The sequence below is a fragment of the Esox lucius genome, chromosome 23 (assembly GCF_011004845.1).
Source record: "Esox lucius isolate fEsoLuc1 chromosome 23, fEsoLuc1.pri, whole genome shotgun sequence".
NCBI lineage: Eukaryota > Metazoa > Chordata > Actinopteri > Esociformes > Esocidae > Esox > Esox lucius.
Window position 1 is genome coordinate 22,773,371 of NC_047591.1, and position 72,089 is coordinate 22,845,459.

Consider the following 72,089-nt stretch of genomic DNA (forward strand, 5'->3'; position numbering starts at 1 on the left):
CCTTACTGAGGTATTTTATATTTGTTACCCGTCTCTATGACCTAAAATTACCAATATTGCTCAACTCCCCTCGTCCCAAGGTCTTGTTTCTTTGGAAAAATTTAAATGATTGGATCAGTCTTGTTAATGAACATTTTCAATTAGGGACCTGTACATTCATGTTCATTTTGAAATGTTATGTATGCTCACGGTTCACATTACTGCTGTTGTGTGAAATACAGCGGTTTTGATAGTCTAAAGGAAGTGCCTTCCCCGTGGCCATCTTGGTCTAAACTGGTCTGTCTTTGAAGAGATTTCTCCTCAAAAAGACCAGTAGAAATGTTACAGTTAAATTAAACGTTCAGAATGCCGTAAGAGTCACGTGCCACATCCAACTACTCCTTCGCCATTATGAACTAATTCTAAGCTGTGTGGAGGCAAAGAACACTACACCTTTCAGTAAAGTAGCATGTACAGCATACATTTATTGGCAGATGTATTTGCTGGAGAGCATGAATTGCATCGTTTGAAAACTTTTCGCACATTTCATTCTTAACATTTGCTGACATCAGAGGCCTTTGAGTCACAAATTAGGTACATAACTACATCTGGTGTGTAAACCCTTGATAAAGGACTTTAACCAGGGTTTACATAAAATCAGTGGTCACTAGACATTGGTTCCAGAAGAAAATGAAGTATTCTTGTCTCTTGAACTGCAGTCTGGAGATAGACTTTGTCCCAAATAGCACCGTATTCCCTTTATATTATCTACAGGGCAGGAAACCCTGTTCCTAGAGTCCCAGGGGACATGGGGGCAAAACCCCAGATGTAGGGTTTAGGGTGCCATTTGGTACAAAACCTGGTCTGGTTCAGTAGGCGGGTGGTTTAGGGTCGGCAGCGCTGGATGAGGGCAGTGGGTTGAGGGCAGTGGGTTGAGGGCAGTGGGTGGTTTAGGGTTGGCAGCGCTGGATGAGGGCAGTGGGTTGAGGGCAGTGGGTTGAGGGCAGTGGGTTGAGGGCAGTGGGTTGAGGGCAGTGGGTTGAGGGCAGTGGGTTGAGGGCAGTGGGTGGTTTAGGGTCGGCAGCGCTGGATGAGGGCAGTGGGTTTAGGGCAGTGGGTGGTTTAGGGTCGGCAGCGCTGGATGAGGGCAGTGGGTTGAGGGCAGTGGGTGGTTTAGGGTCGGCAGCGCTGGATGAGGGCAGTGGGTTGAGGGCAGTGGGTGGTTTAGGGTCGGCAGCGCTGGATGAGGGCAGTGGGTTGAGGGCAGTGGGTGGTTTAGGGTCGGCAGCGCTGGATGAGGGCAGTGGGTTGAGGGCAGTGGGTGGTTTAGGGTCGGCAGCGCTGGATGAAGCGGGGGTAGAGACAAACGTCTCTGATGTGATGTCTGTTCAGCAGCCAGGTCAGGAACCGCTCCAGGCCCAGTCCGTAACCGCCATGTGGGCAGGTCCCGTACTTCCTCTGGAACACACAACGCTGCCGTTAGCAACGCCTCGCGAGAGACCCCAGATAAAGTAGCTATTACTGGATTCACACAGTACAGTTTTTGTTTTAATAATACTTTTAGTTTTCAAGGAATATCAATTTGTCAGGACCCTTTTCTTTCACCCCCAGATGGCAGTATGTGACTTTTTGGATACCCTTTCTGTTTCCTACATGGTCAGTGTACCAGTAGTAGGGGGCGGGGTCTACATACCTGGTCAGTGTACCAGTAGTAGGGGGCGGGGTCTACATACCTGGTCAGTGTACCAGTAGTAGGGGGCGGGGTCTACATACCTGGTCAGTGTACCAGTAGTAGGGGGCGGGGTCTACATACCTGGTCAGTGTACCAGTAGTAGGGGGCGGGGTCTACATACCTGGTCAGTGTACCAGTAGTAGGGGGCGGGGTCTACATACCTGGTCAGTGTACCAGTAGTAGGGGGCGGGGTCTACATACCTGGTCAGTGTACCAGTAGTAGGGGGCGGGGTCTACATACCTGGTCAGTGTACCAGTAGTAGGGGGCGGAGTCAATCCCTTCTCTTTTGTATCCCTCCAGCAGTTCGTCAGCATCCCAGATCCTCATTGACCCTCCAACGATCTCTCCAACGTTGGGCATCAACACGTCCACCTGGGAGGGTCAAAGGCAGCGATTGGTTCAAATGAATCATATAATACTGGTTCAGCCTTTAAGACGAGTGCTATTTTGGCCCCCACTCGTGACCATCTTCAATCATCGCAAATGGAAACTGTGAGTCTAGATGACAACAAATATTACTATTCAGAGACACCTAAAAACCCTGAGATCTGGTCAGAAGACAGGCTCTAAATTGGGACCAGTTTATCAATATACCCCAGACTCCAATCGCGAAGCAGACAGACCCAGAACTTGATATCACCAGCCTTTTTACGTCGTCATATCTGCAAGTGCACTTGCCCAAGAAAGGGAGAGTGATGACCAATATTTTGTGACTTCCTACAAAGTTAACCAAGCTGCTATTTTTCACATCTGGGTCATGGTTCCCAGAATGTACGCCCTCTAGTGGCCAGGCAGACTTACAGACTCAGTGAGGCGCTGGTCCTCTGCACAGCGCTGCATGTAGAAGGACTTGATCTCAGCGGGGAAGCGGCACAGCAGGATGGTCTCCCCGATGGTGTCTGTCATCAGCCTCTCTGGTGCTTCGGGGATGTCCTGAAGTAAAGGAATCAGCAGGTTGGCGTGGCTCAGTAGGCAGAGCGTGGCATGAGCTATGTCATAAGGTTGTGGGTTCTAGTGCCCGCTGGGCCCATCTTACTGTCAAACCAGACGTACCTCTCCAAACTCGTAGTAAGTCCCGTCGTCCTTTTTGATGTCGTGCTCCTTCAGCCAGATGATGGCGTCAGAGTAGTTCATCCTCAAAAAGGGTCTCTTAGGGGGCTTAAAGTCCTGGGGAGGAGGAGGGGCAGACTTTATGAATACATACCGCTTCGCCTCGTGTTCAGCCTTTTACGGTCAAGGAGGACTGATTTTGAATTAGTTCAAACTGTAAAAATGTTTCCCAAAAACATGATCGACAGTTTTTGTGTCAGTGAGTCAGTGAGAGTGAAAAGAAAGAGTCAATGACTCAGTTACTCTGTCTTTAACAGATGATCTACAGATTGTCTGCTGACCCATAACTTTTAACCATCTACTAAACCTAACCTTTATTCTATCCATAACCCTATCCTTAACCTTAGCAAGCAGTTGTTCATCAACCGATAGTAATACCATCTATAGAACATCTACAGATAGAAACTGGGACTCAACATAAAAAACCCAAGGACCAGAGAGGGCCAACACCGAGCCGTTGTAAAGACGTGTATATTATGAAGAGCCAGACGTACGGGGTTGACATCATAGAGGAGTGGGGCAGCAGGAGACTTCAGGACCCTGTCCACCACATCACACACCAGATTCTCCAACCGGGTCAAGAGGTCATCAAAGGTCATGAAGGGGCACTCTGCTTCTATGTGGGTGTACCTACGGAGGGAGGACGGGCACATAGGAGTAATCGTTCAGTGTAGCAGTGGAGTATGGAGATTACATTACCCCAATCACATCCCATTCTTCGGGTTTATATTAGCACTAACTCTTTTTTTCCCCTCCAAATGTATACCCACTCATGGGAGGCCCCTGGGCACTGTCAGTATGCTGCAAACATGGATTTGAATGCCATAAAACAGCTGTGATGTGAGGCAGCGGCTTTACCGCTGCGCCATCCGGGAGAGCCCCTGACCATCATTAAGGTTAACGGACAAGGACCCAGATTCCGCCATCACCCACGCGAGGCCATAATCACGGACGGGGAATGGTGGAGCAAATACTGCGGAATGACTGAAGGCTGCGCGCCCAGCGGCTTTCCTCTCGGTACTCACTCGGCCAGGTGCCGGCGCGTGCGGGACTGCTCGGCGCGGTAGGACTGGGCAATACAGAAGGTGTTCCCCAGGGACGGGATGCAGGTCTCCAGGTAGAGCTGGGAAGACTGGGTCAGGTAGGCCTCCTCCCCAAAGTAGTTAAGGTTGAACAGGGTGGAGCCTCCCTCCACCTGGGTCTGAACTAGAGTGGGCGGGGTGATCTGGGGGGTGCGGGGGTTGCATGTTACGAAAACACTTAGACTAGCTTCATGCCGATAAATGACAAGCGTCTACTCTTGAGAGAGACAAGTTAGCATACATGCTATATAAGATAAAAACGATACGTTCACAAACCAAACAGGAACAACGTGTTATTCTTTGCAGAAACCAACTGGGTACCACACCACTTGGACCTCAGCGTGGCACCGGGCCCGGAATCGTACCTCACAGTAGCCTTGGCTGAAGAAGTGGTCCCTGAAGCACTGGGTGACTGTGGAGCGGACGCGCAGGATCTTGGACACGTTCTCCCCTCGGATCATCATGTGTCTGTTGTTGAGCTGGACGTCCACGTCGGACTCCTCGTTCAGGAGGTTGTCAGCACCTCCAGCTGGGGCCAACCCAACCAGCTCCCAGAAGTCACAGTGCAGCTCATGACCCCCAGGGGCCTGTTGGGGGAGGTGAGCTGATAACGTAACTCTGACAACACCACATCTAAACCCTTCATTGCATTGATACCTGTACGCCCAGTTGGGTCTGGATAACCGGGTAATTTCACTGTCAACTGTGACATGGACCAAATGAATAACCCTAAATCAGGAATGTGTACCTGCTTTCCTTGAGGAACTTCCTTGACCAACCCATAAAGAGCCACGGTGCTCTCTGTTGACAGAACCAGGGCATTGTAGCACTGGCACTGCAATGAGAACAAGGGAAAAGGCTATCAGAAAATACCCTACCGAAAATGAAGAGACAATGCAAATCGTGTAATTACATTTGTAATTTAAAAAAGTTAATAAATAAAAAGTACCAGTTTATCGTTGAGAACACACTGCAGGAATCCAGTTCCGTCCCTCAGAACAATGAACAGCAGATTCTTTCCTAGCAAGAGAATCAATATGCATCAGGCTTGGGGTCACATTGATCTCAATAGATGTTTTTATCCCCCAGCAAACTGATGGATGATGGTAGGTCAGGGTGTCACAAAAGACTGGCAGTCCCATCTGACCTCATTTAAAATAGCTTCCATTTACATAATTATTATTTAGGGGAGAAAAAGTTTCATAGCAGTGTTTGTTTTGGTTTGTCCAGTAAAGGGACAATTTTGAAATGACACATGAAACCGTACACACAGTCCATGTTGTGTGCTATGTGGGGGACTGGGGGGGCTGTGTGCTTTGTTTGCAGTATCTTGGTTGTAAAATCCTAACAGACATTGCCGTTCTACTGATTCAGGATTCCAGCTTCAACCAAAGTTTTGTCCCCACCACAACACTCACCCTGTTTTCTCAATCTGTGCACCCAACCAAACACCTTCACTCTCTGCTCCCTGAGTGGCTGCAGTTCAAAGATTTTAACCTGTTGGGAAGGAGTACAGTACATTTCAATATTAATGATACAAGACCAAGACTATGTTCTTATTTCCTATGAGTTTCTGTTTTAATTGTATTAATTAAGCAGCTAAATAATTGTATGTATCCATATAAGCACAAAAATCCAAAACAGTACAAACAAGAAATTAAAAGGTTGGGAAATTAAAAGCAATTATCCCACGCCACCACTTACTTCCTCTTTACAAATTAATTAATTGTGGTTAGGCTTAGAATGACAGGTCTTGTACTGGTTCAGAAGGAAAGATATACAAGCAGCAAAATAGTAGGCTCCTAATTTTGTTTACAGAATAGACAGAAAAATGACTCAATTATGATTATGAAAATTATGCAGATAAGAATATAGTGGAACATACAGTTTTAGGCTCGGGTAGACTGGGGTCATTCTCAATTATGATTTTTTTAGCTTCTTCCAGATTCTTCTCTCTCCTCTCAGAGTCCTCTGCCTTCAAAGTGGGAAAAAAGTAATTAATATAGACGTACATAAGGTGACGATGGCAGATGATTCACTAGTTCCCCATAGACATGTTGTAAGGCTGAAATAACATTATAGCCGTTTTCTTTTTTCCCCCATGGCTAAAACCAGGTAAGGCTTGTTGCCATTCTTAGGAAGCATAATGAGTTTCATTTATTTTAAAATGTTTGGGGAAAGACACTGTCCACTATGATCAGCATAAAGATGTCAGATAGGAGTGGCAGTGTAGTTCCCTACCATCCACAATAATTATTCATCTTTATTGTCAATACCAGATGGTTTCTCATTGTTTTGTACAATAATAGTGTCCACCTCTACCACATTAACTCTATGAAATTGAAAAGGACATTGCTTTCATTTCATCAGGGATTTCACCATGAATATGAAGGCTTTGAGTATTTTGTTGGCATGTCATGCTTGACAAAATACATCAGTAAAATAGTAATTAAAATAATTGGCATGAGGTTGTGATCAATGAGCCATCTGCTTTAATGAAAGAGGAAGCTGAATTGCTCTTTATGGACATTATTTCATTTAAATTACTGCAGTCTTTTCCAAAATGCATCATATCATTTATCTTGGTTTTATAATGCATTTTCTTCTTTTTGTATGGTCAGATAGTTACTCAATTCTATAATTTGCCATTCAGATTTAGACATTTATTTTGCTTCATCTCATTTACACATGAATTCCTTTCAGTTGCCAATCAATCCATGGTGATTTTACTGTTCAAATGTATTTCTTTTTGTGGTACATGCTAAGCAATGTCACTACAATCAAAGGGGGTCATTTGCCCAGGCTGGAGATAATATTCCTAGTTCTGTGTTCCAATCTTAATCTTCCTATGATCCTTTTGGTTTCTGCTCCAACATTAACCTCACGGTCTGGCTTGAAGGGCAGTGTGGAAAAAAGCTAAATGGCTTGGTGCGGATTCCTAGGAGGAAGGCTTGCTGTGATCTTCAACTCAGCTGGATTTTAATCAAATTGGGAAATATTTTATATACAGTAAATATATAAAAATACAAAGAAAAGGACACTGGCCCCTGAGGCTCGGTCACCTCTCCGCCCCCAAAGGCTCTGCCAAGGCCACGCCCCCAAAGGCATACCTCCTTCTTGTCTTTAGTGTCACTCTTCATCTGCTCTCTATGAAATAACTTCTTCACATTTTTCATTTGGGTCTTGGAGATCACTGCCCAACGCTACAGAGCAACAGGGAAACAAAATCACGAAGTGAAACCACATTTCCTTTTAAAATAACTGTTAGGCTTTAGCTGTGTTTTTGCTGTGGGTTAAGCTGTGACAGCCAGCTAATGTTTACCTCTCCTTCCTTCTGAGAGTCCACATAAATGGTTGGGAAGGGCTCCTTTCCAGCAAATATCAAAGCCTGTGAAACATGGCGGTTCAGAATTAGAATCAACTTTAATGGAGAGAAACAACAAATATCTACAATTCTGTAAGTTCTACAGTGGGGCAAAGAAGTATTTAGTCAGCCACCAATAATGCAAGTTCTCCCACTTAAAAAGATGAGAGAGGCCTGTAATTTTCATCATAGGTACACTTCAACTATGAAAGACAAAATGAGAAAAAAATCCAGAAAATCACATTGTAGGACTTTTTTAATGAATTTATTGGTAAATTCCTCTGTAAAATAAGTATTTGGTCACCTACAAACAAGCAAGATTTCTGGCTCTCACAGACCGGTAACTTCTTCTTTAAGAGGCTCCTCTGTCTTCCACTCGTTATCTGTATTAATGGCACCTGTTTGAACTTGTTATCAGTATAAAAGACACCTGTCCACAACCTCAAACAGTCACACTCCAAACACCACTATGGCCAAGACCAAAGAGCTGTCAAAGGACACCAGAAACCAAATTGTAGACCTGTACCAGGCTGGGAGGACTGAATCTGCAATAGGTAAGCAAGAAATTAACTGTGGGAGCAATTATAAGAAAATCGAAGACATACAAGACCACTGATAATCTCCCTCGATCCGGGGCTCCACGCAAGATCTCACCCCGTGGGGTCAAAATGATCACAAGAACGGTGAGCAAAAATCCCAGAACCACACGGGGGGACCTAGTGAATGACCTTCAGAGAGCTGGGACCAAAGTAACAAAGGCTACCATCAGTAACACACTACGCCGCCAGGGACTCAAATCCTGCAGTGCCAGACGTGTCCCCCTGCTTAAGCCAGTACAAGTCCAGGCCCGTCTGAGGTTTGCTAGAGAGCATTTGGATGGTGCAGAAGAGGATTGGGAGAATGTCATATGGTCAGATGAAACCAAAATAGAACTTTTTGGTAAAAACTCAACTCGTCTTGTTTGGAGGAGAAAGAATGCTGAGTTGCATCCAAAGAAAACCATACCTACTGTGAAGCATGGGGGTGGAAACATCATGCTTTGGGGCTGTTTTTCTGCAAAGGGACCAGGACAACTGATCCGTGTAAAGGAAAGAATGAATGGGGCCATGTATCGTGAGATTTTGAGTGAAAACCTCCTTCCATCAGCAAGGGCATTGAAGATGAAACGTGGCTGGGTCTTTCAGCATGTCAATGATCCAAAACACACCGCCCGGGCAATGGAGTGGAAGCATTTCAAGGTCCTGGAGCGGCCTAGCCAGTCACCAGATCTCAACCCCATAGAATATCTTTGGAGGGAGTAGAAAGTCTGTGTTGCCCAGCGACAGACCCAAAACATCATTGCTCTAGAGGAGATCTGCATGGAGGAATGGGCCAAAATACCAGCAACAGTGTGTGAAAACCTTGTGAAGACTTACAGAAAATGTTTGACCTCTGTCATTGCCAACAAAGGGTATATAAAGTATTGAGATTAACTTTTGTTATTGACTAAATACTTATTTTCCACCATAATTTACCAATTAATTAATTAAAAATCCTACAATGTGACTTTCTGGATTTTTTTTCCATTTTGTCTTTCATAGTTGTAGTGTACCTGTGATGAAATTACAGGCCTCTCTCATCTTTTTAAGTGGGAGAACTTGCACAATTGGTGGCTGACTAAATACTTTTTTGCCTCACTGTATATCTATAAGTTCATATATCGCTTTAAGTTTGTTTTTCATGTAAATAATTTGTTTTTCATGTAAATAATCATTAATTCAAAGTTCTAACAAATCTAATTAGTAGAGGGAGAGCAATATAATCTGATGACGCTGCACTAGCTCTGCCCTCCCATTGTGTGCATAGAGAGACAATTTAGCAATTACTTAAAGCGATTTATGAACTTTGACATAGTAGTTATTCATTGTTATTCCCCTTTAATTGACACACAGACACACAGACTTGGTGTCATAGTGCTACTAGTGGTAGACAACTGTAAAAGTATCCAACTGACTTATTCAAGGAAGAGTAGTCAAATCCATTTAGTTTGACAATGTCATAACAAAACCTAAACGGGGTAGGTAGTTCCCACTGAGAGGCATATCAAACATCTGTTTGTTGTTCTATAAAACTTGAAAAGTTAGGTATGTGTAGAAATAATTAATCCTACCCTCAGTGAGGTCTTGAAGGGCTTCTGCTCTGTTCCATCACCATCTTGGTCATTCCCCTCTCTCTCGGACACATACAGCTCACCTAGGAAGTGAAAACCATAACGCCTGTCATTTCAGACCGTTCAAAGGATGCATCATGGCAGCTCAGGATGATGAATGCCGTATTTGACACCACAATGAAAACACTTGCTGTCTGCTGATGAAGCGAGTTAAAGTTAGTTTTATAATGGATATTCATATTCGCCCATCAAAACCAACTAATTCAGGACAACGAAAATAACCCATAATTTTCAATGTATAAATCAAATATTTTTTCATATAATTTTCGTTTTTCCAAAGTAGCATTTTTTTTTTTAATTGTGTTTTTTTTTTTATATCGTCTTAAAAATTAAAGCGTCTACCTAAAGTGTGCCATGACAACAAAAGTGCTATATTCTGACTTGGGGCAGGATGGGCTACAATCTATGGCTTTTTTTTTTTTACATTATTAAATAAATGGAACATTATTAATTGTAACCATCATTATCACAAACGTTATAGTAGGCTATATAAACGGAAAACTACAATAGTGTAATATTATTCAAATGTCGTCCTATTTTTTGAAATGTAACATGTTTGTAGTGATGGGTGATATGTCCTACCACTTATTTGGATTTTTTTGCTGTGATTTTGTAACTATCGCTTATGTGAACGGATTCTGCAGAAGCAAAGAAGACGCAACGTTTGAAATCCTTCAAAGTATGACGCGTCCGTTTCTCGTCGGAGACTTCCGCCCCTAGAGAGCCTTTCCGATTCCACTACGTTGTGACGGACTTCATTGGAAAGAATGACACCCGGCGAAACGTAATGGAGTGCGTGAATCTAATCAATCAATCAAATGTATTTATAAAGCCCTTTTTACAACAGCAGTTGTCACAAAGTGCTTTTACAGAAACACCCGGCCTTAAACCCCAAGGAGCAAACAACAGTTGTGTTCAATTTCAACAAAATCTAATGTGAATGAGGCATAACTTATCGTACTTTGCTGGCAAGATAATGTAATTGTACCATATATTTTAGTGTCCAGCGAGATGACAGAAATGTTAAAACAGCCATTATAGCACATAGCTTACACAACTTCTGTTACAGACATACATCTGTAATAACATTGTGCTATTTGGCTCTGAGCTAGCTGACTGTACTTAGCAACGACGATCTGATCCAACACATCACACATGATTTCAGCAGCAGCCTCCGTTAGCTCACTGGCTAATTACTGTTATCAACTTACCGACTGAGAGTTTACCTGCAGTTTTCGTTACCTCATCCGCCATATCTACGTAGAATGTGAGCCAATCTTTTTTTTTTTATGTATTACTTGGTAGATAGCTAATAATAACAACAATTATTCAGCCCTTGCGTCTGTCATCGAGTTCAGTGCTCATGCGAATGAATTTCTGTGCATACAACTTCCGGATAGATCCTAAGCGGTAATTGGTCACCCTGTGCAGTACATTTAACGTGGATTGGTTACCAGTCAATGTCGTTCATTATATGTCCGCCCTGAAATGACGAAACGAGTGTTGCGTTGATCTTTGCGTTAGTAACTAGAGATGATTAATGCAATCAAATAAAGGAAATTCATTTGGGACTGAATTTAACTGTATCTTTACAGGATTCACTAAATACAGAGGCATGGTTCGTTTACTTATGAACATACATTTCGCACAGGTATATTGACACGAGAGCTGTTTTATGCTGTTGGAGAGAATGTGAGGTGTGACGATGTAATTAAAGTCAACACTACTGCTAAGATAATGTAATTGTAATTTACCCATGGAACACAAAAATATCATACGAAAAAGAATTAGCTTGGCAAAAACATTTAAAGTTTTAATAATGTACCTGGACATCGCTTTTAGGAGTTGTTATTTTGGACCTGCCATTTTTTACCCTTGCAGCGCTTTAACGAAAAACGAAAAATATTATTATAGTTATTAATATTGCTATTATTTTCATAGAATACATTTTAAAAAATTGCCCGTGCTAAAACGTCTTTGTTTGAGCTGTGGTTACTACTGTTAACTATTAACCTGACGTGGAACGTGTAGTATAGTTGACCACTCCCTGCTTAGTTTTTATTGGTTAACGACAAACTTTCGTCAGGGAGCTGCAGGAAAAGTGTGATTCGAGAGAGGGTTTGAGTTGGGGCAGTGTATACCGGTGACATTGTTTTATATGTAACTTAATCTGTAATAAGTCCTTGCATCTGTATTCTGTACAATGGTCGGTGTAAAAGTCATCGGGAATGATTCCGAATTTCAGCCTGAGCTAACATCTGCCGGCTCGAGGCTTGCGGTAGTGAAGTTTACAATGGCAGGGTAAGATCCAAAATCTATGCCCAGGCCTCTGTGAATGTAGCTAGCTATATGCTAGTTAGCGGATTAGCATGCACGACTGGGTATAAACTGAGATTGATTATCTACTTTCATTCATACGTGTGTAGTTAGTAAATAGTTTTCATGTTTCAAAGTATATTATCTCACTGTATTTTCAAAAGCATGAAAAAAAATGCGAACTCTTGGCATCACCACGATGTTAGCTTGCTGGGTAGCTAAATTGCCAGCTATGACTTAGCAATATCAGACAGGCTAACCTAGAGAATACAGTAAATTGTTAACAGTACCTCCGTATCCCTAGTTGAATACTGGCTAACTATCAGTAGTCGATTAAATTATATTCGTGTTATTGTACTTTAGTGATAGTTGTTTTAATAATATACATCCTGCTAACAGTGCACTTCCTTGCGACGTGAAAACAAGTTGTTTTCGGTCGTAAGCTATCAAATGCTTTCTAGTGTACCATCAATGAAGACTGCTGAGCACTATGTATATATTTTTAATAACGACAGTTACCACAATATTGATAATGAGGTTAGCCCACAATGATTTAACTGTCATTCCAGTTTAGTTGGCAGTAACTTCCTACGGATTTTTTTTTCCTCTCCAGGTGTCGGCCCTGTGTCAGAATATCGCCGGCTTTCAACATGTTGAGTAATAAGTACCCACATGTAGTTTTTCTTGAAGTAGATGTACACGTCTGTCAGGTGAGTTTTTGGTGTTTTAATACTACCACACAGTGCAGGTGTATTCAACAAGTACCCCAGGAACTGGCTTCAAAGTCCAGAGTTTACTTTTAGGGCCATAGTGTATTGTAACCAAAACCTCAAGCACTATTTGTTGTCATGTGAACAAGAAATTGATTGGCGCCTCAGATGTTCGAGTTCTCCTCATTTCAGTCATTGAGCCATACAGAGGAATACATCTGGTACGACTGGTTTTGTAAGACTTCAGTGTCGATCTCATGCATCTTTCTCAGGCGACGGCTGCAGCCAACAACATATCTGCAACGCCAACGTTTTTGTTTTTCCGGAACAAAGTGCGAATTGACCAGTATCAGGGTGCCGATGCCTCTGGGCTAGAAGAGAAGATTAAGCAGCATGTAGAAAATGATCCCGGTAGCAACGAGGACTCTGACATTCCCAAGGGATATGTGAGTATATATATATATATATATATGTATATGAACTGCATCACTATGGCCTGTTGTCTGGTAATGGTCCTCTGAGTGACTGAAGTATAGCAGCTGATTGTGTCCCTGTGGTTTTGTTATGGGACATGAACTCTTACCCTTCTGCGCTGTAACTCAGTGTCCTGCCACAGCTATGTCACTGACTCCACAAAGTGTAGATGTAGTTAAGTGTAGGCGTGGTGATGGTATCTTAGGACAGGTGCCTGGCGGGCATTAGCTCCCGCTGACCATTCACTGCACAACCAGACACTCTAAAGCAGTGTCAACAATTTCACTACTGATCTGTTCTGTCTGCTGTTCGGATCACGTGCGAGAAATACATTTTTTATGGCATCATACTAGTTTGAAATGGGTCGGATCCCACGGAGCATCTCCAGCTGAAACTTAATGATGTGCCTCTGTGTCCAGATGGATCTCATGCCCTTTGTCAACAAGGCGGGCTGTGAGTGCCTGAATGAGAGTGACGATTACGGCTTTGATAACTGCTTGGTCAAGGACACCACCTACTTGGAGTCCGACTGTGATGAGCAGGTGAGTCGTTAAAGTTCTTTTGAAGGCTAACTTTCCCTGTTCCTTCACCCGTTGGGAGATTTACTTAAAGAACCCCCCCGAGAAAACAATAAATTATTTTTTTAAAAACGCCACTTTGGAAATATCAATTAATTCCAAAACTGCAGCAAACATTTTCCATTGAACGTGGGGGGGCCACGTTCAATGGAAAATGTTGGCTGCAGTTTTGGAATTAATTGATATTTCCAAAGTGGAGTTTAAAAAAAATTATTATTGTTTTCATTGTTTAACGCTTATTTTACTAACTAAGTTGACTTGAGAACCCATTCTCGTTCACAGCAAGTGTCTTGGGGAACTATTGGGGTTAACTATCTTAAAATACGTTTCACCATACTGGTTTGGGGATTTGATCTAGAAATCTTTCGGTTACTATTCAGATGCTCTAGCAGCTGGTTTTCCTGCCACTTCCTGTTTCTGTCTGTGTGAGTTATACATGTACAGTAACACATCTCCTTCTCGTTCAGCTGCTCATTACGATGGCCTTCAACCAGCCTGTTAAACTGTTCTCATTGAAGCTCCAGTCCTCTGACTTTGGTGAGTCCACTGGCACTAGTTCTTGACAAGAAAGGCCTTTTAAGTAGATGTTGGCCTTTATTGGAACAATAATGGTCAGCCTTTTGTTTTGTTTTTTAGGGTAAACCGAGGTAAGGCTTCTGTTTGTCGTATTCACATTTAATTGTCCTCCTTGTTTCTCTCCTTAAGCCCAGGCACCGAAATGTATAAAGGTCTTCATCAACCTTCCTCGCTCCATGGACTTTGACGATGCAGAGCGGAGCGAGCCCACCCAAACCCTGGACCTGGCTGAGGAAGACTTCAAGGACGACGGGCTGATTCCGCTGAGATACGTCAAGTTCCAGAACGTTCAGAGTGTCACTGTGAGTAGTGCTGTGTTGAAGGTGTTCAGTGGAAATGATCGGGCCGTGTGGCGGTTCAGGGCTGTGATTCAAGTTCATCTGGTTGTGAGCATCTGTGGAATTGCTGAAATGTAAATGTATGTCATCAACCAATCAGTGATCTATGGGCTTGATTTTCTCCTTCCTGGTTTCTATTTTAGAACCATAAAAGAAGTAGATTAGAAGAAGAGGATAGAGCCTCTTGATAGAAGAACCTTTCAGGATTTTTTTTTGTCCCGTTCTTAACTTTCTATTCAGTGCAAAAATAAGTTGAGGAATCAGAGTTGGATCATTTGTTTTGTTAAGAAAACTATCAAAACAAATGATCTAATTGTGTAGATTAAGCGTTGTTGTTTTTAAATGTACACATGCTTTTCTCCTCCCACAAAAAAATGGTTTAAAGAGGGCAACAAACTCCCTCCTTGACCTGTCAAACATTTCTTTCCCCAAATAAAAAAGTAAAAAGAGCCATTGAGAGATGGAAGATCAGAATAATTAATATACATTTATGCCAATGCCCCCATCTGGTGGTGAAATCATGTTTTTCCCCTCTTAGACAGCAGTGATATGACACATTAAGAAAATCTGTTTTGTTTCTATGTTTGTCTCTACTGGAAATGTCTACTTAAATTATGGTGTGGTCTTTTTATTCTTCTAACAGATGTTTGTAAAAAGCAATCAGGGGGACGAGGAGACGACAAAAATCAACTACCTTACTTTTATTGGGACCCCTGTACAAGCCACCAACATGAACGACTTCAAACGGGTAAGAACCGCCCTGGCGTTGGCAACGAGTGGGATTGGACTGGTGGGACAGACGCCTAATGGAGTGAAATAGAGGAACCGGCAAACTGCGTTGCCTTGGCTTGTTGTTTGACCAAATATTACCATAATTAGGTATTCTGGAGCTCCTACAGCTGTACATAAACCTTTCCGGCACACACACAAAGCACCGGCTACTATTTCGGTCTAAATCAAACATGGTCAATGTCTATTTTTATAAGCTTTGATTTGGTGTCTGCCCCTGGTAATTGGAGTTTTACTGCTAGGCATGTTCAAAGGTTACCTCAGTGTTCTGAATTGGCGTCCAGATTTTTGAAAAACAGTGTTGAAACGGGCATGGTAAATTGACTTAAATAAAAGCAAGTTGGGCTTAATGAACTGGAAAATCTATAGTTATTCATGGTTATTTGGCAGATAGCTGGCTAACTGGCTGAACCTGCTTTCCAGTCAAACCCCCAGATCTACTCTCTTCTGTGTTGTGGAGCTGTGATTATAATGATTGTTTTATCATTCCATGCTACACTGACTGATTTATGCAAAAATATATTGATCTGGATAGTTTGAGTTTAATATAAACCTGTCCTCCTTTCAGCTGACCCTCAACTTTTTACCAGCACTCAATAGGTCCTGGTATTGTGCTACAAATTAGTACAATAAAAAAAAAAAAGAATATGTAGTTTTTGCATAAAATTACATAAAACGTAATACGTATTGCAATAACAGCTAGGTTAGTTCCAGAGTGTTCCCTCTGTGGAGCTTTTGGTGGTTGAGACCATCCGTTAGGCAAGGTTTTGTTCCTGAATATTACTTCACGTCACTCAGAACTGAGCGTGCTGTGGTTGCACTGTCCCCGAAGACTCGAACACTCTGATGGGAAATAATGTCTGTGATTTGCCGGTCAGTTTGCCTGTCGCAGGTCATGTTTTGTCTCAACACACCTGCCGCGCTATGGCAGACCCGGCATGCTCTCCTGAAGCTCAGGGCCTGCTCGCCCGAAAAATAAGTCTCTAATGACTTGAAACATTGTTCTACCTGAAAAACAAGTGTCAGCAAGGCTACAATAGTTGGTTTAGTTCCTCAAGTTATTTGACTGAACTGAAGTCAGATTTTGATAAAAATAAGACTGATTTTTAAACTCTGTTACCAAGTAATTATTCAGAAAATCGGAAATGACTACAGTTTCTGGTCATTGTTTTCATAACTGTCCTTCCATTACAGCTTTATAGGAAGTTGATAAGGGTATCCTTTTGTCTTGGGGAAAATACATGCAGCCTTTTAAGTATGATGGAGAAGGGTGTGGTCTTACTGTGAAGCCTGACGTCATGAACAGGCTGACATTTATAGAAATCAACTCAAGTGTACTAACGTGTGCGATTTCAGTTGACATGAAATGTAGCGTAATTTGGACTTCATAATTATAATTTTTCTGTAATGTATTTCACTGAGGTCTGTGATATGGTCAGTTTAGGGTATACAATAAAGTAATAGAAATCAGTACTCGCTGATCTTTTTTTAAAGTTATTTCTACAGCGGACTGTTGAGTATGTGGTCAGTCACATCAAGTTCAGCTGTGTTCTTTTTTTAGGCTTAAGCTTCATTTCCACAAAACCAATCATCTTCTTAAATATACATGTTGAGTGATCATTCACAAATGCATTGCGATGTCGTTTTTTGGCAATATGGCCCAAGCATGGTGTGGTTTTCAGAGATCCATGCCAGGGAGGATTTTGTTACCAGGTAACACCAACGCTGGTTGTTTTCACCCAACAGGTTGTGGGCAAGAAAGGAGAGAGTCACTGAAACGGCGTGTGTACAGACGCTGGGGGCCGTCATTGACGTCCCACCCAGGACGTTCCTCTTCGCCCCTCCCCGTCTGCCAAAGCTGCCACCGGGTGGGGGTTTAGCTACACTATAACAACCAACACTGTGTCCCAAATCATCATATTCCCTACCCAGTGCACTTCTTATGAGCGCTTTGTAGTGCCCAGTTTTTTGCACCTGGTGTCCAGTTGGATTCCTGAAGGCTTTGGTCTGGGACCAGACAGGGTTTTTTTTCCCCCTTGATTTTTCTTTCTGCTGTCAGAAGCAGTGAACTGAGTAGGGAATATGGTCAGAAGTAGTGTACTACTTGGGGTTCCATTTGGGACGTGAAAACGTACACGCTGACTGCCCGTGGAATTACCAAGATGAGGCACCTGGCTCAATTCATTCAAACATTTTTATTGTAATTCAGACTTCTAAACACTGTAAATAAACAGAATCCTTTTTCAAAGGCATGCAGGCATTTGACGTCTCTTGTATTAAAATGTTCAAGGGACAGTTCTCTGAAATCACAGAATGATTCTTAAAACCAGGCTTTGGTTTGGCTTTCCTGGCAATGTTATTTTGCATTTGTGGCAAAAATAATTTCTAAATCTTGGTACATACATTTGCCACTATATATGATTTAAAAATTTGCTTAAATATTTTGATCACTAGAATGGGATTTGATCTACAAAATTGAGGAAGGTGAGTAACTGTACAAAGAAGTGTAGATTGGTCAACAAGAAATTAAGTAAAATAAACATTGGCTATTAAAATCCTTAATTTTTCATACCGGATCAATTATTTTGGTAAATATTTCATGTCTCATAGAATATTGGCTTTAGTATTGAGTCTCCGTCAGGCACTAATATTATGGATATACTCACTTTTAACTCTGTGTTTACACTGAGAATAGAGAGGGACCTCTTCTTGAGTAGACTGGTGGTCGACGGCACATAATGGTTTCACAGTCAGCTGCTGGTGTGAAATCCGAATGGGGACAGCAGTGAGATGTAATGCCAATTGTGACCACATGATGTCAGCAAAGCCTTTGCCATTACTCTATAGCCGAAGCCCTTTTCCCCACTGAACGGGGATTTTCCGTCAATGGAACGCGGATGCTGTCTGGTGTGTTTGTTCTTCTGGGTTATGTTATGCATTTTCTGGAAACCAAATGTTTTACACTAATTTATTTTTTGAAGTACATCTTCTCAGTTTTTGCGTATGTACATGCGTGATTTACCTGCAATTAAAGTGTCTTTTGGTAATTATTAAACAGTTCTACGGTGGTTTTAAGCAACAAATGTTGCTGGTCATGTTTTTCCATAGATTATTTTAGTTGTGGATGCTCAGAATATTTTTATAATTTGTATAAAAAATATTTTCATTGATTTACAAAATATTACAGAATGTGTATATCTAAGAATACTCCTATTACATGTTGTGTATTGAAGAGGTGGAGGAATATTATCAAACAGTATTCATATTAAATGTTTCTTTTGACAGTGGTACTCCTAATGAAACCATTGTTAAAGCTGCCAGACAGCCGTATTTGTTGTAGTTTATTTTCAACATGCATGTTTATTATAATTCCTAGCTTGGCACTTTGGATATGTACTGGGGATTATTTACCGTGACGTGCAGAAGCCTTCTTATTTTGAGCATCGATCATCTGCCAATTTCATTGTCAGTAAAAAGCTACAGGCATACATTTCCCTTAATCAAGTAAAATTTTCTGCGTGTGCTAGTCATATTTCACCTTTAACCTATGTAATTATAAATGGTGACTGAAGAGTACAGTAGTATTAGTCCATATTTTAAAGAGTTTTGTGTTATGATAAAGCAATTAAGGGTGCCTTTGCAATCCAAAACAGAGAAGCCTACCTGAGTTCTTTATTCAATAAATCACAGCACTCTAATGGCTGGAAAATAACCTTTGATCACAGGCCCACGTACTGCAAGTGGAACCACAGTAAACATTAAATAATCAGAGCAATTAGAACTTACAAAATTCTGCCATATTATCAGAACCCAAAATATGCTTTCCTGGTTCTGCTGTAGCTGCACGCAGCTTTGTTCTATTTCTGTGGCGTCATTTAGGTATCCTAAACAAATCAAATTAAAAGTCTGGGGTTGTTAGACGTTAAGGCCCATCATTTCGCTGGTTACGTCTAGCCACATCATAAAGAAAGAATTTGAATGCACGGCAATATACTCTCCTTGCTGATATACCTAATTGGGGGTGAGGAGAGGAGAGAGGTCTGCGCTGAAGTCGAGTCTGGATCTTGTATCAAAGGGCCGTTTCTGGCATGAACGGATACCAGGTCCTGCACCACAGAGAACTGGGTTTTATTTGCTAGGGCAGAAGTTTCAAAAAGTTTTGCAAGGGAAAACTAAAATAAGCACTTCCTATTGGCTGAGTTCACGTCACATTGATTTCCATTTGGATACGACGACCACAGAGTTCTTGCGGCAGAGCGAGGGCTGGGCGATCCACCGTTTATGTCTATTTGTGCCGGTTCTGAGTAGATCTTCAGATGGCGGTGAGTGAAATGTACTCCACACATAGGAGTGGACCTGTCTGAAACATGTTGGTCAATTAATCTGCCGTATGGTGGGAATAATAAAAGTGGCTTTCGTCCTGCAGCCATTATGCAGTGGTCTCACCAGATTATTGCATCATGTTCAGCTGCCTACAGAAAGATTACATTTCCCCTTTGTTTTCACTTTCTGAAATTAAGATGACCCATCTACCAAACCTCAACCTTTCGTGTTCCACTATCAAACAAACACCTCATCCCCAGAATTTTGTCATCTTCCCAGAAACTCTCTGTACAGTGAGACGCTTAAAGGGATATAGCGCGCAAACTTTCCCTCAACAACTCTTACAACTGACCTCAAAATGGAACACCAAGACCCGGGACTGAAACCAAATCACGGTCTGTAAATAACCTGTTATGTTGTTAGGAGGACCAGAACAAACTCAGCTTTAAAGCATCTATCATTTCTCTGGTTCATGCTATCTATGTTTCATTCTTGGTTTAGCCCTGAATACATAACTCCTGTCCTCTCTCCTGCTACCATTCCCACACACTGTGTGTGTGTCATCATAACTTTGCACTGGCCTGTCGCATTCAGACCTCATCCGTGGAGAGGTCAAAGGGCACTGCAAACCTGCACATTAAGTGTTGATGGGTCAGTGACGTTAGTTGGAATGGCTGTGTGTAATGAGGGGGGGTAGACAAACAAACATCGAATGCATTTTGTAGCAGTCCATTGTTGAAAAGGCTTTGCAAACTGCTTGGATCTGGCCTTGTCTTCAGTCCTGGTTCAGATGGGATCTGTCATCATAGTTTGAAGAACTGACTCATAACCTCACCACCTGGAGCTACAGAGACTACTGACTCATAACCTCACCACCTGGAGCTACAGAGACTACTGACTCATAACCTCACCACCTGGAGCTACAGAGACTACTGACTCATAACCTCACCACCTGGAGCTACAGAGACTACTGACTCATAACCTCACCACCTGGAGCTACAGAGACTACTGACTCATAACCTCACCACCTGGAGCTAAAGAGACTACTGACTCATAACCTCACCACCTGGAGCTACAGAGACTACTGACTCATAACCTCACCACCTGGAGCTACAGAGACTACTGACTCATAACCTCACCACCTGGAGCTACAGAGACTACTGACTCATAACCTCACCACCTGGAGCTACAGAGACTACTGACTCATAACCTCACCACCTGGAGCTACAGAGACTACTGACTCATAACCTCACCACCTGGAGCTACAGAGACTACTGACTCATAACCTCAACACCTGGAGCTACAGAGACTACTGACTCATAACCTCACCACCTGGAGCTACAGAGACTACTGACTCATAACCTCACCACCTGGAGCTACAGAGACTACTGACTCATAACCTCACCACCTGGAGCTACAGAGACTACTGACTCATAACCTCACCACCTGGAGCTACAAAGACTACTGACTCATAACCTCACCACCTGGAGCTACAGAGACTACTGACTCATAACCTCACCACCTAGAACTACAGAGACTACTGACTCATAACCTCACCACCTGGAGCTACAGAGACTACTGACTCATAACCTCACCACCTGGAGCTACAGAGACTTCTGACTCATAACCTCACCACCTGGAGCTACAGAGACTACTGACTCATAACCTCATCACCTGGAGCTACAGAGACTACTTACTCTTTGCCAAGGTTGACCAATGTGCTCCTGACTCAATTAATGTGTGAGAGAGAGATTGAAGGAGAGAGTGTGAAAGAGAGAGAGAGTGTGTGTGTGTGTGTGTGTAAATAGCTGGCTGGCCTGGTTGAGTGAACGAGTTTCTGTTATGCTACCTGTCAGTCAGTGATGTTATTTTCTTTCCAGAGTTGTAACTTGTAGCCCATATAGTGGCAAATGTTCAGTACAACGTGAAGACCAGACCAGTTCATAACCTCAATGAGCTGTCCATAGTGTTCCATCGCAGCAACGTCTCGGTACTGACAGTTGGTGGACTTGGGCCATATGGACATCATGTCCCGTTCGTGTCTGCCTGACTCACGCCTCTGTTAATGTGCTTCCCAAATGTCTTTGACAGGGGCTCTTGTCAAAAGCAGTGCACTGTACAGGGAACAGGCTGCCATTTGGAAGGCGGGCCGATGCGACACCATTGGACCGGGCCAGTGTGCAGTCTGAGAGGGGAGAGATGCCAGCGGAGATCAGAGCAGCAGTCTGCCACAGTATCTGTCATCTGATTGGTCTGTTCTCTTTCACAGACCATCACTGCTTTTCCTTTTAGCCTTCATTCTGTGTTTAGGCGGCCTATATTTAGTTATTAACTGTGTGTGTGTGTGTGTGTGTGTGTGTGTGTGTGTGGTTGTAGGGTATTGATCAGCAATATGCCACCACGTATTCTGAAGAATCAAGTCTCTGACTGAAATGTGTTAGGGAGATTCGAAGTAGCCTTCAACTTTCAGGATTTTAAATGTGAAATTCTAAAGCAAATATCCTTCTTGATATTTTCTTCCATTTAGACTCTCCTTCAGTAATATTTCAGAGATAGAGGGGCGCTCTAACTATTGCAAGTTTCGCAATCAAACAATGGAATGACATCTGATCAGTGCTCATGTTACACTGCCGTGTTATTAACAGCTATGTTTGTGTTCCAGATAACACTGCATTCACTATTTAGTGCACAGCCTTTAACTGGAGCCCCTGTGCCCCCGACACTAAATACACTATACTCACCACATCAAGACACCGCCAAAATGTTAACTGGTAACTAAACGGCTGCACTGAACTGCTCCAAAAACCTCATGTAGAATGTGGGTATTCCATTCCTAAATGTTGTCTACCACAAACAGAATTGTCACACCAAGTCAAAGTCTGAATAAAAGTGATTCTGATGTCGAAATGATATCGCTCAAAAGTGGTGCAATATCATTTGGATTAGGGTGCCATTTGGAATGTGTCAGGTGTGTTGTTTGTGTAAAGAAATGTCATTCGTCCGTTTTTTTAATTATGTAACAATACTGTAATGAAGCATCAACAGTATGTGACAGTACAATATGTTAATGTGATAACATTCCACATCAGTGAATTTTAAACAGACCAGTCAAAAGTTTGGACACACCTATTCATTCATGGGTACTTCTGTATTTATACTATTTTCCACATTGTAGAATAGTAGTGAAGACATTAAAACTATGAAATAGCACATGGAATCATCTAGCATCCAAAAGGTGTTAAACAGATGAAAATACATTTACATTTTTGCGTCTTCAAAGTATCGACCTTTTGCCTTGATGACAGCTTGGCATTCTCTCAACCAGCTTCATTAGATAGTCACCTTGAAATATTTTACCACAGTCTTGAAGGAGTTCCCACATATGCTGAGCACTTGTTGGCTGCTTATTCTTCACTCTGCGGTCCAACTCATCCCAAACCATCTCATTTGGGCTGAGGTCGGATGACTGTGGAGGCCAGGTCATCTGATGCAGCTCCATCACTCTCCTTCCTGGTCGAATAGCCCACAGCCTGGAGGTGTGTTTTGGGTCATTGTCCTACTGAAAAACAAATGATAGTACCACAAAGTGCAAACCAGATGGGATGGCACAGCACTCCAGAATGCTGACGTAGCCATGCTGGTTGGGTGTGCCATGAATTCTAAATAATTCACAGTGTCACCAGCAAAGCAAACTAAAGTTATAACCTTGCATGAGCAGGCATGTCCAAACTGTACTGTATGTGAACAAAAACCAAATGGGGTAAAATCTTTGACATTATGAATTTGCATTTTATGGAAAACAATAGCATTCGGCTGGTAACAATAGCACTTTAAGTGGTCTTTTGTAAGGAATAGTACACAGTGCAATGTGTGTCACATAAACAAGGACATTTGTTTCCTTACTCCAGCTCCAAAAACTGAACAACTAACTTGCCGACTAATAATTAAGCATTCCTCAAGATCCACATGAATTTGTCTGGGAAAACAACAAAAATGTATCACGGTAAGGCGAGAATGGGGTAAAACAAATAAATGTTATTGCTTTTTGGGGGGTGTTATAGGCTGGATATCTACATGAGCACTTAGTGACCGAAAATTGCCTTATAAAATACAACGTAATGGGAAACACTGATCTGAGGCCCAGATAACAACAGAAACGTTATATCTGTTGATTTCAGGAATACTGCTCTGTGTCAGGTGATGGATGAAATCCCACTTCCCAGTTATTCCTGGGAGGGCGGCGGCGGAACCAGGGCTTCTGGACATTTGGAAGGATGGCCTTGGGAGACTTCTCAGAGGGAACAGGCGCCCTGCACCGAACAGCAGCTACCCCAATGTGAATACTGTAGCAACACAATTAATTATTCAAATTCAAATTATATTTATTAATATTATTATTTACTGCTTCACAGGATTGGGCCAGATCCCATTCCCATGAACCTATTAACATTTCATCCCTGAAATCCCTCCGAGTTTCCTGTGATACGCCGGTCAGATTAGGCCATGGCATTATAGTAAGAGGATAGTGTCGCCTGCACAGAAAGGTGAATAACGCAACCAGACACGACCCTCCCCCCCCGAAGAAAAATCCCAGAGCTTGAGCTCAAACTGGTACCCTTTCCCCTGTAATGTTTTTGGTTAAAAAGTATTGCATTTTAGGGCAGCATTTGGGCCAGATGATAGACCACTGGGTTGCTGTGCCGTTGAAGGTCTAAATGCGGACACATGGCTGCTTAACCCTGTCCAGCGCACCAGCTGCTTTCATATCCCAATTCTACAGAACGTCGGTTGGAATCCTACTTTATAATTAATAATGATTTAGGAAAATTAAAAAATGGTTTAGTGAGAAGCTGGAAGCGACCCCACAAATAAGCTGTAAAAGGCTAGATGGCTTTCAAACCAAAGATCAAACAGATGTCTCGCTGTTAGTTAATATTAACGAAACAACACTGCTGTCTTTCTGTGTCAATAGATACCAGTACAGGCATGGTATTAGAGGAGTACATCCACAAACATTGTGTGACAAGTGCATTTGGGGAATTTAAATGCAAATTATTCTCAAAAGCAGATAACAATCATTTTCAGAAATAGTATTTTCGAGACCACAGCTGGGCCAGATAAATGGAGGATACATTATCTGGTAAAATAACAATGTTTAGTGAAAAAAAATATTTTGGTAGTACAGTAGTGCTCCAAAAGACTTAATCCCAAATGGCACCCTATTCCCTAAATAGAACACTATTTTTGACCAGGGCCCTTAGGAGCTGAGATGGAAAGTAGTGTCCTACATAAAGAAAAGTGCTGGCCCTTTACCGTCTGAAATGAAAACCTCTTCAACAGAGGAAGGAAACAGAGTCGTGAGATATGCAGATAGGCCCTTCGGCAGAAAGAACGACTGTACGCCATGTCATAATTTATGACTTAAAAAGCATTAATTTTTCACCACACAATGTGGGATGGAACTTCATGTTTACTGCAATCATTTCCTTAGTGAATGATTTATGCAAAGAAGGCTTATGAATGTTTCAGGAAACAAACAGTAACATTAATGCTGAAGCCAAAAAAACCTACTCCCGTTTTTTTATGATTATAGTTTTTACACCAAAAACACCGGTTGGCTGTGAACGTAGCCTTACTCGTGCACCCAGTCACAAGCACAGTGGGATTTAAAGTTGTGAACGCAGCCTTTAATGTGACAAGGATGTACCATCACAAGCCTCTCTGTTATGAAAGAACTGTTCCCTCTGCCAAAAAAGAAAAAACAAACAGAATCTGTCAGGGGACCTACCTGAATTTGTGCAATATGAAATCTGTTTGGCCAAGTGTTCAGCAACTAAAATGTTTTTGTTTGGCAGGAAGAACATGCCTCCCAGATTCATATCGTGAATATCCAACTTGCTCAGAATGGCTTCCGTTTTCATGTTCTGCGGACAAAACGACGGTGACGATCCTGGGGTCCGAGAGGGGATCAAGAAACCTTGGGACAAAGTTGTGATGATATTGTGATGCAATTAATTTTCCACTTTTTATAGTAAAATTAACATTAAATTGGAAAAAAGAAAACTGATAAAATCTCTGTGTTGGGTAAACACTGGAAGGAGATATTTAATATTTTAAATCTCAAAATCTGACTAAAGCAATTGCTGTGTCATTAGACACGCCTATCCATTATTCTTTCTGAAATTGCACAAGCTTATCATTTCGATTCTGTTTTAATTCACTCTGACTTCCCATTTTTTGTTTCCCAGCTATGTTCGTCCACTCGGTTCCTTTCATGTCTATCGCACGCTATGTATCCACTCGGCGAATGTAAAAATATACTTAAGAGAATAATTGTATGACGTAACCTTTTTATTTACGTGGACGACATGAAACAAATATATAACAGCATGAAGGAGTCACCCGACTACTACATTACTGGGAGACGTTAACAGTGGTTTAACAGCGGTCGTTCTAATATAATTGCAGGGAAATATTTTTCTTCTCTCAACTACAGTTTACAGTAAATGAACATCTACATACATGTTCTGTTTCTAAACGCGGTTTTTCGGAATAATTTCAAAATATACTCAGTCATTATACACCTCTGAATAAAGTCAGGATAAAATAATGGATTTTGCTTAAAAAAACAAATAAACATTTAATAACCGGATCTCCCTTGCTCTGAACAGGGAACGTTGAAGACCTCAAACCCAAAGAAACATGTTTCTGTGAAACACCCACGGGTTTTGTAACAGTGTTTCGTTGAAACGGAAGAATTTAACATAATCTACTATTTACTTATGAGAGCTCGCTTCAGATGAGCCAGTTCAAAGCATCAAACACAACCGAACATGTTGCTAAATGAACACGCCGCTATATAATTTCGGGTGGAGACTCGGGTAAAACTTACACTTTGGGCCAACATACCCTCAAGCGTTCCCGAGTCGGTTAGCTAAGACTGATGCCTCAGTCTCAGCTAACGTTACTGCATCTAAAATCAAACTGGTGGCTCAAAAGTTTAAGGGGGGGGCGACTTGTTCCGAGTTATGTTTTCATTTGTTTCTACAATTCCAATTCTAGCTGACAGAGGGCTTAACTAACCAATGGAACTTTTAAGGATTTCATTCACTCATGGATATATCACTGACTGGTAGGGCAGGGGTTCTGAAACTTTTTCAGGCACGTTGTGACCCCCGCACATGCATGCGCGTAAGGACTCACCACGGAACGATGGTTACTTTCGTAACCCCAGTTCTATGAGTGGAGCGTCGCACGCTCAGTAGATCAGATTAAGATGACTAATAAAATAACCCTTGTCAACTATTTCATATTAATGATCTGTTTTCTCACGTATGCTTATTATTAGTAATTTAAGTGTGAGGAACCTACTCATTTAATGAGATGGGTGGGCCTGCTTTTTAGAGCACAACAGCTATATCCTGGGTTTGATCGTGAAAATGGAGATGTATGGATGTGTGTTAGTGTGGGAAGTGTTGCCTCACAAAAGTTGTTCCAAACGGAATCAGTACATCCATCGCTGCTTTGGATAATCCTGGGTAACTGAAATCCATAAGTAAGCAAGCGTGGATGCGGCAAACATTGCCTTTAAGATCCACTCCCTGGACAGTTCCACCAGCGTGTCCTCCACGTCGGATGACAGGTGATCCCTGGTTACTGTGAACGGTCGTCGTTTTTTGTGCCTTGTAGTGACGAGTTGAGTACATTAAGTTTGTCAAATATACGCGCCAAATATGCAAGATTTACCAACCATTTGGTGTCTGTCAGGTGGTCTTTGAGTTAGGACCCAGACTCGTTCAGTGAGACCTCATCATGCAGCTCAAACAGGCTGGTGAGAACTTTTCAGTTTGCAACTGTCTATTCAGTTTCACTGGCTTTAAACTTTCGTGTGCAAGAACCTCTGAGCAAGGAGTCCACTGGGGATGATTGTTACTGGCAACATTGTTAATGGCAAAGCAAGTGAATCCAAACTGTATGAATTCTTCTTGATATTTTCGACGTTTGGGTGGCTTGTCTGGCTGGAGGTCCTTACCCTTGCGTTTCCCATTTCCCGTGGGCATTTGATTGGACGTTGATTGCTTTTCTGAAGGAATTAGTTCATCAGATGTTTGAGAGAGGCTTGTTTGTAGTGCTACGGATTAGCCACCGATACTTCGTAGATAGTTTCAGACGTTCTGTGACATGACGTAAATAAAAACGTTTTTATTTTTATTTCTAGCGACCCCTACTTTGAGAACCACTGCTGTAGGGTCTAGCTCCTCCCTTGTGCATTATGTTCACTCCCTCAGCTTTGGGACACCTTGGCTGGTGTGATGATCTTAGGGAGTAGGCTAGTTTGATGGTTTTAGTTTGATGGTCCTAGGGAGTAGACTAGTGTGATGGTTCTAGGGAATAGGCTAGTTTGATGGTTCTAGTGTGATGGTCCTAGGTAAGTAGGCTAATTTGATGGTTCTAGGGAATAGGCTAGTTTGATGGTTCTAGTGTGATGGTCCTAGGGAGTAGGCTAGTTTGATAGTACTAGGGAGGAGGCTAGTTTGTTGGTCCTAGGGAGTAAGCTAGTTTGATGGTCCTAGGGAGTAGGCTAATTTGATGGTTCGAGGGAGCAGGCTAATTTGATGGTTCTAAGGAGCAGGCTAGTTTGATGGTTCTAGTCTGATGGTTCTAGTTTGATGGTTCTGGGGTTCAGGCTAGTTTGATGGTTCTAGAGAGTAGGCTAGTTTGATGGTTCTAGTTTAATGGTTCTAGGGAGCAGGCTAGTTTGATTGTTCTAGTTTGATGTTTCTGGGGAGTAGGCTAGTTTGATGAGTCTAGTTTGATGGTTCTGGGGAGCAGGCTAGTGTGATGGTTCTAGGGAATAGGCTAGTTTGGTGGTTCTAGGGAATAGGCTAGTTTGATGGTTCTAGTGTGATGGTCCTATGGAGTAGGCTAGTTTGATGGTTCTAGGGAGTAGGCTAATTTGATGGTTCTAGGGAATAGGCTAGTTTGATGGTTCTAGTGTGATGGTCCTAGGGAGTAGGCTAGTTTGATAGTACTAGGGAGGAGGCTAGTTTGATGGTCCTAGGGAGTAGGCTAATTTGATGGTTCGAGGGAGCAGGCTAATTTGATGGTTCTAAGGAGCAGGCTAGTTTGATGGTTCTAGTCTGATGGTTCTAGTTGGATGGTTCTGGGGTTCAGGCTAGTTTGATGGTTCTAGGGAGTAGGCTAGTTTGATGGTTCTAGTTTAATGGTTCTAGGGAGCAGGCTAGTTTGATTGTTCTAGTTGGATGTATCTGGGGAGTTGGCTAGTTTGATGATTCTAGTTTGATGGTTCTGGGGAGCAGGCTAGTTTGATGGTTCTAGTTTGATGGTTCTAGGGAATAGGCTAGTTTGAAGGTTCTAGTTTGATGGTCCTAGGGAGTAGGCTAGTTTGATAGTACTATGGAGGAGGCTAGTTTGTTGGTCCTAGGGAGTAAGCTAGTTGGATGGTCCTAGGGAGCAGGCTAATTTGATGGTTCTAAGGAGCAGGCTAGTTTGATGGTTCTAGTCTGATGGTTCTAGTTGGATGGTTCTGGGGTTCAGGCTAGTTTGATGGTTCTAGGGAGTAGGCTAGTTTGATGGTTCTAGTTTAATGGTTCTAGGGAGCAGGCTAGTTTGATTGTTCTAGTTGGATGTATCTGGGGAGTTGGCTAGTTTGATGATTCTAGTTTGATGGTTCTAGGGAGCAGGCTAGTTTGATGGTTCTAGTTTCATGGTTCTGGGGAGCAGGCTAGTTTGATGGTTCTAGTTTGATGGTTCTGGGGTTCAGGCTAGTTTGATGGTTCTAGTTTGATGGTTCTAGGGAGTAGCCTAGTTTGATGGTTCTAGTTTAATGGTTCTAGGGTGCAGGCTAGTTTGATGGTTCTTGGGAGCAGGCTAGTTTGATGGTTCTAGTTTGATGGTTCTAGAGAGTAGGCTAGTTTGATGGTTCTAGTTTGATACATTTAGTTGATATTCATTAATTGTTGTCATTGTTTTTACAGCTGCTTTTGTCTTGTTAACTATAACTAGTTGGAAGGTTTAAAATGTTTCTGAGTGGTGTTGTACTTTAGATCTATTCATCTCCATGAGCTCCTGTAATCTAGCCAGCAGGAGGTCCAGTAGTGTTAGCACGTCCAATTCTTACTAAGCCAACACACACAGACACACACACAAGCACGCATAAACACAAACACACACAAGCTATTAATGACAAACCTGAAACACCAAACAACAGTCTTTTAACTGCTGTGTATTTCTTAGTGTTCTGAAACTAAATGGAGAATGAAAAGAAAGTGTGCTGACTAATTGCTTGCCCAAGCCCCCTGTTCGGATCACCCGGTGCTGTTATCATGTTTTAGGGCATCAAATACAATAGATTTCGAAGTCATAAATCCCCCACTGTTTTTAAGCTTCTTTTAAGCTACTCTTTTTGTGCAAATGAAAAATAATTTTGCTTGAAAATTGCCTTTCCCTGACGGCTTCTAAAATACTTAAAAGCAGGTGAAACAACAACTGAATAACTGCATCAGAAATAGTTCTTTATGACACTGAAATAGCTGGCATGACATTTGACAAAAAAAACCAGCCCAGCTGAAACAAGTACGCTGAGTGTTTTCTGATTTCTGACACTGTTTCAGATTTGAAGGGTTTGACAGAGGGAAGTCCACAGGGGTGGATAGACAGACAAGCAGATAGAGAGACAGGCAGGCCACATAATGCATATTCTGAGTACTATATATTATTTAGCTTGGCCACCAGAGCTAGAAGCCCTGGGATATGGACTGGCTCTTGCCTGTCCTCCCCCAAAATGGGACCCTATCACTCAAAAGTAGAGAACTACATGGGCAATAGGGTGCCATTCAGGACCGACCTCGTAAACACAAGAAAACATGTTTGTCTATGTGATGTTGTGGTTGTTAGAGCGCCTTGCTACTGTGTGGATTATAATCTATCTGTCTGTAGTTGTTAGAGCGCTGACCTCTCCTCATCCCCGCGACTGTGCAGATTATAATTAATCTGTGTCTAGTTGTTAGAGCGCTGACCTCTCCTCATCCCCATGACTGTGCAGATTATAATTAATCTGTATCTAGTTGTTAGAGTGCTGAACTCACCTCATCCCCACCACTGTGCAGATTATAATTTATCTGTCTCTTTCTATCTCCTTCTATCTGTCTGTATTTACTTCTCTCTCTTTCTGTTTCTCGCTTCCGGTTCTCTGTTATTTATCAATTCATTTTCTCTTTTTCAGATGCCTGCCATGTTTCCCATTTATCCTGCTCTTTTTCCTTTCCTTTCCTCTCCTCCCACTCCTCTCTCCTCCCACTCCTCTCTCCTCCCACTCCTCTCTCCTCCCACTCCTCTCTCCTCCCACTCCTCCCTTCTCCCATCTCTTGTCCTTCTCTCCTGCACTTACACCTCTCCACTCTCCTACTGACTTGTTATTTTTCGTTCAGGATGAAGGGATAATGTTGAGATGTTGCAAATTGAGCCAATATCAGCTTGCTTGGACCGAGACAGTCTTTTGTCCAAACCCAATACATCATCAGGTCTGGCAGCAAATAAACCCCAATCATGTGATTGAGCCCCATTCATTTTCCAACACTCAGAGTATGTATTCAGACAGTGCCAGCGACGTCCAGTGTGTCTAAGACATTTTGATTGCATTTCATAGCAATGTTCCGGTCCTTTCCTTTTGAAACTGCTGTTGATGATCTAATTCCCACAGGAAGCCTGAAACCCTTGTACAGCCTCGTTTTCTTCAAAGTTTTGTATGTCGTGAATCAATGACCCAAATTAGGCTTCCTATTGGCATTTTTGTAATGTTAAGAGTTTTGCCCCCAAATCATCTAGTCAGCGCTGTACTCAGATCATTCTAAGGCCAGGGAGGGGTTCAAAAAGCGCCATATCAGTCAGTAATTGTAGAAAATTAAAGCGTGATAAAATGAATATTCTCTCATGTTATGGTGAATCGTTTTCTGTTCTTTGATTGTAAAGTCTGGCATGACGTCCTCCTCTGGCACGTTATCATCACTGTTATCAGTCTAAAAGGTAGCAAACCTCTCAGAAATGCTCTTCAATCAATACGATCAAATCTCATGTATGCAGAAACTGACCCAGACATGAAGGACGGCGATATTTCAGTCCATGTAATTAGGAATTAAAAATACCTTTAGATTTAAACTTCGATAGGATCTCCATGGTCCTTGCTGATCGGGACACGTCGAGGTCTATCTACGCCATCTCGGGACCTCGGCCGTCTTCAAGGCCCTCCTGCGGAGCCGCTAAGCTCTGGTCTTTATGTGGCCTGGTGTATGGAGCCGTGATGGAGACACACTGTAGGCCTGGCTGCCCCTGTACAATGTTCTTTAAATGGCTGTAGTGTGGAGCAGCCTAGCAGTTCACACGGTTCAGTTCCCGAAGCAGCTGTTCCCCCCCCTTCGCCCCGCAGGTATCTGTTTAGGGATTAGCTTTGCCTCACATGCTCCTACATCCCAAGAAGTCAATGTGTAATTACATTAAACATGCTCCGTCTCCTAATCTGCAGTTATTTTTAAGACGGGCAGGCGGTCGAGTCGGTCACACTGGAGAGAGGAGCGAGGGGGGGGGGAGAGAGAGGGGGGGGGGGGAGAGTCAGGGGTGTGCATTGGCTCTGGGAGACCAGGATAAGGCAGCGCGTTGATTCCCAGAGCAAACCATCCGAAATGGGATCACACATCATCTCCACGCACGCCAGGAGGTGCCTATGGAGAATGCCCCCCCCCCCCCCCAAAGGGCTAAGCCGGCTCCTGACACCTCCTATTCCCTCACCACCCCCAAAACCTTAAACCTCCAAGTAAGTGGAGACACTCGAAACCCCTGTCGTGAGGAGGCTTTTGGGGGACCGAGAGGGACTGTAGCAAAATGTTTCACAGCACCCTCAGTACTGATGCCGTGTCTTCATCTGATCACCCAGTTGCTGCTGGATACAACCACTACAGCACCAAACAGGCTCACATTCAAGCAGGCTCACATTCAGATGGCTCACATTCAAACAGGCTCACATTCAAACAGGCTCACATTCAGGTGGCTCACATTCAGATGGCTCACATTCAGATGGCTCACATTCAGGTGGCTCACATTCAGATGGCTCACATTCAGATGGCTCACATTCAGGTGGCTCACATTCAGATGGCTCACATTCAGATGGCATCTGAGTAAGGTATGTCACATTTTCATTTTGTTAAACCTGTCACAAACCCTTTACACACCTGAACACTGTTCTCATGCCGTTTACTGTCTTTTACACAGTTCTCATGTTTAATTAATTGAACACAGTTTTCATATGTTTACTGTGACACAGTTTTACATGCTGGTATACTGTTTACCGCTGTTCTGGTATCGTTTCCAACGTACAGACTCTATGGTGCAAGAACCTGTCTCTCCCTCTCTCCCCCTTGTCTCTCCCTCTCTCCCCCTTGTCTCTCCCTCTCTCCCCCTTGTCTCTCCCTCCCTCCCCCTTGTCTCTCCTTCCTCTCCACCGCCAGGCTACAGACAGCTGCACCTCATTAGGCAGGCAGGTATAGATGCTACTAACAGGCGACTGCCGCCCACCACTCCCTGACTCACAGAGGTGCAAACTCACGGGAGAGAAGCTGTGCCGGGCTGGCGCACACACCTGTGGTAGGGGCGCGTGCGTGTGTAGGGGTGTGTGTAATCAAACTGCATTCATAAAACACTTACATTTTGGGCTTTTATTATACAAATATTTTTGGTTTTTAAGTCACACCCTGGTTTCCTCTTGCTCTTGTTCACACAAACATGCCAGCTTCCTCTCTTTCACACAAACACACACACACCTCTTTGGTTTTTGTCTCTTCTTTCCCGCCTCTGTCATCTTGACCCCTGGCACAGCCAGTTTGCCCACATCCCTGGCGCACCCTCCTCTCCTACCTGCTGCTCCCTTACCCGCTCCTCTCCTCTTCGCTCAGCACACTCCTCTCAGCTCCTGCTACACTGCCACCATGCCATCCTTAAGCATGTCTGCCATGTGCCTCACACACACAACACGCTTCCGCAATCTGCTGACGGCTACTCTTTCCATTGTGGAATTTATGCTAAATATGCATATCTTAATTGCATTATTCAAAAATAATTAGCTAATATATATATTTTTTGCATAATGACAAAGTAAGCAAATAGCTTAGCGAACACGCTGTTCTGCTGTAGCCGCAATGCGAGGCTCTGGGCCTTGCCTGAGTACGTTTGGAGAATAAAATAATAGACTTCTCATTTTCTGATGATCTGTTTTCCATTTTGTATCCCAAACAAGAAGCTAGCTCCCTGCTTTCCCCTGGGTGCGCTTTAACCACTCCTCAGGAGGAGGTGTGGATAGGCAGGGAGGAAGAGACATTTTTATTTTATGAAAGAGAACTACTAGGTATTGTTTTTGTGCTGTGTAGAAGTTATGGGAGGGTTAACCTTGTAAGGCTTTGTTTTACTAATTTCTACTTTAATTTGGCTGTAACAATGAGATTGCCAAACACATTCCGTACGTTAAAAGTAAACGATGAATAGTTCTCTTTCAAAACATTTTATTTGAGAAAATAATATTACAGGCCTTCACAGAATGATAATTTCAAACATTAAAGAGAACATTACCTCCTGCTTTGGGTTGCCGGTTCTGGAGCGGAGAATCGCAGCTCTGGGGTCGGCAAGGGATTTTATTCTCAGAGGCGTTGACTTCTACAATACAGGTCAACTTAAACACGGCCATAATTACAGAGGAAAGGTTAGAATATCAACCATATTTAACCAACCAGTAGGACACTCTAAATTACCGTGAGAAGAACTCCCTTGTAAGTGTTCATTAGTACGGCCCTGATAAATGACCGTCCCTGGAAGGAGGGAGCTCCAGCCACCACTCCATTAATTACACCAGGGCTGCGTCGCCACTCCCAAATGCCCCTCTATTCACTCTTCAGTGCACCAACAACCTACCATGAACCATGGTCAAGTGAAGTGACCTAAGTAGGTAATAGAGGGCCATTTGTGACCGTGGCCAGGCTAGAGGAGGCTGCTAATGTAAAAACCTGGAAGGTTTAATAATGCATTATATTAGAGGAGTCGTTTCATCTTAAGGTGGAAGATAAGTGTTGGGTACTTTCAGTAAATAAAGGACGTATTCATTACCTGTGTAAGATGAATTGATGTAACTGACGACAGTTTAGTTTGTACCTTTACTCTGTTGCTAGGTTGCCAGACCAGCACAGTAGTATTTGTAACTAATCAAATAACGATTGCCTGGACATGATGCACTGTGGCGTTTCTGTACAAGTTCAGCTGGTCGCTGTGGAAGTGATGCTGATGAAGCAAATGGGTCCCGATTGTTTCTGTACTACATCATCCACTCGTGTACTACATCATCCATTTTCACAGAAACACGCCATCTCTCCCTCATCCAATCATGTACTACTTCCTCCAGTTCGTATGATACGGTGTGTATGTGTGTGTGTGTATGTGTATGTGTGCAGTTCGAATTATATGTTACAAATCCACATAAAATACAAAATACTGTAATGGCTTCCATAACGTCCCAGAATGCACCTCTCTAGGGTGACTCACCTTGTCACTCCAACTTGATGTTCCTGCAGATCCGGTAAGATTTTCCTATGAGCTGCAGTCGGCGAATTGGCTAATCTGTTAGATTCAGGCAAAGTATTTTTCGGAATCTGAGATCATGCCCAAACCCCACCATGGTGAGTGGGCTGGGGACCCTGGCTGGCATGTGACGTGTGGCTGCCATGGTTACTCTGGGTCCCTATAGAAGAGGCCAAGCAACAATGCAGACGATCAGTGTCCCCAAAATGGCTCCCAATTTCCCACTTAGTGCCCTATTTCTAATGGGAGCCCTATGGACCCTTGTCGAAAGTAGTGAACTATTTAGGGAAAAGGGGTGCAAGTTAAGACGCAGACCCACATAATGGATCACAACTTAATGGATCTTTTATATGGTCAGTGCTACTTTTTTTAAGGTGGACTGCTCATGTGTAATATATTATAGTCAACACATATCTTGATTAGACCACCTTAATAGTTTTCCCCCCATAGCAGTCAAACAAGCTTTGTTTACTGACAGGATTTGGCAGGCGGCCATCTTGTTTTGCTCATTTGCATAAACACCAAATGGTGCCTGTTTCCTTTAGGTCCTCTGTAAAGTCTGCTGCCAGAGATGGAAATCTGAGGCAGTTTTAAATTCATTAAGTGCTGCTTGCTGTTGGAGCTATCCCTGTTGTGAAGGCAATGAACTTGACACAAATGCTCACGAGCACAAAGTGCATTTTGCCATACCTTAATTTAGTTGATTACTAAATTATGCAATGACCCTATGTAAGAAATGGGTGAGATAGGAATCATTTCACTGCCAGTGATTCAGTGAATTACCCTGTTTTTAGAATGCTTACTGCACCCCCTCAGGCTAAACATGTGTGCAATTGAGAAGATCTTTTTTTATTTTTTTTATTAGATAATTAAAAAAGGAATCTTCTTCACACAGATCCAAATCAGTATATACTTTATATTCTTTATATTTACATCTTTCAATTATTATTATTATTATTTTTATTATTACATTTATGCATATAATTCAGCAGGCGCTCTTATCCAGTGTATCACTAATCTAGAGCCCTTTACCAATGACAAAAGTGTCACTGTGGTTGTTGTGGGGCTACCTGCAGCGAGGAACGTGTCTGTCTTCTTACGTTGATATTATTACGCCAAGGTCAAACCAGGGCTCTGGTTCCACATGACTGCGGAGTCACATGTTCATTTCATTTAATATTATTGTTCTGGACTCAGTCATGGATGTTTTTGCACTAAATGTTTGTAATGTGGTACTGGTTAATTGACTGAGCACGGTGCTACAGAGTTTGTGCTTCTGTTATCTTATTATTGCTTCCCCTTTCTGCCTTTTCTCCTGTCTTCTGCCTCTCGCTGTCTTTATTCATCTGTTTTTTTGGATCTGGCTACGCGGCGTCGTCGTGCCTTTCGCCTTCGGGGGAACCCTCCTCCTAATTGAGGGAGATAGGATAATCAGCGGGGTGAAGGGACAGCTGGAGCCCTGGATCCTGCCCTCAGGCCATCAAGGTGAGAAGAGGTGGGGAACAGGCTACAGGCAGGGTTCTGGGGTGGCCCAGCAGGCCGCTGCCTTTAGTGCCCACGTACAGCTGCAGCAGGGGTTTGAGTCCGACCCACTGCTCCTTCAGATTAAAACTCCATGTTATCTTTTACCGCTTTCTTGACTAATAAAGCATAGCGTGTTTAAAGCAATTAATATAGAACAGTCCTGTCTCCTGCTCAGCCCCTTATTTCACTCCACTGTGTTTTATAAAGCCCTTTGTACATGATTAGTTGTATGGAGATAGCCTGCCTGAAACCTCCCAGAACAAATCAATAGGATCTAGTTGAAGTTAGCGACTTATCCGTGCAGAAGAATGTTGCTCTTGTCTAATCTTTCAAATTCTTGGACAAAAACTTTATAGATTTCCCGAAATTTTACAGATGCACCTGACCTTTTTTTTTCTACTGTTTGTGAGAGATCAGGGTCCATGGCAATGCTAAAGCTCTTTACGGTTTGGTTTAAGACTGTAAAACATTGTGTGTGTGTGTACCTGTGTGTGTGTGTTACAGGCTGTGGTGTGTGTCGGCCGGTTGCAGGTAGGAACCTTCGCACCACCAGATAGGTACCATTTGTTTGTACTTTTGGATGCCTGTGTGTTCCAGCCAGTCAGCCGGGTCCCAGAGGGGTCCACATCCAGCTGTAGAGTCATTTCACAGTGAATGGCATCTGCTGAGTGAGCCGGGCTGCCCGCATGTCTCTGTCGGCCGGCAGTGAGCTGAACAGCTGTAGAGGGGGGCCTAAGACACATGCTTGGCTCTTTTTTTTTTTTCCTGGTCTCTTTCTCAGGTGGTGAGAGAAGCTCTCTGTCGCGCTACACCACACCACTCACACTCCTCAAAAATACACACCACTCACTCCCCTCACAAATACACACCACTCGCTCCCCTCACAGAGAGAAATGCCGAACATATCCCTCACAAAAACACTACTAATATCCCTCCATTTATACATCTGACATCTCACAAAAACACACCACTCACATCCCTCACAAAAACACTACTAATATTCCTCAATTTACACATCTGACATCTCACAAAAACACACCACTCACATCCCTCACAGAAACACACCAAACACATTCCTCATAGATGAATGAAAGTAATGGAAGGAATAATGGGATTTAATTTTATGAAGGTAAATATGTGTTGGGATTTATGCCTATTCAAAAGTATATATGTGTAAAATGTAAATTTATTTGTAGGTGTTGGCATATTTTATGTTTGCATATGCCCACGTCTCCACATGTATACATGTCTTCATATGTCTACATATTTCTATGTATGTCTACATATGTCTACGTATGTCTACGTATGTCTACATATGTCTACGTATGTCCATGTGTTCTTTTACTTGACACAAAAAAAATCTGTACGGTGCTGCAAAGGAAAGATGAGGCGACGAGTGGAGAGAGAACGAGATCAATAAAGAAAGCCCAAGCGGGAAGAGCCCATGTGAGAAGAGGCCAAGCGAGGACAGGCCCAATGAGGGGAGGAGAGGAGCGGCGAAGAGAGGCCAAGTGAGGAGTGGTGAGGAGAGGCCAAGCGAGGAGAGGCGAAGCGAGGCCCAGCAAAGAGAGGCCAAGTGAGGGGAGCATTTAAGTCACCTGAGGAGTAGATTGCTTGTAGCATGTAGCGCTGACAGACTGGAGGATACTGGGCCTGTGTCACAAATGGAACCCTAATCCCTTCATAGTGCCCTGTATTCACCCAGAGACCATACAGACTGGAGGATACTGGCCCTGTGTCACAAATGGAACCCTAATCCCTTCATAGTGCCCTGTATTCACCCAGAGACCATACAGACTGGAGGATACTGGCCCTGTGTCACAAATGGAACCCTAATCCCTTCATAGTGCCCTGTATTCACCCAGAGACCATACAGACAGAGCCAGGGAGTTGGTTGACACATTAAGAGCAGAGGTACCCCCCCCTCACTCCCCCCTCACTCCCCCCTTTGCCCATGTCCCTCTCTCTCCCTCTCCACCACCTCACACACTCTCTCTCCCTCGCTTCTCTTTCTCTCTTCTCCTTAATCATGGTTAGTGGATGAGCTTGTTCAGGGGAGAAAGGATTCCCATGGCCAGACCAGGCGTTCACCCTCTGCTGCCCCTAGTCACCCCATGTTACCTAGATAGTCTGAATACCATAGGCTCTGGTCAGAAGTAGTGCCCCTACTGATAGGGAGCAGGGATTCATTTGGGACGCGGGGGCTCCTGAGGAGCGTGGCATCCCATCCTCTCATAGCTAGTGGAACAGCTGGACTCGCGGTGGAGGCGTGCCTCGTCCCCTCTGTGTGGCGTCGGGATGGGGCTGGAGTGACAGGTGCATGGGCAGGGGTGAGGCCCAGAGGCTGACCGCGGGGCTGACCACGGAGACGGAGATTAATCATCCAGTAAAATGCTTTTGACATGTGAAAGAAAAAGCCACGGATTCTTGCACTCTTCATCGCACTGCTAATTTTCGCCTTTGGAAAACCTAGCGCTCCGCTGCACGTCGCTAGATGATGTGTGTGTGTGTGTGTGTGTGTGCATTTGAGTAGGCCTTTTATTTAGTTCATCATTATTATAGCAGTAGATTATTATTTGATATGGAAAGTTTTTCCATAAAATGTTTATTTTATTGTTATTTTTACAATGTATGTATGTGTGTCCTCTTATTAGTACAGTCTATGGATGTGTTACCTTTTATTAGCTCTCTGTATGGATGTGTGATCTCTTATTAGTACAGTGTATGAATGTGTCCTCTTATTAGTGCAGCGTATGGATGTGTCCTCTTATTTGTACAGTGTATGGATGTGTGACCTCTTATTAGTACAGTGTATGGATGTGGGATCTCTTATTAGCACTGTGTATGGATGTGTGATCTCTTATCACTGTGTATGGGTGTGTGATCTCTTATTAGTACAGTGTATGGATGTGTGATCTCTTATTAGCACTGTGTATGGATGTGTGATCTCTTATTAGCACTGTGTATGGATGTGGGATCTCTTATTGGCACAGTGTATGGATGTGTCCTCTTATTAGCACAGTGTATGGATGTGTCCTCTTATTAGCACAGTGTATGGATGTGTCCTCTTATTTGTACAGTGTATGGATGTGTGACCTCTTATTAGTACAGTGTATGGATGTGGGATCTCTTATTAGCACAGTGTATGGATGTGTGATCTCTTATTAGCACTGTGTATGGATGTGGGATCTCTTATTGGCACAGTGTATGGATGTGTCCTCTTATTAGCACAGTGTATGGATGTGTCCTCTTATTAGCACAGTGTATGGATGTGTCCTCTTATTTGTACAGTGTATGGATGTGTGACCTCTTATTAGTACAGTGTATGGATGTGGGATCTCTTATTAGCACAGTGTATGGATGTGGGATCTCTTATTAGCACTATGTATCGATGTGTGATCTCTTATTAGTGCATTGTATGGATGTGTCCTTTTATTAGTACATCGTATGGATGTGTGATCTCTTATTAGTACATCGTATGGATGTGTGTTCTCTTATTAGTACATTGTATGGATGTGTGTTCTCTTATTAGTACAGTGTATGGATGTGTGATCTCTTATTAGCACTGTGTATGGATGTGTTCTCTTATTAGCTCTGTGTATGGATGTGTAATCTCTTATTAGCACTGTGTATGGATGTGTGATCTCTTATTAGCACTGTGTATGGATGTGTGATCTCTTATTAGCACTGTGTATGGATGTGTGATCTCTTATTAGCACTGTGTATGGATGTGTGATCTCTTATTAGTACAGTGTATGGATGTGTTCTCTTATTCGTACAATTTAAGGATGTGTGTTCTCTTGTTAGTACTGTGTATGGATGTGTTCTCTTATTCGTACAATTTATGGATGTGTATATGACAGCTACTCTGCTCGCTAGGTTGCTGCATGGCGACATACCCAGGATCCATCGCTGTTCTCATCCTCTCCTGTCAAACAGCTAGCTTAACCAGGGACATTCTCCTCTTGTCTAAACCTTGACCACCACCATGACCCGACCTTTCCCCTAACCGCCAATCGCCTCCCAGGTAAAAACCATCCTACACCTCTTTCAATCCCTGTCTCTTTTTCTTTCTGTCTATTTCTCAAATAATGACACATGTGCACACACACACACACACACACACACACACTCTCACACACACACACACACACACACACACAGGATACAGCTAAATGTCAGATTGCGACAATCTTTTCATTGAGAGCTAAATGATAGGTATAAAATAAGAAGAAATAATAAATAGCACCAAATAAAAAAAACATAATATTTAATTGTTCTTGTTTTATTTATATCATTTTATTCTATAGGTCTGTTTCAGGGCAGGTAGAGTTCTTAGCTGGAGTAACAAGATGGGGAAGATCTGCTCTGACTGAAATATGAAGCTAGGAATAAAAATGGGATTTCATAAAAGAATCCATTTTACACCTGGAGGGGTCTCTGTGGACTTATATTTCATCTAAAACGGCTCCAGATGAGGTGCAGTTGGAACATGTTCAAATGACAGCCAACTATGCCACTGCCATGAATATCATTATGTAGACCTAAACAGACACGCGTGCGCACGCACATGCACATACAACATCTGTCGGACCGTGTTGTGTGTCCCTCATCCAACAACTTGCCTTGGGAATCACATAGCAGCCCCATCTCTAGGTAGAGATGGATTCCATTCAAACTTGATGCTGTTGTTTCAGGAAGCCCCTGAGTCTCTGACTCTTATTCCTTCGCAGACGTTGCTTGGGAGACTGACGGCCAGTGAGTCAGTGTTGTGGAATGTCTTCATTGGGAATACTGCTAGTATCCCAGACCTGGGCGTGAAGACACCGTGAACTGTCTTCATCGTTGGCCGGACGGATAAAAAATAAAAATCTCCCTGGACAGGGTCTGACAGGGTTAAATATACAGAAATACAGTTAATAGAGAGAATATGACTTGAGTGAGAATTCTGGTTCTGGCTATTTGATTTCTAATTACTTCAATACCGTCCAATGGGCGGGACCTGCGGGAGAAACGGCCCCTCTAGCGGGACCTGGGAGAGGAACAGCCCCTCTAGCGGGACCTGGGGGAGAATTGAGAACTGCGGGAGAAACGTCCCCTATAGTGGGACCTGCAGGAGAAATGGGACCTGCAAGAGAAATCACCCCTTTAGTGGGACCTGCGGAAGAAACGGGACCTGGGGTTGAAACGGCCCCTCTTGCGGGACCTGGGGGAGAAACGACCCCTCTAGCAGGACCTAGGGGAGAAACTGCCCCTCTAGCGGGACCTGGGGGAGAAACGGCCCCTCTAGCAGGACCTGGGGGAGAAACTGCCCCTCTAGCGGGACCTGGGGGAGAAACGGCCCCTCTAGCAGGACCTGGGGGAGAAACTGACCCTCTAGCGGGACTTGGGGGAGAAATGGACCCTCTAGCGGGACCTGGGGGAGAAATGGACCCTCTAGCGGGACCTAGGGGAGAAATGGACCCTCTAGCGGGACCTGCAGGAGAAACTGCCCTCTTGTGGGACCTGCAGAAGAAACAGGACCTGGGGGAGAAACAGCCCCTCTAGCGGGACTTGGGGGAGAAATGGACCCTCTAGCGGGACCTGGGGGAGAAACGGCCCCTCTAGCAGGACCTGGGGGAGAAACTGACCCTCTAGCGGGACTTGGGGGAGAAATGGACCCTCTAGCGGGACCTGGGGGAGAAATGGACCCTCTAGCAGGACCTAGGGGAGAAATGGACCCTCTAGCGGGACCTGCAGGAGAAACTGCCCTCTTGTGGGACCTGCAGAAGAAACAGGACCTGGGGGAGAAACGGCTCCTCTAGCGGGACTTGGGGGAGAAATGGACCCTCTAGCGGGACCTGCGGGTTGTGCAGTGGTACGGTTGATATCATCAACAGTAGCGAGAGCTTTGTGGCCTGAGAGGGCTTGGACATTAGACTAATGACTTAGTAATCTTACTGATTTATCAGACTAATGAAATAACTGGATTTTGATGAGTTTGACTGCACTCTTCACTAATGGACAGAGAGAGAGAGGGGAGAATTTGGCTAATGCTATTAGTGTGGTTAATGCTATTCCATTAACGGGGATTACCCTGAATGTACTGTGGTGGTTCAGAGACTGGTGTACATAACCTCTAAAATGCAGTTGGTGTCAGAAGCTGACCCAGGCTACCGGCTCTATAAAGGGCACACCAATGCAACCAGAGAGACTTTCACAGGGGACATGGCATGGACCAGTACCTGGCCCCTGACCTGGGTTTCAGAAACACCGGCCTTGCAAAACTGGTGAATACAACCAAGTACTTTTACTGTGTACTTTCACATCTCTGGTTATTGTATTATGTTTTAAAACAAGTTTAAGAACAATTAAAAGGATCTCTTTAAATTCAAATGATTTCTCTGAAAAGTAGAGTTCAAGACAACCTGTGGTGTCTGTCTCCTAACAACTGCACAAAGTTTTATGAAAGCAACAGAGCAGCTCAACACCCGTCGGTAAAATGGCTGCTAGCAAGAGAAACTGACAAGTGTCTGCAGTTCTAAATGAATAAACCTTTTCTTAATGAAATCATAGAAAACTATATGGCTGTATAGCCTCTAAATCTGCAAGCTTACCTAAACTTCAAAAACGTTTAGGGAATAAATGAGGCAAAGCCATAATCACGAATTAGACACACCACAAAAGGATTAGGGTTGAGTGTAGGGACAAGCACTAACCCTGTTCAAATGTCCTCTCAGAGCTTGAAGCCTGTTAGAAATCTAAGCCCTGCCCTCAACAGTGAGGCAACCAATCATAGAATTTATGAATTTCATCCTTGGGGCCACATCTCAGTACAGAACAAGATTCATGACAAAGTCCAACAGGCAAGTAGGCTGATGAGTCACAGAACAGGAACTACAGAGAGATACAGCTCCTTCCACGGTCCCTTCACGTGTCAGGTCAGATGGCAGATTCACAGACCTGTTGAAACCTGACTGACCTGTTCAACCCTTTGTGAAGAGATGTTTTTAATCATCAAACAGGGATCTTTGGTCTGGTTCTTAAAGACGTTCTTATTCATTTCATTTGATCCACATCCACACGGAGGAGAATAGGAGTTTTACATATGGCTCTTGTGGTCTCAGAATAGTCATGCTGGGGCATATTTGTGTCCTGAATCGAGAAGTGTCACTATAACCCTAATGTCTGTGCCCATGCCAGTTCACAGGAGATCCCAGTCCACCGACTCGTCCGCCAATGACCGTTTCATGTCCTCGCGGTCAACACCGATGTGAGTCGCGGTGCGTGGCTGTCAAGGTGGCGTCCACCTGTCCGCCGACTCCTTGAAACAAGCCGTCACCATCTTGCGTTAACGGCCCCCACAGCTGTTTGGGTCCTCACAACAACAGCTAAAAACAGCTCTGACAGCTGTGAATGACTCCGGAACAGGTAATTCATTTCCCCCATTCGCTGACCTGGGTTTTGTTTAGGTTTCGACTGAATGGCACCCTGTGTCCTGTTTAAACAGAGCTTGAGTTTCTTTGGAGAACTCAAAAGCAGTCCACTACACAGGCTGCTATTTGTTTCATGTAATTATCTCTGATGCATGTTGCTTATTTGAATATAATTATCATACAGTAATACATTACATTAAAGTTTAATACCAGAGTGGAGTTTGCGTGTGACAACTAAAAGGAACACGCTTCTACTGCAGTTGTGATCAAACACACACACAAACACACACACACACACGGTTTTACCAGGTAGCGTAACCTTTGTAGGCATTACCCTGTTATGGTCAAACGTACTATAGCTCCTAACTTCACAGCACATCAGTGATGTGTGCCTAGACTTCTTTGATGTAGAGGCTTCTCTCAGTCTCTCTACCTCTGGTCCTCTCTGTACCGCTCCCATCTGAGATTTCCTTGTGTTGTTATCAGTCACCTGATCTGATATGGCAAAACCCTTTCCTCAAAGAGAGGAAGATCCCTTAAAGGGGATACCTGGAGGCTATCTTCCTCCACTCTGCTGCCTCCCTGACCCCCCCCCCCACTCTCCCTGTCCCTGCCTGGAGTAATAGCTTCTTTAAGCTACAGAGGTACAATTGCGGGCGTGTATGAGGTATGTGCAAGGGCTCATATGATTTATGTATGTAGTATATTTATACATACCCAGGTCATACCGGCCCTTATACATTCTGTATGTAAGAGGGTGTGTAAAGAATATGTATTAGTTATGTATGCTGAGGTGTTGTGTGGAGGTTGTGTGAGGGCTTGTATAGCTGAATATGTGATGAAGCCCCCCAGAGATTAGATTTAACTTTATTGTCATTGAACAGAACAAGTACAGAACAATGAAATGCAGTTAGCATCTAACCACAAGTGCAAATAGAAGAGGGCAGAACATTTACAAGTATTTACAAGTAATAAGAGTAGGAATGTACAGATGTGCAATGAAGGCAAATACAGTACAAATGGAAATACTAAAATGTGCTAGTAAGCCAAATAGAGGAGGGCAGACAATGTTGATGGATTAAGTATAGTGTATGTTACAAGTATTAAGTATAGTGTATGTTACAAGTATTAAGTATAGTGTATGTTACAAGTATTAAGTATTGTGTATGTTACAAGTATTAAGTATTGTGTATGTCACAAGTATTAAGTATAGTGTATGTCACAAGTATTAAGTATAGTGTATGTTACAAGTATTAAGTATAGTGTATGTTACAAGTATTAAGTATAGTGTATGTTACAAGTGGGTTAGTAGTTGTACGGTAACAGATGGCAATTCTAAATGACATTCTAGATTCTAAAGTACCCCAGAGAGGAATAGTCCTGATGGTTATGATTAGGTTTTTTAAAGTAAATATACAAAAACTCAAGAATATATATACTGTACCCAATAGTGTTACTAATGTAATATGAATAATATCACACTATGATGATAATAATATACTGCTATATCAGGATTATACGAGTGGAATATTTCTAAACGATTTGACAGTGAAGATCATATCAATAATATGGTCTTCTAAAACTCCTAATAGTCACTTGATAATCCCAATGGAAGAATCATTATTTGGATTAATCATGCCGAGCTCATGTCGCATGCTTGGCCAGACTAGGCAGGAGCCACGGAGGTTTAGCGTGTCAGTAGTTTTTGTGTCAGAAAGACGGCACCTCTCACACCATCTGCCTTGTGACTAGTAGGGGGGGTGTATGTGTGTGTTGTGTGTGTGTGTGTGTGTGTGTGTTGTAGCATAGCTCATACCTATGGTCTCCCTGAGTTTGACAACTTTCAGCTAGTTTATGATGGCTAAACAGCATGGATTTGTCTCACTGCTCTTTCAACAAAAATTCTCTCCTCTATCTGCCCAACTGTATAATGATTTTGACTGAAAGGTTTGATCTGAATAGTGTTTGTTTTAACTGACAGGTTTAATCTGAATAGTGTTTATTGTTTTAACCGACCGGTTTAATCTGCATAGTGTTTTAATTTAACCGCCAGGTTTAATCTGAATAGTGTTTATTGTTTTAACAACAGGTTTAATCTGAATAGGGTTTATTGTTTTAACCGACAGGTTTAATCTGAATAGTGTTTATTGTTTTAACCGACAAGGTTTAATCTGAATAGTGTTTATTGTTTTAACTGACAGGTTTAATCTGAATAGTGTTTATTGTTTTAACTGACAGGTTTAATCTGAATAGTGTTTATTGTTTTAACCGACAGGTTTAATCTGAATACTGTGTTCGCCCGGACAGCTTTCTTCATAGCTTTGTGTAACTTCCTTTATACTGGATGAGAAGTCATCCACATGGTACAAACCAGTTCATCTGTCTCTGGAGCGCTAGATAAACGCCTCCGTTGCCAAATTCCAGAATTATCCCTCTAAAACGACCCACTTATCACCCTGTCAGAAAAGGGCTCCATTGACACACAGGATTCTGTAGTGTTGACACCTATTCAGTGTGTGTACGTGTCTGTGTGTCTGTGTGCACGGATGCGTGTGTTTGTGTGCGTGTGTTTGTGTGTTTGTGTGTGTGCTCTGCTGACACCTATTCGGTGCCCCATTTACAGCGGAGTGTTGTCAGCGTTGCTAGGCGCAGACTCTCCCAGGTGTTTGAGGAGGAGAGAGACTGACAAGACTTATCGTCAACCATCTCATTCCATCTCACTCCTCTCGCTCCCCCTCCCTCCCCACTCCCCCTCCCTCCCCCCCTCCCTCCCTCTCTTTCTCACTGTGTTGTTTTCACCCAGGTGAACAGTTTTTTTTTTTTTTTTATTCATCACTGTACCATTGTACAGTTATTTCATGCTGTGGTTGATGTACTGTCTTTAAGAATATGCTTTACGGCTTAGTAGAACATAAGGAAACAAATGATGTGACAGAACTCTTCATCACCATTATCATTTTACACTGACAGTTGTACATGTGAACCTGGACAAATGTATGCACAATCTTTGACCATTATTTTCAACCTTTATATCTGACTTTTGTCTTTGGGGATCGGTGCTGGGTAGTGAAGCTCTGTAAAGTTTAGTGGGTCCCAAAGTTTTCCGAAATTGGACAGCGCCTCCACTGTCCTAATTTCAAGGGGAACTTGGTTCCACTATTGCCATACCAGGACGGAGAAGTACTTCTCTGGTTCAGACGGAGATCAGAGGTGACAGAGCAAAAAAGCTTTGTTTGGCGTGTCGGTGTGAGAATGTGAGGGCGGCCTGAGGGAAGGTTCTCCTTGCTGCCCCATAGGCCAGAGCCAAGGTTTTGCGTCGGATTTACCTGGAATCCAGTGGAGTGTGTGAAGGAGACAGATGACATGGGAGACCTTGGGAAGGTCGATCATCCGGCCAGCTTAGGCGCTCTGTTTCATGGCACAAGCAGGGCGTCCTAATAACAGTTAGCTGCAGTAGTCCTGATGGCAAATGACAAGTGCCTGCCTTACTAGAGCAGAGGGGCCCGGCCTGGAGCTGAGGGGCCCCGCCTGGAGCTGAGGGGTAGCTCTGCAGAAGTGATCTGGAGAAGGGAAGTACTGATGGGGCCAAGAAGGCGTCTGGACGTAACTAGTTGCAAGATTTCATCTGGAGAGTGCCAGGAAAGGAAGGTTAAATCCTGGACATATTCTGGGATGTATCAGGGATGAACAGGCTGAGCAAAGGAAGTGTGGATGTCACCAGTTCTTCATCCAGTGGTCCACAAAGTCTTCTGCAGAGAGTGAAGATGGAGGTGGAGAAGGTTGAAGATGGGTGGAGGGCAATGTTGAATTCCCTGGGGTTAAGGGACGAAGCTTTTAATGTGGAATGATAGAAAATGTCTTTAGCAGCACATAGGGCTGGAGAAGGGAAGAAAAGGACATTTATTTTTCCTCTATTTATGCTCTGCTGTTCGCATCCTTTTTCCCTAAGCTTGCAATGAGTCACAGAGCAGGAGGGAAGGGCCAAGACAACGGCAAAGAAATAGGACAGCAAGAGTCCTCGGATATGAAGAGGCAAAATTTTATGGTTTCAGAGGAAATATCAGGACACAAGGGAGATTCATTAAGCAGATGGGAGATGTGCTAGGTTTGACTAGTAGGGGAGAGAACGAAGTTTGGGACGGCACAATGACCATCTGGGTAAGGGGCAGAGAGGGTAGGATTTGAGGAGAGGGAAAGAGAGGAGACAAAGTAGTGATCAGGGAATTGGAAGGGGATTAGTCAACAAACAGCATCTATTAATTAGGAGGTCGGACTGGGAAAGGTTGAGGGCAAGAGAGGGACAAAAATGGAAAGAGAGAGGCGGGATCCAAGGCAGACGTTGGGAGGTTTATATCGGACCATAATTGGAGTGGGGAGGCGTGGTCTGGGAATTAGCTGATCAACGTGTCCAGCTTATTGAGGACGTTTGAGCGGACAGTGGTGGAGAATAGATGACAACGATGTTGAGCACGAATGAACACTGAGAGCGTGGATCTCTATAGCAATAACCACAGGTGACCCAGAGGGAAGAGAAACTCTCAACTTTGGAGAAACGAATACATCTGCACTGTCACTATGACAACCAGACACTCTCAGACAACAAGAAAACCATAGAGACAGAGGGAGCCCAATGGAGTAGCCGTGTTCTCTTGGGTAATCCATGTCTCTGTCAGGGGCAAAAAGTTAAAGGGCAGCATAGACTGACCAGGGTTTATGTGAGCCGGCAAGTGGCTGGTTTTCACTGCTGTCGCGTGTAGTTGTCCGGCAGATGAAACTATCAACGGCCAAATGTCCGGTGGGAGATATGCCATGTGGAGTGTTGGACTCTCGCTCCAGAACAGGACAAATACTGACCTGAGAAGCCGCCTCACTGAGGAAATGGTGAGAAGGTTGATGAGAAGTGCACGTTGTTCTAAGGGGACATGGCGCGAATACAAGGGAATTTCACAGATGTGGAATTCAGACCGACCAGCCTTTTATTTTTTGGACCTAATTGCTTCTTCTATTTCATTAACAAAAGCAGCACTCTTTGTTCTATTGTTGGGGCCTATATTCTCAGTTCACCGTGTTTGTGAAGTGTTCATTCTGCTGACTGATTGAAATAAAATACATTTGTTGGATCATACCATTTGTGTTTTATTGCTGTTTAAATTTAGGCTATTATATCGCTGTTTAAAACATACATCCGGTAGTTGTTCTGTATGGCCGTAATTCTGGAATAATAACGGCAATATTGGCCTTCAAAAACAATGACCAGCGTAAACGGCGAGACTGACATAAGCTCAGTCTTGTTGACAGCAAATAGTTCCAAACAACTAATAAGAAAATGTATCAAAAGAATGATTACAACACAGCAACTGTATTAATACCAGACAATTATGTAACTAATGAAAACAACCCACACAAAGCTAGAAACAAATGAATACAAGACTACACTGAAATCTGAACAGATTTGAGTTGATGCAATACTCAGAACAAATGAATTCGATAAAACACTTCGATCGAAAGAAAACCAAAGCCGGGTCCTCACCTTGCCCCCCCCCCCAACCCCCTGTCCATCCACTCCCCGCCACCACCAGCTTATAAAACCAATGTAATCGATTGGTTTGAGTGTCTGTTTCAATCCTCCCTGTGGCCTTGAGGTAACGTGAGGTTCAGTTGTAACAGTAACGAACCAAGATGCAGTCGACTCTGTGTAGCTCACCTCGGTCCCACACCTTAACACAGATGGTGTTGGCATTCGGAAAAACATCCATGCACACGCTCGCTGGCTCGCTCCCTCCCTCCACCCCCCCCCCCCCGTCTGTTTCTCCCAGACTCTCCCAGAATACAGGTGCATGCCATCAAGCCCTCCACAGCGGGTCCACAGCCTGACACCGTCGACTCCAAAATTTATGACCTCCTCTTGCAATTAGGAGGCCCCCGTACAGACCATGTCTGTGCCCCCAAAATGGCATCATGTTCCCTATGTAGCGCACTCATCTTGACCCGAGCCCTGTGGACCGGGTTAAAAGTAGTGCGCTGTCTAAGGGAATAGGGTGCCGTTTGGGACTATGTGCGTATGGGCCAGACGCCTGCTATAGCACCTGCTGCGTGTTTGCAGGTTTCACGCGTTCTACCTGAACTAACAAAACAAGAAGAAAATGTCGTCGTTTTTATTTTTTCAGCCGTCTTTTCGAATTCCACAACCTGAGGTCATGTTTTTTTTTCACATGTTTTGTCAGCTCTGCTTATTTTGTTTGGGAAAAGGTTATTCTTGTGTGTAATCTAAAAACAGAGATACATTAAAAACAACATGTTTTTCTACCCACGGTGGCGTGGATGTTTCTGGAACCCACGCGGACCAGTTAGTTATCCTGTAACGTAGTCCTCAACGGAATCACTGTCTCCAACCCTGAAACGTCCACACGCTCAGCCGGTAAAATAACACACACACGCACACACACGCGCACACACAGACTCATATTGTACACCATTTAGATTATAGTACAACTATTATGGCAGAAAGGTCAACTGTTAGGTCAAGCAGCTGGTCTCCACCGAGTCTCAAAGCATACTAATGTCAGCTACGTCATTAAAGAGCCCTATACGCTCTGTCGTACTGCAGACCTCTGTGGGCTCGGCTCAGAAGTGGGGCAGGCTGTACGGTGTAGGGTTTTATTTGGGCAGCTCCTGGCCCGTCTAAACTCTCCGGCTCGGGTCAAATTGTGGGGTGACGCGAGAGATGTCCAGATGCATTTCCCCGCTTTAAATATTTGCCTGGTTTCCATGACAACGGCGGTTTCACTGTTTGACCGTCGGCGGCTCCAGGAGTCTTTTTGATGGATGGATGTGAGATAGTCACCCTTTATTCGAGACTTGTCCCGGGAAGTTTCCTTTTCCAAATAAAAACGATCCTGCGAAGGAATTAGATGAGGAAGTCTGGACTCCAAAATGGCTCCCTATTTCTGAAGTTGTGTGGGTCCCTAACAGAAGTTGTGTGGGTCCCTAACAGAAGCAATTTACTAAACAGAATAAATGCCAATGCCGGCTGTAGGGTTGCAAAAGGAGCGATGATTATTAGGAAAACTCTTATTGCATCAGTAAACTACAAGAATATTGGTAAATTTTGAGGTGTTTCATTGTTCTTCACTACAAGGCGCCTTTGAGCACCTGACAACCCCCCCCCACTCCATACATTTATCTTGCTGGCAGCCCTCATGCTGATGTCTTATTGACCAAAGTGGCCCCAGTATGAACGTTAGTGAGGAACAACAGTGTACGGTAACACCTACCCGGCAAGGTCCGGCGCCTGCTGGTTGTTTGCTCAACATCATCATTAATTGCGCCCTCCATGTGTCCCGGGTCTAAATAAGCCCTGATTAGAGGGTTGCCATGAAGAATCGGAATGGAACTGTCTTCGAGGTCCAGAGTTGAGGGGTCTAGATATGGTCTATTGTCCTTTTTGGGAACTTGAGACTCTCTCAGATTAGTTTTTCTGCAGGTTGTCTGTTATTTACCTGTTTTGTTTTGTCAATTATTTGGCCTGGTGTGTGCGTGGTGGTGGCGGGGGGTATGGGGCAGGTCTGGTCAGCTCTACTGGACTAATCTGCCTGTCCAAGGATGTGTGCATCATTTGGCATGGTTTCCAATCTGGCCTATATGCTGGCTTTAAACAGCTGGTTCTGCCATGAGGTGTAATGGATCAGGATAAATGGATATCAGAACATCAGGCGATGGTAAGATGATCCATTCACACACGGGTGAGGAAGATAAAGTCATCTGTAGGGCTTGTTTTGGAACCTCGTTATGGTAGATGGATTGAGCTCGGTTTTGAAAACAAGAAACCAGGCAAGCCTAGTTCAGCCGGCCTGCAATAGAAAACGTTGCTACCTTGAGATTCAAACCCGGGTCACCCACGTGAAAGGCTGTGTCATTAGCAACTACACCATAGAGCTGTACATTTGCTGCTTGTCAGTATAGCCTCTTGTCTCTATCCTGAATAAATCCTCTTTTGCCACTGGTAGATTTAATAGTTAATTGGCCATTCTTGAATGACACTGATACAGTTAAACTGACTAATGTTTCTTACTAAGTTTACCTCGACCAAAAATAGCGGCTATGTATGGCTGTTTTAACAGAGTATTACCCAGTAATAAGCTTTACCGCTATCTACTAACTTACTGGAATAGTCATAAGAATTGAGCAATTGCTAGCGAGTCTGCCAAAGCTATTTAATTTCATGGCATAAGAAAAAAAAAATGTCTTTCTTGGCAAAACAACATACATTTTTCTTTCATTTGTGAATGACATTTACACAGTAACTATCACTAACCTTTTCATCAAGTGAAGAGAATCATGGAATCTACCAGAAATAATTAATAAATGTCATTGCTCTCAATAGATTTGAACTTAGGTCTTCCACATTAGAGGCGCTGTCTTTAACCACTACGCCACTGCATTACATTTTTCAGCAGTCTCTAGACTCCATTGAGGATTGTGTTAAACTGACTAACGTTTCTTATGAAGTTTACCTTTATGGGGTGCCGAATGTAAAAGTTCTGTTACAATTTTTTAGCTGATACATTTTCAACATTTAGCTCACTTTCCTCACATTTAGCGCATTTTCCTCACATTTGAGACAAAAAATATATAATATCTAAATGTTAAATGTTATATCTAAATCTAAATGTTAAATCTAAATGTTAAATCTAAAACTAAGTGTTAAATTTATATCTAAATGTTAAATGTATATCTAAATGTTATATCTAAATCTAAAGGTTAAATGTATATCTAAATGTTATATCTAAATCTAAATGATAAATCTAAATCTAAATGTTAAATCTAAAACTAAGTGTTAAATTTATACCTAAATGTTAAATGTTAAATCTAAATGTTATATCTAAATATAAATCTTAAATATATATCTAAAAATGATATCTAAATCTAAATCTTAAATATTTATCTAAATGTTAAATGTTAAATCTAAATGTTATATCTAAATGTGTTGCCAAGATATATATTTAACATTTAGATTTAACATTTAGATTTAGATTTAACATTTAGATTTAGATATAACATTTAGATTTAACATTTAACATTTAGATATTATATATATATATATGTATATATAATATCTAAATGTTAAATGTTAAATCTAAATGTTATATCTAAATCTCAATATATAAATCACTGTAAAACATTCACATACTCCAAGAAGATTGAATATAATTCTGCTCTGAATTGAATTCAAAACACCAGTTCCTGGTTCAGGGGTTCAATGCCAAAAGACAAATATGACACTATGCGCTCACTGTAAGGAATTTTGGTGTCATGTCCCTTAAGGTGGTGGCTGTTCTGTTCCCAGTGATTTTGGTGTTTCAAAGCACTTAGTTTTAACAATCTGGACATTTTTGGCTCAGACAAAGATGTTTTGGGCGTGGCATTTGGCTTCAGCAATCAGTCTGGGTAGCCAGTCTACCTCAGAGCCAAAGTAGCAGCTGTTAGGTATGTCAGGATCAGGGAGCACTATCTGACATTCTGGAATCTGGTTTGGTGATAAAGATACCTAAATCCTAAATTACCACCTTCAGATATTCTCCCAGGTTATAGCACAGTGAGACCATGTCTGTCCCAACAGAAATACGTCTTTAATGTCAGGTTTATTTAGAGGGAGTCGCCACCTGTCAACAAACCCAGCCCAGACAGCTTCCCCGCGCATTTCTAATTCACGATGATGAAGCAAAGCAAATAGCCCATTTCTGCAACTGAAAGAGGAAAGCCTGATGAAAAAGTTAGAGAGGGGAAATGTTTTGGTGAAGATGGAGAGATTGGGAGACTTTGATGTTGAAAGTAGGTGCCTCTTTGAAGAGCCTCCACCTATCCACCCCCCACAATGTCCCAAATGACACCCTGGTCCCCAACTGCAGTGCACTACTGTTCACTAAATCCCCTTTGGTCCGTGTCTAAAGCAGTGCACATCACATGAAACAGGGTGCAGATTTGGACGCAGGCTGTCACACTGACAGAAGATCTCTAATTAGGAGGCATCAGAGAACTTTGTGGCTGGTTAATGTTGCCCGAGACGTAGCTTCTCTGAAGAAAAGAAGCAGTTCAGTTGGTTTTATTAGAGGACGTATAATGGACAAATAGCATTTATAAAGTACAGAATGCTGAAGCTAATTAGCAGGACATGATTGATGTATAAGGATCGGGTTTGTTTTTATCCTGTGACAAATGTCGTTGTCTTTTTAATTGATTCTCACAGAGGTATTAGATTAGACGCCCACACAAACACAAACTTGCATAAACACAGACTTGCACACACACAGACCAATAGGTTTTACTGTCAAGGCAAGGACAGGGCAATTTAGTACCATTTAAAATATCTATTCAATCTAACCACTAACTCTTACTTTAACCTTAATGTTAAACCTGACCTTAATCAGAATAACCTAGCCTTTTTGCTTAAACGTAACTTAACCCTAACTCCTCAACCTAACCCTTAATGCATAACCTAATTCTAAGCCTAGTTCTAAACCATACCCTAATTCTAACTTAACCCTAAGATTAAAAGTTTTTAAAATTATTTTCTTTATTTTACTATTGTAATGACCACAGTCACTCAGACAGACACACACACTCAGGCAAACACACACTCCGACAGACACACACACACTCCGGCAAACACACACTCAGAGAGATACAATCACACAAAGCTAGAGAGGTATTAGAGGATGTTGGAAATAATTACTCCAAAATTATTCATGTGTTCAGCTGAACATAACAAATTATGTTTTGGTTCCAGATCTGGCAGACTGGACGCACACATCTTATTAACAGGAGGAGAAAAGAGGAAGAAAGGTGAGAGATGAGGTGAGGAGAGAGAAGAGGAGGTGGAAAGGGGAGAAAGAAGAGTGAAGAGAGGAGATGGAGAGAGAGGAGATGGAGAGAGAGGAGATGGGGGGAAGGCAGGAGATGGGGAGAGAAAGGAGATGGGGGAGGGAGGAGATGGGGGGAAGGCAGGAGAAGGGGAGAGAGAGGAGATAGGGAGAGAAAGGAGATGGGGGAGGGAGGAGATGCGGAGAGAGAGGAGATGGGGGGAAGGCAGGAGATGGGGAGAGTGAGGAGATGGGGGGAAGGCAGGAGATGGGGAGAGTGGACATGGCTTGAGGAGGGATGAGTGAATAGATCAGACCACCAAACTTGACATAAATGAGTTGAGTCTCTGATCTTCCCAGAGGTCTATGGCTAAGATCCAGTATGTATTAATCCAGACTAAGCTTGGCAAAGTGGGGGTAAGATCCAGCATCTATTAATCCAGACTAAGCTTGGCAAAGCGAGGCAAAGATCCTGTATCTATTAATCCAGACTAAGCTTGGAAAAGTGGGGGTAAGATCCAGTATCTATTCATCCAGACTAAGCTTGCCTACATTTAGACTACATTTATTCTGCATTTAGTATACATTCAGTCAATATTTAGTGTGAATATAATCCATATTTAGCCTACATTTCATGTTCATTTAGGCTACATATAATCTACATTTGCTTAAGTTTATATTTATTTACTTTATTTATTACACCTTATTGATATTTAGCCTACATTTAGTCTTTTTTTTCCTTTTTTTCCTGAGATTTAGCCTACAATTTTGTCTATATTTATTTTACATCTTATTGATATTTAACCCACATTTAGTCAACAGTTATTTTACATCTTATTGATATTTAGCCTACATTTAGTCAACAGTTATTTTACATCTTATTGATATTTAGCCTACATTTAGTCAACAGTTATTTTACATCTTATTGATATTTAGCCTACATTTAGTCTATATTTATTTTACATTAGATACTGGAAGTGACAGAGGAATGAAAGTGGGACAGGTGAAAACGAGAACTCAAAAACACCAAAACAGAGTTTTCAATTTTTGTCCATGCATAATTTATTTTAAAAATGGGGGGATCCATACTAAAACCCTCTTGGCCAGAATGGCACATTTAATTTGCAAAACACAAAACATTAAAATTAGACAAAATCAAGTACATGCCTAAAAATACATTTTCATATCATGAGAAGTCATTCCAATCAATCATTACACAATGGCCTAATTCATTCTTACTACAACTATCAACATTTCCAGCTGGGTAAACCTCTTTAATATGTGTGGGCCGTTTGTTGATACTGTTGTTATAGTTGGTACCACATAAGGAAAGTAAACATATTACAGTATCACAGCCAGGTCTGATTAGTTTTTTCACTAGAGATGACCAATGCAGTATGCCACTGAAGAGAATTCATATCCAGAAACCAAAAGCTTTACAGTTTGGTTTTTCTTTCATTAATAAATGCTGTATATAAAATATTCCAAGCAAAAAGAAAACACTGCAAAAACAAAGCAATTTAAAACATAAAAATTGTTTTACACACATTGCATTATGTAACTTACCTATTGTCATTCTTGAATATTCTGAAAGAGATGTTTAACTGAAATGTAATCTGAAACTACTGCTCTTTGTATGCTACTTTGAGCTGCTCCATGTCTGTGTATCTGAACTCTACTTCCATTCCACTTGCTTGGTCCATTCTTGCATATAGATACTCATAGGTGACCTATTTTATGCACAAATTAGGACTGACTGGTTATTGAACAACTGAGCAAATACGTTTTGTAAACATGCATTGGGAGTAGTTTGTATCGGCTGTGACCGAATGTTGTAATTTCGTTTGATGCATTTTACTCAACAGCGTTTGGTGTCCTTTGCTTAGAGTTATGTTTACTGTATTGAGAAATACATTAAGTGGTGTTACAGCTGCCCATGAAATGTTACGAAACGTTACACAATGGTTTCATAGCCAAGAAAATTTTAGGTCTATTTTTCTTCAAGCTCAGTTGACCCTCCTATGAGATTTTCAAAGCCCTTTGTTTTATCAATGTTGCCACATTTTGAAAAGTGTGATCAACTCTGGGCGTTTTTGTGAAAAATAATACAGCCCTGTGAAGTGTTCCACTCCACCAACGCACCTTGGAGACGCATGGTTTTCAAGACAACACATAGTCCCCATTACATACTGGTTATTAATATCCCTTACACGTTTACATAATATCCGTCCGCTGCCCAAACACTTGTAGTTCTAAAGGCTACTAGCATTTGGACCTGTGAGCAGCGTTGCCGTGGTAATGGTCTGTGAGTTCATTTGACCGCTGGGAAAGGAACCTCTGCATAAATACTGTTGTGTGACTCTTAAAGAAAAGCCGCTATGATCAAATTGGTAGGGGTCCAGAGAAACCCTCAGACAGTGAACAGCGTGTAAAGTGGACCCTTCGTGAGCAGTGTGGACCTTTCGGAGCAAAGTGGACCTCTAAAAGCAGAGTGGATCCTTAAGAACGGAGGGGACCTTTGAGAGATGAGTGGGTCTTGAAGAGGCCAGGCGAAGACTGACTACAGAGGAGCAATGAGGCGACTGGAGAAAGCCTCTTGAGAATGATGGACAGTCGCAGGAACCGGAGAAATGCAGATGCTGGCTGTGGTCCTCTCTTCACCGCAAGCGGTGCTCCAGTGCATCAGGGTCCTGAGGTCACCACTTTTATTTGAACAAACATCAAGACGCCGCCTCCTCTGACCTCTAGAAGCTAGATGACCCACAGAAGTGTCATTTAATGTTAATGTTTATGTTATGGCGCACAAAGAAAATAATGGCTAAATTTTTTTTTTTTAACTGTTCAAATAAAAGATATGCATGTTATGCCTTCTGCCTTTACACCATAAGGTCCTTGTTTACTTCGCTGTCTGAACGGGAACACCAAAGTTGATTGCACTTAAAAAAGATCTTTACTAATTTTAACCCTAATCCTCACCTTTACTTTAAACCTAACTTTAGTTTATGTAACCTTCTATGTCTACATCCTGACCGTAAACACACAGACGCATAAGTTGGAAATCTCAAAGCACAGGACAGCCGCAGCATCGCAACCAATGAATGTTTTTTTAGGGGGTTAACTTCGTAGATTGTAGGACATTTTGGGAAATTGATTGAGTGCCCATAATTACCCGAACAACAGGGGAGATCAGCTGACAAACCAACACTGAATCGTGCACCACTTTTCCCACAGGAACCGTTTCTGTTGTTGCTCATAAGCAACTTTGGTATTTTTTCCCGTCCGAGACATAAATGTGTTTTGTAGGAAAACGCTTCCTTTGCATCCCTACCTGATGCTGATTAATGACTACACAGCGCCCAGATCACAGTCTGACTTGTATCTCCATGCATCACTGTGTGCGTGTGTGTGAGTGTGTGTGTGCGTGTGTGTATAAATCATTCCTGGCGAGCCCCACCGATAGATCCACACCTGTACCAGGCCGTCGCCGACCGTCTTCGCACCGAAAATCGGTGCACGCTCCCGCCGTTGATTAATGCCGCCAACAGCGGGAGACTAGCGCGGTGCAAGAATGTGTTAGGATAACAATGAATAATGCTGCGGATCTTTGTACAATTTTGTTGGACGTTGGAGCACGGGAAGAAAGAGAGAGGAAGAGAAAGCAGTTGAGATTCAGACAGAGAGAGAGAGAACAGTCGACAAGTAAAGACAAATTTAAAACAATATTGAATTTTCCTTATATCTAATTTATGTGTATTTCCACTTCCTCGTTGGTTAGGCTGGGATTCTCAGTTTCCTTTTTCCGGTGTGTATCCGTGACGACCAGGGATCTGGTGTCAGAGCTAGTCAGCCCCACTGCCCATCTGCTGTCCAGACCCGAGTCGTCCAGCCAGCCAGCCTCAGTTCAGTGCCGGGAAGGTTACAGCCAAAACAGCTGTAAAAATAGGTGCTGGGATCATTCTGTGTAATTGTCAGCAGTGATTAGCGAGCAGATTTTTCTGCTGCAACTGTCTGTCTTTCCCTGTAGCATCCCGTCAGAAGCACAGTCTCATTTCCTATTTCACCATGGCATCCGTCCTGGTGCAGTCTTTCTCCTTTTTTCACCATGGCATCCGTCCTGGTGCAGTCTTTCTCCTTTTTTCACCATGGCATCCGTCCTGGTGCACAGTCTTTCTCCCTTTTTCACCATGGCATCCGTCCTGGTGCACAGTCTTTCTCCCTTTTTCACCATGGCATCCGTCCTGGTGCAGTCTTTCTCCCTTTTTCACCATGGCATCCGTCCTGGTGCACAGTCTTTCTCCCTTTTTCACCATGGCATCCGTCCTGGTGCACAGTCTTTCTCCCTTTTTCACCATGGCATCCGTCCTGGTGCACAGTCTTTCTCCCTTTTTCACCATGGCATCCTTCCTGGTGCACAGTCTTTCTCCCTTTTTCACCATGGCATCCGTCCTGGTGCACAGTCTTTCTCCCTTTTTCACCATGGCATCCGTCCTGGTGCACAGTCTTTCTCCCTTTTTCACCATGGCATCCGTCCTGGTGCACAGTCTTTCTCCCTTTTTCACCATGGCATCCGTCCTGGTGCACAGTCTTTCTCCCTTTTTCACCATGGCATCCGTCCTGGTGCACAGTCTTTCTCCCTTTTTCACCATGGCATCCGTCCTGGTGCACAGTCTTTCTCCCTTTTTCACCATGGCATCCGTCCTGGTGCACAGTCTTTCTCCCTTTTTCACCATGGCTTTCCTGTAACATCAAGGTGTCCCCCTCTTCCACCTTCAGCCTGTTTCTGTCTGTGTGACATTCTCTCTGACACTTGTTTTAATTCTAGTCATTTTCAACTGATAATTCCATACGTTATCAGTGCAAATTCAGCGGAAAGGAATGCTCAGCTGCTCCCGTCTGGTGACTTATCTTGTGTTAGGAAAAGACTTGTGACTTCGTTTTCTTGACCGCTCTCACAGATCCAATCTAGAAAGTCAGTGTGTGGCGCAACCTAGCTTTATTACAAACTCATTTATTTCTCGTGGCACTATTTAAAAATGCAAATAGATGTAATTACATATGGTTGTTTATCAGTGTTACAACCACCAGTATTTCAGCATCCACTTCTTGCTCAAGAGGAGCCCATATTTCAAAGCGTTCGCCGTCGGGTCCCTCAGCTCAGATAACGAGCTTTCCCCTCGCAGATGTAATTACTAAACTATTTGCAGCAAAATAACTTCTGTCCTCGAGTTCACTCAGAGCCAAATGATTATTAATGCGTGCAATAATGGTACACTCCATTAATTAATCAACTGATCGCTATCCAGACTGCGTTAATTAATAGACTGAAAATAGCAGCACAGATTTGGGTTTTCGCCTAAATCCTGGTCCTTTTCAAGCACAACTACCACGCCCACGCCCCTGCGTTTGTGTCAGTCTCACACCGTTAGAACGTCCTGGTGGAATAATACTGTCACTGTCCCCTCACCTGAGTCAACGGTGTAACTAGGACCATCTCATTGTAGTGAAACGTCAGACTGTTGTCAGCTTGTTTCAGGCTCAACTACGTTGCCTCTGCCACTTGGGGGGGATTAAGAGTTTTGCAGGTCAGATAGGCTGACATGTGAGGTATAAAGTTAATCTAAAAGCTGCCATTTCTTAACCGGACTGTTGGCTTCCAATGTGGTAAAAGACAACATCTGACATGAGAATCTGAGAGAGAACTAGGTGTTTGCTAATAGTTACATATTTCTTTGTGTGTGTTTTGTAATAAGACATGACAGTTGGGTAGTACAGGAAAGCTGTATTCAGAAATCTGTATCTAAAGCATGTTGAACGCTGCTTTTGATCCAGAGAACTCATTCAATGTACGATATACAGTGTCTGGCAAATGATGCTTAGACACTGACCCGTTCTCAGATTTTACTGAATTGCATATGGTGCATAGATCTTTTTTGTTTTACTCAGTTAGCACATTTGGTTCCATAATCAGCAGTTGCATCACGCCAGACGGTGTCGAGAAAAGATTGTCCCTTAAAACTCAGGAACTCTGACAAGAAGTTTTGGTGGGAGAAACCACAGAGAGGCCAACAATCACTTTGATGGAGTGATTGGGTTCAGTGGTTGGGGCTGGGGTAGCAGTGTACTGATGAATCACATCAAGCGCTCTGCATTGAACTGGCCCTTCTTGAACTCTGGTGAGAAAGGAGCCTTTAATCCCATCTGACAACATGAGTGTCCTGGCTGCAATGTGGGAGAGGCTTTGTGGGTTTGACAAGACCAATATGGGGCTTTTTGTGTGACGCAAACCTAACATAGGCCACGCCTCTGCACACACCATCTTTACAGTGAAGTGCGGTGAAGGTGTGTTAGTGAAAGATGACTTCCTTGAGGGACGCAAAAAAATCCACTATCTGTCTGACTCATAAAATAGTTTTTGTTACGATTCATTTTAATGTTTTTTTATGTTGACTTCAATGTTATATAGTGTTTTTCTCTGAACAATGAAATACTTTATGCTCAAATATATGTGTTTGTAAATGTTTTTCAGGTTGTCTGAGACATTTGCACAGTATAGTATTTGCGAAGACGGAACATTGATAAGGTACTGCAATACTGTATCCTTCGATATTAAATGAACATATATATACTACAACTATATATCTATATACCTAGGTATGTGGTTATATGACAATGATATACCAAAAGTTTTCATTTAACACACTGACCAACGATATTAGCTCAAATTTAATTAGCAGAACTTATTAAGTTGAGTCAACTTGTGCATTCATTTGGTTTCTGTATATCACTGGGATTGAAATAGGAAGAGAGACTGTGCTTTTGACGGGATGCAAGTCACCCACTGCCTTGATTTGCCAACAGGGGATGACTGAGGGGAGAAAACCACAAACTCTTGCTCTGCCGCTTACCACAAAAATCACATTTTTGGAAAATGTAGCCGACAGAATCAAGGCCAATGTTTACTACATGTAGTACTTAACAATTACTATTTTGCTCTAGGGGCAAGGAGAATGGAGGAATGAGCAAAAGGTCGCCATTTAAACCTTGACGGAGCTGGATAAATGTCTGATATTGTTAATTACGAAAACCTGCTTCAGACACGCGCACACAAACCCTAACTCACGAATGGCCCGGCCAGTGACAGATGCACAGCCCGACTCGAGGCTAGGCTCCAGCAAAAAAAAGAACACTCTTCATTTTTCAATAATTGGGACTTAATTTCACTTGGCAGAGTGATGGCTGCTGGAAGAGGCGTGGCTTCCTACATCACACTGGCTGTCATTAAGGCCTTTCTACACAGAGGTTCTTGGGGAGTGTGTGTGAACTTTTTGGGAAAAAAGGAGAGCCGAGGAGTGTGACGGCAAGGAGAGGAGGAGTGTTGCAAAGAGGTGAGGAGGACAGTAGCAAACAGGAGAAAAGAGGAGAGCAGGAAAGAGGAGCTAGTCAACACAGGGCTGGTCAACACAGGGCTGGTCAACACAGGGCTGGTCAACACAGGGCTGGTCAACACAGGGATGGTTAACACAGGGCTGGTCAACACAGGGCTGGTCAACACAGGGATGGTTAACACAGGGCTGGTCAACACAGGGCTGGTCAACACAGGGCTGGTCAACACAGGGCTGGTCAACACAGGGCTGGTTAACACAGGGCTGGTCAACACAGGGATGGTCAACACAGGGCTGGTCAACACAGGGCTGGTCAACACAGGGATGGTCAACACAGGGATGGTTAACACAGGGCTGGTCAACACAGGGCTGGTTAACACAGGGCTGGTCAAAACAGGGATGGTTAACACAGGGCTGGTCAACACAGGGCTGGTCAACACAGGGATGGTCAACACAGGGATGGTTAACACAGGGCTGGTCAACACAGGGCTGGTCAACACAGGGCTGGTCAACACAGGGCTGGTTAACACAGGGATGGTCAAAACAGGGATGGTCAACACAGGGCTGGTCAACACAGGGCTGGTCAAAACAGGGATGGTCAACACAGGGCTGGTCAAAACAGGGATGGTCAACACAGGGCTGGTCAACACAGGGCTGGTCAAAACAGGGATGGTCAACACAGGGCTGGTCAACACAGGGCTGGTCAAAACAGGGATGGTCAACACAGGGCTGGTCAAAACAGGGATGGTCAACACAGGGCTGGTCTAATCCGAGCCTGCCATCCAATACAGAATGATTGGTACCAACAGTTCAGTCAGTAACTATGAGTGCATCTTTTTAATGATACCAATAATGATGTAAGTTGACTGTGTTTGGACAGTGTTTTGTCTGGACACCTAAATAGTGACAGGACGTTCAGCAGATGTGCGCTAGATATTCACCACATTTCGACAATAGAGAAGGCTGACCAGAAAGACTTAGCCAGTAATTAATCTTCAACGGGAACACGCCCTCCAAGGGGTGGGGCCTATAAGTAGATCAGGGTGCCCCCACCCCAAATCAGCTGCTGGTCATCCCACTGTCCGCCGTTTTTGGCTTTAGTAGATTACTGTGTCCCACTGACCCTTGACCTCGGTGAATCCAGCCAGAAACACTCCTTTATTATTTAGATTCTCTGTTTGTTTGTACAGACACCAAATCCGGATGTCGTTCTCTCTCGCTTTTGTTTTCATTCACTCTCGCTCTCATACAGTCTCTCATTCATTTCATCTCTCTTTCTCACTCTTTCTCTTGTTCTTTCCTTCTTTCTCACTATGCATTTTGCATTCTCTTAAAATTCACATTTCAATGTTTTTTCTGGAAGGGATATGATCTAACCCTCGGTTGGGGTTGGTCTACACCATTATGACTGCATTACCTGTGATGCCAATCTGAAGATCATGTTCCGATGAGATTTGGGTTTAAACTATGACTCTAAATAAAGCCACTAGATGGGATTAATAACATGAGGGAGGCAGTGCAGCCAGCAACTATATTAAAAATAGATATAGCAAAATGTTTCTTCTGAATGAAGTCTTTATTCACGTTCTTTAATTATGTTATTATAACAGCGTTGATATAAAATATAATTATGGTAAAAATAATAACACGGTTATAATATTTGAAATTATATTACAATTAGCTCTCACACACATGCATGAGAACACACACACAAGCAGGAGAACACACACACATGCATGCACATAAGCACACAGAAATGCAAACAAAGAAAATACACACGAGGTCATTGTGATAATTGTTGATCAAATATTCCCTAACTGAATTAGTTTAGTGGTTAGCTTCAGTCTCCTAATCACTGCTTATCATTTCGGCGTGATCCTAGCATCTCATATTCAGTATTATCTGCCTCCGTTTTGTTGGCCCTTTCTGTTTGGGCTTTGGTTGTGCTCTTAATACCCTTTCTGATTAATCAAATATGTTCAACCTTCCAAGTCTTGTTACAGATTTCCCCACCTCCATCGCTCCCTCTTCGCTCTCTGTCTTTCTCCTTCTATCTCTCTTTTTCTCCTTCTAGCTCTCCTCTTTCCTATCTTTTTCCTTGTTCTCTCTCTGCCTCCCTCCTCTCTTCTCCCTCCCTCTCACCCCCGCTCTCTCTTTTCTCCCTTCTCCATTTCTCTCACCCTCTGCCAGTAATTTGTGCATTAAATGCAAAGTGACTTCTTAATAATGCTGGGCAGCTCATATTCATTTATATTAATTGGGAGGGTTATCGCTCAGACAGCCAGCGTGGCATCGAGTCCGGTAATCTCTTTGTTACTTATTCTTTAAATTTAATTACAATTTGACCATGATTATTATTTCATTAAAGTATTAGATGATACAAGAACATGTTATTTCAATCCGAGGGCTGTGACCCGATCCCCCTCCCTGTGTCTCCCGAGTCCTGCTCATCCTTTCATCCTGCTTAGAGAGCCAAGTGGCTGAACCAGTAACATGGCGACGCGCCGTACCACCCAGCTCTGTGAATGTGTGTGAGAGACTGTCCCTTTCCCCTGGCCAATCGTCGTCGTCCTCCTAATCAGATCGAGCGCCTAAATCATTGATTGATGATGAATTGTTGCAAACACTTTCTTAATAATGTTAATGAAGTGACGGATAGAGCGATAAATTCTCGCTTCACCTTGATGGGGAAATTAACGCCAGCAATCTAATCTAGGAAGAAACGCTGAAAACGGGTCATTATAGAGTCACGTCTGGAGACCTGCCAAGTTCTGTCTGAGTTCCCCGGTAAATCGGTGAGAATCTACCTTCGAGTGATAGAACAAGAGGTGTGAATACCACTTGTGTGCCTATGAAACCAAACTGGGAACCTGCCATTACCGATCCCTCATCAACCTGACACTCTGAAGTAGAACTCAAAGCCTCTATGTCGTTATCCGTGTGTCTTTTGTCTCTTACTCTTTTTCTCTATCTCTCTCTCTCTCTGTCTCTCTATATCTCTGTCTCTCCATATCTCTGTCTCTCTGTCTCTATATCTCTATATCTTTATCTCTATGTCTCTATCTCTCTCTCTCTATATATCTCTATCTCTATATCTCTATCCCTCTGTCTCTCTATATCTCTATCTCTCTGTCTCTGTCTCTATATCTCTATCTCTATATCTCTATCTCTCTGTCTCTCTATATCTCTATCTCTCTCTCTATATATATATATCTCTATCTCTATATCTCTATCCCTCTGTCTCTATATCTCTATCTCTATGTCTCTCTGTCTTCAAACCTGTTTTGCAGCTGAATAAATTGCAGTGAACATACCCCTACAATACATATCTTATATAAAAATAATTTTCACTGGCTAGACTTATAGAAGTAATATCTACCTCTTATCGCTAATTACAAAACATACTCTTCCGACTTTATTATAACACTCTATTAACCCTTTTCATTTTTATTATTATATCTAGATGATAAATTATTTTTTATTAGATTTACAGACCTTTAAAGACTTTGTGGTCCTCTTGTTGTTGTTAAATTAATGAACCCAAAAGCCTGAATGAAATTAACCATCAACCACCAGAGAGCAGTTCAGGATATAAGCTGGATTGCAGATGGGCTGTATGAAGTGGTGAATTGCAGATGCCGAACTGCAGTGAGGGATTTCATTTACAGTGAGTGCACTCTGAAGACAGAGAATATTCTGTTTTTGGTAAATCATGGTCGTATTTGTAGATATAATTAGAAACATTTCTGTACACACATTTTCTTTGTCTCTCTGTCTCTCGCACAAACACACACACACACACACACACACACACACACAGATACATACATATGTTTGCTTTTTCTCAAGATAACCTTAATCCTAAACATAATCCTACCTCCTAATCTCTGACCCCTAACGCTTCCCTGACCTTTAACCCCTCATCTTTCCCTAAACCTAATTTCAACTCTTACCTCGCTTGTAAATTTGACAGTGATCACATTTTCCTGGTTCAATAACATTTTGAAGATTTCATTTTCACCTGTGATGCATCACAAACCTCTTCAAAACACACACACACACACACCTATACATTTGCTCAAACTGACGAGGTAGAAGTTGAGTGAAGTGAAGGGAGCCTTTCCAGTCTTTCAGAGGTTGCCTCTCATTCACGCGGCTGTCTGGAGGTATTTTAATATGTTGCAGTATTTCACATCCGTGTCCCAAATGCCGCCCCCCCCCATTCCCTACAGGGCACACTTTGTCTAGTGCACCGGCACGTCACCATGCAGAAACGAAGTGCACTAGGTAGGGAGCAGCGTGCCATTTGGGACAGGCGGCCTTGGCTCTTTGATACACAGATGGCCCACTAGTCTGCACCTGGTTTCCATTGGGACTGTGGCGCTGTGACCCTCCGTAGCGCATGAGAGGAACATGTCAGCACTCTCTCAACCCTCCTCTCTCTGTCTAATGAATAATAATTCTCTACAGAGAGCTGAGGGTGTCAGACAGCCAGGCGGAGAGACTTGAAGCTAATGGTAATTCAGACTGGGGTTGTGTGTCTGTGTGTGTGTGTGTGTATGTGTGTGTGTTGTGGGGGGGGCAAACAATTGCCACAAACATCCACCCGTACGCACACACAGTGTCCCACCACGTTCAGGTAATTGTGCTTAACTTGCCGCTGATGTTTGGGCACGGGCGCACACACACACACACACACACACACACACACACACGCACACACACACACACACACACACACACACACACACACACACGCGCACGCGCACGCGCACACACACACACACACACACACACGCACACACACACAAGGACACAGAAGTAGGTGGACAAAGTCTCAGGTTATCTTTCATGTTTGGATCATTTGACCTACCTTCCGTATTGTGCAAAGACGCGATGAAGGTTTGACATGTTAAAGTACCTCAGTACAGAACGGCAAAGAAGATGAGCAGTTCTCTGTGCTGAAACCACCATGTGCAGCAGGAAACGCAAGATTTAAATGCACGTTTCAGCACATACTTACGCATTCAGCTTTATGCTTATGACACAGAATATGCGCTGTAGGAATTCTTAGATATTTCGCCAAAAAATCCAGAAACTTCTGATGACCCGAGATCAAATTCAGCACTTTAGTCCGCCATTTAGCAAACCCATATCAGGCACCTCATCTGTCTAAATGTATATTGTTTTTATGGCTCTGGCTGCTAATGACTAATTAATATCCTCAGACGTGATGAAGTGGCAGTTCAGTCCATTACCCTACAGCGTTGAGCAAGTCAAAGTGAATGGGACATCATTGTTTTGGTTGTTTTTATTCAGTCTGGTAATGGCAAGATGAGAGTGGTGCGACTTTAAACAACAAGCATTATTTTATTCTCTTATGCTGTCTGAGAGCCAGAGGTGTCAATAAATGAAGTCGTAATGAGTTCACCGGTTGATACAGAGCTTTTGGAAAAATGTTTTGGTCAGGATTGCAATTAGAACTCTATATACGTACACTCGCAGTCCCACCACTTTGCTTGTGGAACGTTTAATTAGGACACTATGAGTTGCAATGTAATAGCCTGCGATTATCCCAAAATGCTTACTCGTGCATTAGCAATTAACCTTTCAACTAATACTTCTATTTGAGCGTAGGGCCTGGGTGCAAACGCAAGACGTGCTGGCTGTGGTTGCCTGAGTTTGTAAATCTGTCATGTTAATTACATTTTTGGCAGCCAGGAAGCTAGACAGTTGCCCTTAAAGTCTCCTGCTCTGCGTGTTTGTGCGTGTGCGTTTGTGCGTGTGCGTTTGTGCGTGTGCGTTTGTGCGTGTGCGTTTGTGCGTGTGCGTTTGTGCGTGTGCATTTGTGTGTGTGCATACGTGTGTTTGTGTTTGTCTATATACTTAGCAGGGAATTGGCTGGCATGCTAGAGGCGTTGCGGAGCGAGGCTGGACGAAGATAGAAGCAGGAAATTGCCCTCCCCCCAGTTCGGCCTCCTCATCTCATCTTACCCAGCATCCTCTGCACCTGTTAGCAGGTCACCTGGCTAACGTTCAGTCCCAGTAGCTACACATTACAAGCCTGGGCGTCTGCCGACATGAACACTGCAGAGTCCAGTTATTTTCCAGCGGTTTGACTGTCTGTTCTTCGAGTTAAAGAGTTAGCTATCGCCTCGAAGCAAACGATGACATTCTCTGACGGACGTGGAGGAAAGCAAACTCCTGTCCAGTTATTACTACGGACAAACGCGTCAACCTCTTCAAAACGCACAGACCTGCCCGTGTGGCAGCCTGTTGTCACACCTGTCAGGAGTCGGAGGAGACGTGTGTGTGCGTAAAGAAGTCTGAGTAAGATACCGACTGTGTTGCCACGGCGTCCTGAGAAGGGGGACACTTATTGCTGGGGCTCGTTACTCCAGCCACGGACGGGTGACGGAGCCCCTCCAACAGCCCCGATGCACCACAGGACCCTACCGCCGCCAGACGTAGCGAGCGATGTCCATAAAACCGCACTTCACCTGGTGTGGAAAGGGAACACGGAGGGCCCAGTCACAGGGAGAGAGATGGAGAGATGGAGATATGGAGAGATGGAGAGATGGAGAGATGGAGAGATGGAGAGCAGTACTGAGATTGAGGCAGAGAGAGAGTCCCAACGTCCGTCAGAACACAGCCCATCTGTACAGCAAAGTCCCCTCCCTCACATTCACAGAGGTTGACCACTGGGCCAGAAAGAAGGGAAACAATTTTTACATTCCTATAGTAAGTGTGGATATCCCCGGGCTCACGCCAACCCCTCAGACATTAAATACAAAGAGAGCAAGTGTGTTTAATGAGTCCACCAAATCCCAGGCTCTAGGGATGACCAGGGATGTTTCCTTGATAAGTGTGTTAATAGAAATTTGGGTGTCAGGGAAAATATATGAAATAAAGAAGTACACGATTTTCTCTGGGAAAGTAATGAGAAATATGTGAGCCCTGAAGCGTGAATCAAAGAAAACAATCAAAATTTAAGCACTGCTAAGTTAGTCATTACAATGAGAAAATAATGTTGTTTTACTCATTAATTTGCAGAGCTTACCATGTATCTGCGGTGACTGTCACACCATTTATGGCTGTTTATGTGTCAGCAGCAAAAAGTCTGATAAAGGCTAATAAACAGCGTGTGAAATGTGTCAAACTGTGACATTTCCCTTCAAACACAAGGATAGTGATTCTCTAAGTTTTATCAGAGGACCTAAGAGTTAACAAAAAACTATAGGTTTTTCCTGTAGTGTATGTGCAAATAGGGTTTATGCCAAACTTAAAATGAGGGAGTTTTCAGATAGTTATGTTGTTGTAACAAGATACTATATCGTTATAATGAAATAGGTTTGTCTGTTTTTATTATCAATAGTTTTTTTTACTCTTTCCACTTCTACTACTGACCAGTGCTTATAGTAAGCTGTACGTACCACTATTGACTTGTGTGGTATTCACACTGAGCTACATGTATTTTAATATGAGATGTAATAATTGTATATCGCTCTGGATGAACGTGTCTGCTGAATAACTAAAATGTTCGAACAAGATGCAGTATATTTTTAGCTTTATGCTTCAGGGTTTCCTAAAAATAAATGTCAAAAATGTACTGATGAATAGCAATGTAAAATGCAATGCGCAACCAAATAATGACTTCAGTACCTCAAAGTAGTTTAATTTTGTCATTTTACTCCCATAAAAGAGAGTGCTAAAGAGAGAAGTGCTAAAGAGAGAAGACCCCACCTCTTTACTGGATGGCCAACAGGGCAGTAGGGTAATAACATTTATCCCAAATCACACCCTTATCACTGTGTAGTGCCCTTTGTTTGATGGCACTGGTCCAACAGCAGGACACTTCATAGGGAGCTGTGTTTAAGGCCGAAGTAGCAGGTCTATGATTCTACACACACACACACACACATTCCATGCACATGCACATGCAAAAAAAATTTACTTAATTTTTCATTTTATATTTTGCATAATTAATACCTTTCTGTTTTAAAATGCGTAAAAACCAAACGTGCGATAACTTGCATTATGGATGGAGCTGGATCTAAACAGCAGTAGCATTTAACAGTAAATCATTTTGGGACGCCGTTCAAAGCAGACCCGGAGAAAGGAGAGCACTGTGTTAGTTGGGACAGCACACACGCTCACACACCACAAACACACACTCACAAACACACACACACACACCACACACACACACACACAGTGTACGTCTGACGGCTGAGCATTGCTACTGTTTTAATGAAGGCAACACTGACAGGTTGGACACACTAAGAGAGAAGCTAGCCAACTTCAAAATGAACCCCTAATTTGTAATATACTTTGTGGCAATGCCAAGGTTCAGTACAACTTAAATTGTTTTTGCAAATCCAAAATCTGCCAATGAATTCTGTGATGTTTAATTATAGCTAATTGTTTCTTATGTTGTTTCCAAATAGGCTTTCCTGCCTCCCTTCCTGCTTTAGGTTTTAACACTAGAGAGACAGCCAGTTGTAGGGATAGGAGAGGATTTTAGATGGAACTGGGTCTGTTGGCAGAAAAAAATAAAAAATGATCACTCATTTTTAAGGCAATTATATAAATAATAAGTCCACACTTATTATCAAAATAAATTATTTCATGACCAGCCAGTAATGGTTAATCTTTGTCAAATACATTGTAATAAAGACACTAAAGACCCACAACCAAGTCTAAACAAATGTACTAAACCCTCCTTGGGACTGTGAGCGACAAAGATAATCATGAATGCTGTGTGCTTCATCCTCTTTTCACAATGCACCAAGGTTGGGTTGAACCCCATTTATTAGGATGGACAATTCAGAAAGTACACTGACTTTCTCATCTCAATTTGCGCCGAATACTTTTCAACAGGGAACATTTGGAATTTAAATTTGGTTTACTTTCTGAATTGATTGGAATAGAAATGGAAAAGGACTGCTCCGGCCACTGGTTGACAAACGTAAGTTAGGAGATACTCAGTCATACAGCACACAACAACATGTCAGACAGGGCCGCTTTCTCCTCCCCAACTATAGCTTAGTGATTATTATTCCTGCTTTCGTGTGGCACTGTTAGTTTTTCAAATTTACAAAGATGTCCAGTGACAGTGGATATGTATTACTTAATACCAGATTGTCCTGAAAACGTGGAAATGGAGAAGGAATGTCTGCTGGTTTCCGTGCACCGCTTGGCTCATGAGTGGAGCAAGTGCTTTTAGTGGGAGTTGTCGGTGGTGCTCAAACCTTTGAACATGGTGGCCGTTCTGAAAATCCCGGGCCAACTCTATTAAAGATGGCTCTGGAGATGCTGTTATTGTTGGTTAAAGTGTGAGGTGTCCGTTGTTGAATCTAGGTCAGCGCTTAAAACAGTATTTCCAGCCAGGCCACACACACACACACAGGAACCACCTGACTATCTCTATCTCTCCGTCTGGTAGAGACACACAGCTGGTCTCTCTCCCAGCAGAATACTCAATGGTTTATATGAATTTGAGTTTCTTTTTGTCTGTGCTTCACCATAGCTGTTACCTTGGCATATCCAACTAGAGTTCGCCCAGGGGACTGGGGACCATTCCAGACAGGAGGAATACATCGCTTCGCTGCCGCTGCTGTTCTTTGAATTCTGTGCCAAACCCAATGCATCGGGCCTACTAGAAAAATATTTGTCGTAACATTGGAGCGGAGCTA

General features: G+C 43.0%; 2 protein-coding genes and 2 long non-coding RNA genes across 7 annotated transcripts; 3 read left to right on the plus strand and 1 right to left on the minus strand.

The window, feature by feature from the left end:
• Positions 1–444: 444 nt before the first annotated feature.
• Positions 445–10,870, minus strand: nars1 (asparaginyl-tRNA synthetase 1). Of its 2 annotated transcripts, none has more exons than XM_010887651.5 (15): positions 10,689–10,870; positions 9,418–9,500; positions 7,227–7,292; positions 7,015–7,107; positions 5,790–5,879; positions 5,323–5,401; positions 4,854–4,924; positions 4,653–4,739; positions 4,270–4,491; positions 3,848–4,047; positions 3,317–3,452; positions 2,766–2,879; positions 2,514–2,645; positions 1,953–2,084; positions 445–1,437 (listed from the first exon to the last, which is right to left on the minus strand). In XM_010887651.5, the coding sequence occupies exons 1-15, from the start codon at positions 10,729–10,731 to the stop codon at positions 1,306–1,308; spliced, it is 1,680 nt and encodes a 559-aa protein (XP_010885953.2). In that variant the 5' UTR covers positions 10,732–10,870; the 3' UTR covers positions 445–1,305. The 2 variants fall into 2 exon arrangements, with proteins under 2 accessions (XP_010885953.2, XP_010885954.2); XM_010887652.5 differs by having other exon boundaries at positions 1,306–1,437; positions 10,704–10,870.
• On the plus strand, positions 4,445–17,816 carry txnl1 (thioredoxin-like 1). Of its 2 annotated transcripts, none has more exons than XM_010887654.5 (8): positions 4,445–4,503; positions 12,407–12,503; positions 12,776–12,949; positions 13,397–13,519; positions 14,023–14,092; positions 14,261–14,433; positions 15,113–15,217; positions 17,005–17,816. In XM_010887654.5, the coding sequence occupies exons 2-8, from the start codon at positions 12,444–12,446 to the stop codon at positions 17,032–17,034; spliced, it is 735 nt and encodes a 244-aa protein (XP_010885956.1). In that variant the 5' UTR covers positions 4,445–4,503; positions 12,407–12,443; the 3' UTR covers positions 17,035–17,816. The 2 variants fall into 2 exon arrangements, with proteins under 2 accessions (XP_010885956.1, XP_010885955.1); XM_010887653.5 differs by lacking the exon at positions 4,445–4,503 and adding an exon at positions 11,558–11,778.
• A 3,858-nt stretch (positions 17,817–21,674) lies between these two features.
• Positions 21,675–25,930, plus strand: LOC105020525. The gene is made up of 4 exons (XR_002195997.2): positions 21,675–21,832; positions 23,490–23,584; positions 23,760–23,917; positions 25,437–25,930. It is a non-coding gene; the product is annotated as an uncharacterized LOC105020525 (long non-coding RNA).
• Positions 25,931–26,978: 1,048 nt separating this feature from the next.
• On the plus strand, positions 26,979–40,751 carry LOC105020524. Of its 2 annotated transcripts, none has more exons than XR_828733.2 (4): positions 26,979–27,223; positions 36,641–36,699; positions 37,243–37,269; positions 40,618–40,751. It is a non-coding gene; the product is annotated as an uncharacterized LOC105020524 (long non-coding RNA). The 2 variants fall into 2 exon arrangements; XR_828732.2 differs by lacking the exon at positions 26,979–27,223 and adding an exon at positions 27,237–27,412.
• The last annotated feature ends 31,338 nt before the right edge of the window (positions 40,752–72,089 follow it).

Excerpts from the sequence above, each read along its gene's own strand:
- txnl1 (XM_010887653.5), top strand. The coding sequence starts at position 11,681 with ATGGTCGGTGTAAAAGTCATCGGGAATGATTCCGAATTTCAGCCTGAG. Across the intron at positions 14,093-14,260 it reads GCTCCAGTCCTCTGACTTTG|CCCAGGCACCGAAATGTATA; the intron begins GTGAGTCCACTG and ends TCTCTCCTTAAG. Across the intron at positions 14,434-15,112 it reads AGAACGTTCAGAGTGTCACT|ATGTTTGTAAAAAGCAATCA; the intron begins GTGAGTAGTGCT and ends TTCTTCTAACAG.
- nars1 (XM_010887651.5), bottom strand. The coding sequence starts at position 10,731 with ATGGCGGATGAGGTAACGAAAACTGCAGGTAAACTCTCAGTCG. Across the intron at positions 5,880-7,014 it reads ACACTAAAGACAAGAAGGAG|GCAGAGGACTCTGAGAGGAG; the intron begins GTATGCCTTTGG and ends CCCACTTTGAAG. Across the intron at positions 5,402-5,789 it reads GTCTACCCGAGCCTAAAACT|GTTAAAATCTTTGAACTGCA; the intron begins GTATGTTCCACT and ends CCTTCCCAACAG.